This window comes from Peromyscus eremicus, chromosome 3 (genome assembly GCF_949786415.1).
Source record: "Peromyscus eremicus chromosome 3, PerEre_H2_v1, whole genome shotgun sequence".
NCBI classification, from domain to species: domain Eukaryota; kingdom Metazoa; phylum Chordata; class Mammalia; order Rodentia; family Cricetidae; genus Peromyscus; species Peromyscus eremicus.
This window is the reverse complement of record NC_081418.1, coordinates 29725383-29797471: the sequence shown is the minus strand read 5'-3', so window position 1 is coordinate 29797471 and position 72089 is coordinate 29725383.

The following is a 72089-nucleotide window of genomic DNA, read 5'->3' as shown; positions in this document are numbered from 1 at the left end:
GTGCTTTTGATTATCACAAATTTATATGTACTACGAAAGCGAGCAGGCAGGCTGTTTTCTAGTCTGAGATTGATTTCTCTTTCTTCTGCAATCAAAGCATGTGGTGTTTTTCAGCACTATGGTCTTATCAATAGCTAGGAAATGTCATCAACCTAGAAGCCATCAATTGATGACCAGGTAAAAAAGATGTGGTCCATATAAGCAATGAAATTTCGTTCAGCTGCTAAAAAAGCTGAAATGACAAAATCGCAGGTAAATGGGTGAAGCTGGGAAAAATATCCCAAGTGAAGTCACTGAGGCTCAGAAGGACAAATACTGTATATTTGCTCTTTCAGGTGGATACTAGCTCTGAATCTTTTGTTTTTGTGTGCTTAACCTGGAGTACGAGTGTGGTGATATTGTGTTCCCCAAGATATTGTGCACCCTAATAAACGTACCTGGGGTCAGAGAACAGAACAGCCACTAGATACAGAGGCTAGAAAATGGTGGCACTCACACCTTTAATCCTAACATTCCAGAGGCAGAGATCCATCTGGATCTCTGTGAGTTCAACTGTCACACTAGAAACAGCCAGGCATGGTGACACACGCCTTTAATCCTAGAAAGTGATGGCAGGAAGCAGAAAGGTATTTAAGGTGTGAGGGCCAAGAACTAGAGCCTGTTAAGCTTTTAGGCTTTTGAGTAGCAGTTCAGCTGAGATCCATTTGGATGAAGACTCAGAGGCTTCCAGTCTGAGGAAACAGGATCAGCTGAGGAACTGGCAAGGTGAGGTGGCTGTGGCTTGTTCTGCTTCTCTGATCTTCTAGCTTTAACCCCAACACCTGGCTTCAGGTTTATTTTTATTAATAAGAGCTTTTAAGATTTGTGCTACATATGAGTGAAAGCCAGTAAACTAGAAAAGGGTCAATATGGGGTGAGAGCATTAAGAGAAAGGAATAATAGAGTACACATTAAACAAATGTGGAGAGGGGGAATAGTCAGGGTGGAAACACGGAAGCAGGGACAGAGTGGGGGTAGAGGGGAAGAGAAGGTGGGAAATGTTAACAAATATATGAGAAATATATGAGCATAATACATGAAAAGCCATAGAGAAACCTGTCTTGCAGCCAATTAAAAATCAAAACAAGAGAGGACAGTAGAAAAGATGTGCTATGAAAGAAAGGGGGTAAATAGCAGGGGATAAAGGGTTAAGTGGGAAGGGGACAGAAGGATGAGGGAGAGGAGGGGCTTAACCAAAGCTAAGGATCTATAAAAAAGCCTTATGGGAACCTGCTAATGTTTAGACTACTTACAAAATATAACAAATGGATGAATGAATGAATAAATGAATGAATGAATGAATGAATGGCAGTTGAGTGGAGGTAACCTACCTGGATACACAATGATGCTTCCAGAAGACATGAATTATCAAACAAAAATCCCAGTGCCACATATGGATACCTCCGTACAAGTTATTACAGAGATCCTAGAGGTCTCCACGACAACACGAGACTTTCATCGCTTCTGAATGCTTTTTTGGTTAATAGTTTTAAAACCACCTTACATTCTATTAACTGTTAAAAGAGAATCCTAGGCATGCCTCAATTGTGGCAAGGGTAGAGTGTCAGGAAACTGCCCATTTAAGCATTGTGAGTGTTGCAAGTTGGTAAGCATACTGCAATGCTTGTTTTGGCAGCCAAGAAGCAAAGCTTCAGCCGTGGAAAGGACTTTCATCTTTTCAAGCCAAATATGGTCAGCTTTTAACTGTTACAATGTCCATCCATATACAGGCTTCTGTTTATAGATTGACTTGGCTCTATCACGTCCATACGTCGCTCCTCAGGGGACACAGTGGAACTTTCTTTGCTCGTTATGCTTCCTTGTGTCTTAGTACTTGGCTCCCTCATCTGGACCCCAGGTTCATGATTAGTTTGGCAAATAGAAGGCATCCTTGGTAGATGGAGAAGGACTCAGGGACTTTGTGTTCTGGAAGGAAATGTGTAAAAAGTGTAAGGAGGGGGCTGTTTTCCAGGGGAGCCGGCAACAGTGAGGACATTTCCAGCCACTGATTTAGAATCTGGGGAAAGGCAGGTGATGGAACCCACAAGCTGCCTGGAAGTGGTAGAACAAAAGTAGTGTTGGTCCCTGGGTGAACAAAGCCAAGGTCCATCCTTCTTCTACCTTCTGATCTTCTGCAGAGGTCTCCAGTTAGCTAAACCCAGCCAGTGCACAGAGAGCATGGCCATCCTAAATGAATCTCTAAGGTTAGTTTTCTGAGGCACAGTGCCAGGAAGACAGAATAGAGTTGAGGAGCAGGTGAGAACAGCCATCTCAGTGAGAGCAACACTTTAAGGGGTGGTGAGTATAGGAGAAAGTTGTTTTGTGACTGTGTCCTCAGAGTTCCAAAGGGACTGAGACCTGTGGTGGAGACAATGTTTGGGCTTCTCCAAATCAATGCTGTTAGTGGGACCGTTGGAAGGCAATGAGATGGGGTGAGATACTGAGGGTGCAGATCCATGATGAGATTTTAGACTTTAAAGGACAGTTAAGAGACAACAGAGTGGTGTCTTTGCCCTGTGATGATGCAATGAGGAGGTGACAAGAGCTAACAAATGGAATTAGTGTTCTTGGAGTATGTGTTGGAGACTTTACTTGCGAAGTGTCTCATGCAGGAAAATTGATAACATCACAACTCTTCAGCAATAAAAGTTCTGAGTTCACACTGTGCTAAATAACAGGCCTAATATTTGAGCAAGATGGAGAGGCAGGCTAATTCCAGAGCTGGATGGAGGTGTCCCTTACAGAGTCTTCTAAGAAATAGATACCGTTGTGGTATTAGACACCAGAACTGCAAGGGTTTATTAGCAGAACATCGACAAAGGAAGAAGGAAGGGTGCTTGCAGTAGAGAGAATCATGGGGCCACCATGTTACAGAGAGAGAGAGAAAGAGGCTTAGGCAGACAGACATGCAGACAGACAGACAGACAGACAGATGAAGAGAGTTTTAGCAGCATAGATGAAAGGAAGTTGGCCTGAGATCCCTGCTATGCTGAGAACTGACTAGCACAGCCCATGGGGAGGTAGCTCAGCAGGAATAGGTTGAAGGAATCACGGAAGGGTGGCCAGAACCACCCTTCCTTATGCTTCCTGCTTCAGATGTGAGAGGTGCCCAGCCAGCTCTTGGAAGGATGCACTTAGAAGAAGTGCAATTCGTTGTACTATTAATGGGATGAGACAAACAGGCTTCGGTCTACTGAGCTGGTCCTGAGAAGTGGGAGAACCGTGAATAAGGAGGAGTGGTGGTCTGAAGTGGGAGGTAGTGAGTGGGGAGATGTAGATGAAATGGGCAGAGGCTGGAGGAGCCTCGCGCGTGTTCTGCCCGTGAAGCTTACCAAGCAGTGGAATGTGGGGAAAATTTATGCCTTTGAGTATTTTTTTAATGTGACAAGATACATTTTGCACTTAAAAATGATTCAGTGTGTTGTACTCAGGTCTAGAGAATGTAGTATGCTGGAACCTGGAGAGAGAGGGATCGAGGAGAATAATCAGAAGAAAGATCATGGATCCATGCTAGCAATATAAGAGAGTACAGAGTCAAATCTCAGTAAACAGATATCCTGAAGACTTAAAAGGGCTGTTTGTCATTACATTTCCAGGACACTGCTTCATAATTTATATATTTTGTTGATGTGGGAGGTTTTTTTTTTTGTCACACACACACACACACAATTATTTGAAAATGCAAATTTGATCACATGTATATCTCTCTTTGTGGGTGTCAGGGGCTCTCTCTCTCTCTCTCTCTCTCTCTCTCTCTCTCTCTCTCTCTCTCTCTCTCTGTGTGTGTGTGTGTGTGTGTGTGTGTGTGTGTGTCTAGGTTATACTTGGGAATTGCCATTCTGGCTGTCAGACATCTGTAAGGAGCCACCCACCTTTGCCCCCCTAGCCACCTCACTTGGGTGCTGGGGATCTAAATTCAGCTCCTTGTGCTTCCATGACAACAAATTACAGACTGAGCCATGTCTCTACTCCTAATAGAGTACTTTAGCTTATTACAGATTTATATGCTTTAGGATGTGATGGATTGTTACACAGGGCAGTTCACGTAATCAGGCCCGGGAACAGAACATTTCCTGGTTATGTTCTTGCCCTCCCAGTTCTCCATAAACTCAGAGTTCCTTGCTTGCAAACATTTTGATTCTTATCAATTAAATCACTTTTTAGCTTGAGCAAACTAAGAGTTCTCACATTAAAAAGGAAACATATCATGAATTTTCACTTTATTAAAAATGTTTCTTTTTTGAGACAAATTATGTTTGTTTCTTAGATAGCTCAGACTGGTCTGAAACTCACTATGTAACCCAGACTGGAACTCCCGATGCTCATCAGTTTACAGTTGTGCACCCTGCATCAGGCTGATTTCCTTAACTCTTAATCAGGGATTTTAATTAACTTGTTTACTTGGGGTAGGGTTACACTTTTATGCAAAACATGGTTTCTGTTTACTAAACCATGAAGAGTAGCAGAGGTTTTCTACGGAAGATCCTCGTTGTCATTTCAGCAATACATGAATTCAAATGGAAAGCACACAGAAGTCAACGTGTTTCCTGAATGAGGACAGCCGGCAAATTGGTGAATTATTCCATGTTTTTTGCAAGAAATATTCTTTTGAACTGGAAATATCACATGATTTGTATACATGATTTGCATAATAGTTTTCACTGTACCTCTCCTGTTAGGAGGGGGTTTGGTGTTTTGCATCTAATTACTGGCATTGTAGAATGTGTTTGCTCTTCTCCAGAGTTTGTTTCCTCTGGTATAATTTTGACATGTTTTCCACTTTCTGTCTTCTGAATTGCCCATGCTGTAACCTGTTGTAAAACATTTATATAAATACGACACTTTATTAAGCACTGGCATGGTTCACTTTAAGTGCCTAAGTAAAAATTTTCCTAGGATATTTTAAATTCCTTGAAAATTTAAAAATGTTAAAGGGATATAAAAGAAAATAATTCATTACAAATTTGGGGAACTTCAAGCCATTTGTAAATGATTATTTTTAGATGACTATGGCCAAAAAAATGTTAGCCAGATGCCTAACATGTGACATAGTCCCTATTTACCTCCTTCCATAGCATCAAAACTAACCATCTACAAAGGTCTTCAAGTACCCAAATGCTTGTATCCTATGACATAAAAACGTGTGAATAATTCAACGGCCTATTTTTGACCAGTTTGAAACCTTTGAACTTATTCAAGTTGTGGGATTACTTTAGAAAATATTAACATGTGATCAGCTCATGAAAACAATGTTTTAGTGTGGCTTACAGTTCAATATATTGTCTACACATAAGAAAAAGTTAACTTTGTGTGTGGTGGGGACTAGCATGCTTTTCTTTTCTAAAATTCTGTGACATTCTTTTTCATGAAGATAATCTTGTATTTTAACTTTGGATTTCCAAAAGATTTATTATATATTATGAAACTATCCTGAAACAAGGGTCAAGTGACAATTAAAACGTAACTTACAATGCCTTTTTTTTTTAATTTGCAAAGTGTTAGTTTTAATAGCTTGAGGACTATGAAATGGAATCTTTATCTTTGGCTAACTTTGAGGAAGTATTAAGTGCAGTATGTTTAGTTCAAGATTAAGGTGGTGAGGTTTTTCCATGAGGGAGGCTGAGAGAGCAAATTGGTGAACAGAGACCAGCCATTTGAGTGATGGAGTGGCTGGAGATAGATGAGCAGGGCAAGAAGACAGAGGATTGCAGAGAGCAGGGGTAAAGTTGAGAGGACTAGCTGGGGACAAGTGGAGAGCTTGGGAAAACATGTAATATTGGAATGAGTTTCTCCCTTTCCTGAAATAGTCACTAACATTTACATTGGAATCTAAAGTTTTTAGACTCATCAAGTCCCAAAAGGAGAACAGAAAGAAAACCTTCTGTGTTCCATCAATCAGTAGAAACTTCCAGTATTCCAAGTTGTAACGAAGACATGGGGGTGCTTGGGTTATTTATAACATCCACACCAGTGTGAAGTGTTAGCATGAATGCTGTGCTCCCTGATTCCCTGGTTTGTTAGTTATCAAGGACTTAGGAAGACCTTGGAACATTGCTGAAGGTTTAATTTATGTCAATAGAGATCATGTCAAATGGTTTCGAATTGCCAATTTGAAAACAGTTTCTCTGTCATTGGGCAGAATATTTTAAATTATTTATTTATTTATTTATTTATTTATTTATTTATTTATTTATTTATTTTTGTGTGTGTGTGTGTGTAGACAACTTGCAGGAGTTGGTTCTCTTCTTCTATTGTGTGGACTCCAGGGTTTCAACAGGTGGTCAGGCTTAATGGCAGTCTCCTTTATTCACTGAGTCATCTTGACAGCCCCTGGGCTGAATATTTTATTTTTCTCACACTAGCAGGAATAGTGTTTCTTGAATGAAGCTGAATCTGTAGAAGTATATCCACAAAGGATATCATGCCACAGAATTCTTTTTTTTTTTTTTTTTTTTTTTTTGGTTTTTCGAGACAGGGTTTCTCTGTGTAGCTTTGCACCTTTTCCTGGAACTCACTTGGTAGCCCAGGCTGGCCTCAAACTCACAGAGATCCGCCTGGCTCTGCCTCCCGAGTGCTGGGATTAAAGGCGTGTGCCACCAATGCCCGGCAGAATTCTTATTCTATGAACTAACTCAGCATCTATTCACTCATTTATTGGTGGAAACTTGGTTATTCAAAGTTTGGAATTTGTCTGAATACAAATTCTACTTTCCAGTCCTTTTCTGGATTTGTGGATTGATTTTTCAGTATAAAAACATAGGAAAGAATTACCAGGTTGTATGGTAAATAAGTCTCTACTGTCATACAAAAATGAAAAAATATTTTGTAGGTATATATGCCATTTTACTCTCTTGAAGCAATACAAAATTCTCAATGGAGGACATACTTTTAGATAGTTGGCATTATGAATGTGACTTTTGCTAGTCTTTTTAGTGGGTGTGAAGTGACATTGTGTATTGTTTTAATTTGATTATTCCTCAATATTAATGATGATAAGTGTTTGTATGATGTTACTGGAAATCATAAGCTTTCTGTGGAATACCTGCTTACAAGTCCTGCCCATTTAAAAGTCCACTTGGCTCTAATTGCTAAAATCCCAAAGTTCTTCAGAGGGTTGAGGGTTTAGATTTGTTCAACTTACCAAATATCTATCACAGTCTATGCCTTTTGTGTGTGTCGTAGTGTTCTCTTACTGTGAAGAGACACCACAAACACAGCCACTCTTATAAAAGACAGCATTTAACTGGGGGATTGTTTATAGTTTAAGAGGTTTAGTCCATTATCATCATCTCAGGAAGCATGGCTGAATGCCGGCAGACAGACATGATGCTAGAGAAGTAGCTGAGAGTTCTATTGGATCTGCAGGCAGCAGGAAGAGAGTCTGGGCCTGGAATGGGCTTTTTGAAACCTCAAAGCCTATCCCCAGTGACACGCTTCCTCCAACAAGGCCACACCTCTGAATCCTCTCAAATAGTGCCACTCCCTGGTGATCAAGTATTCAAATCTGTGAACTTATAGGGACCATTCTTATTCAAACCACCACAGTGTCATTTCTAACAGTATATTTTTTCTATTCCAATTTTTATGTGTGTATGAATATGTGTGAGTGTACATGTGTATTGTTGTGCATAAATATTTATGTGTATATACGTGCTTGTGTATGTGGAGGCCTGTGGTTGGTGTCTGTAAGCATCCTCCAAAGCTCTTATGTTTGTGTTCATTGAGGCAAGGTCTCTCAACCAAACCAGAGCTCACTGATACTAGTCTTGTTAGCCAGCTTGCTTAGGGTATTACCTGACTCAGCCTCCTGGAGGCTGGAATTACAATCTGGGCTGTGCTCACCAGCATTTGCCAGCTCCTGGAGATGTTAATTCTGGTTCCCATACATTTTAATCATTGAGTCAGCTCCCCAGTTACTTAAAACATCATCTATTAAACCAAAGTGTTAAATATTTTCTCCCATGAGTTTTACAGCTTTAGCTTTTGTACTTAAGCCTAAACTCATTTCAAGTTACTTACTTATCGCATGAGATTAACCAAGATGCTTAGTTTCCCATGACCTTCAGCAACTGTTTTGACATCATTTGATGAAAATAATTTCTTGTCTCATAAAGACTTTATTAAAATATAACTACTTGTATATGTGTGAATCCTTTTCTGGAGATTCTTTTCTATGTATTAATCTATAGAATTATTCATGTTTCAGTGTCTCAGTCTAGATTTGAGTTCTTGACTCTTTTATATAAGCCCTTCAACATTGTCTTTTTTCAAAATTGCTTTCTTATTCCCTGTAATTCATTCATATGTGATTGATTATTAAAAATAAATGTACAGGTACATTTATTTTTAAAATATGTATTATTTTAATTATGTATATCTGTGTGTATCTGTGTGCGGGTATGTGCACTGGTTGTGGTGCCCATGGAGACCATAAGAAGGCATTGGATACCCTAAAGAGGAGTCACAGGCAATTGAAAAGCAGTTGACGTGGGTGCTAGGCACTGAGCTCGCCTCTGCAAGAGCTCTACATGTTCTTATCCTCTGAACTATCTCTTAGCCCTTATATTCAGGTCTTGTATAAAAATATAAAATGTAACAATTTATGCATGTATGTGAATCAACTTTTTTCTTTCTACTTAAGTCCCATTGACTTCAGGGTGGCTATTGCCAAATCTGCAGACTGCTCTACGGCAAACACGCATCTGATAATGTGGAATCTTCACAGTGGTTCCTTCATATATTTAGGTCATTAAATGTTTTCATCAGCATTTGCAGGTCCAAAGGTCCAGCACTTCTGTTATTATGTTTATTCTTGATTTATTTTTCATGTCCTTATGCACATTAATATAAAAATTTAAATTTCCCAACATAAAGAATCTCATTCAGTTTTGTTAACTTAAGTTGGAACATTTTGATAAATGTATTCTCTACTTCTACTTTTACTAGTTACTTTGTGAAACCTTAGGATAGTTTGTGTAAAGAATCTCACATGTGGAAATGATAGCCAGTCTACTCCTTTCTTTATGATTTGTGTGCCTTTTACTTGTTTTCCTTCATTTGCATTACTTCCAGGGCTACATTTTTAGCAGTGCTGAGAGTGGATGGCTTTGTCTTGCTTTTCTCAATGTTGGGGGAAGTGCTGAATACTTCATAATTAACTAGACTATCTGTGGTGATTTGAATGAGAATGGTCCCTGTAGGCTCATATATTTGAATGCTTAGTTCCTAGTTGGTGGAACTGTTTGGGAAGGATTAAGAGGTGTAACCTTGTTGAAGGAGGTGTGTAACTGGAGCTAGGCTTTGAGGTTTCAAAAGCCCATGCCAGGCCCAGTGTTGCTTTCTCTCTGACCCAAAACTAGTCACCTCTTTTAAGCTGTTTATTTTTGTCTTTTTTTTTTAAAAGAAACCAAAGAAGACAAGCAAACAAAGATATAGATCAGCTGTGTCTTTCTTTCCCTTCCTCTCTAGTACTGCCTATACTTTATAGATCACTTCAAACATTTTTCAAACCTAAATCAAGAAGAGTGTTGCTTCTCTCCTAACCCATCAACTCTGTCCCACGCACCCCTGTTCTGCAGCCCTGCTGTTGCTCTCAGGCCCTTGATCAGTTTCTCTCTTGGATGACTGAAGCCTCATTCTGACTCATTTCACCGCCACATTCCAACACGCCTTCTTTCTCTTAGATTCTTTAGGATTTGTTTCTTAGTAAAGAAATGCTAGTGAGCAAGGTCTGCCAGACTTGGGCAAACATATTTGTATCTTTCTACAATGTCAGAATTCATTAAATAATGATAAATTTATACATCAATTATGTTGTCTTTAGATCATCAACTACTACTGATTTTACTCAAAAGACAAGACCGTTGGCAGTCACAGATTGTTTCATTCCAAGTATTAATTATAAGTATTAATTCTCAGGTGATATATTACCCTTTATAAAATAGCACAAACCTATGTTACCAGTGGCCATGGAAGGATTAGAGGCTTCAGAATTCAGAAGACCTGTCCTGAAGGCAAAGGTTCAGGTAGAGAGCTGAATAGAGCCACTGCCAGTGGTTAGAGTAGGTCTTAATGGATCCAGTGCTGATCTGGTACCAAACACAGACAAGTGAAGTGAGCTGTGTCAAGAAGAGGGATTGTACTGAGCTGATAGCCTATGAAAAGAGTGGAAGTTTGTCATTGCCATGATAGACTGTCCAATAGCAGGCATATGGGTCTTACTGTACCCTAGTGTTAGATGGCCTTCCTTTCACATAGTCCAGGTGAGGAGGTCACATCACTTGATGCGCTGGTGCATCTGGTAAGTACAAAGGTTTAGTTCATTGGGAATGGTTTTGATCAACTCATATGTCCATTAATTCTGAATTTAATTTGATGTTTGTAGGTAACAATATTTTACTTGCTTAAGACATTATTTACTAGTGTGTTATCGATAGTTTGCATCGGACAGATGGTGGCTGTTTACTCTTATAAACAAGATGTTGAGTTATTCAGTCAACATTAGTGTTCACCTTGGAGAAAAGTGCTGTTTGGAAAGTACAATCACTCAGAGCAAGGCACATCCCGAGTGCTATTGTTCTGTGCAATATGGAGTAAATCAGAGCAGGGGCCAAGCCCAATCTCCACATGCCCCAGATGGGTCTGCATTGAAAACAAATTCAGCAAAAGTTAGAAATGATCACAGCTTCTGTGTGGGACCACTGATCACCATCTTCTGACTGTATAGTGCAACCATTAGTCCACAAAGGCACACAGAACACAGCACCATCTGCTTTCCACCGTGCTGTGCTCTAGTCATCACAGACACAATTAGAAAGAGTACATGAGAAGTGATCACATTCCTTTGGCTCTGGAGCTGTTTTGATTTCTGTGAGGCAAATGCCACAACCCTAGTTGAAGACATGTCTTGGTCACCTTCGTGCAAAAATTAGGCTGCATTTGGTGAGACAGCAAAGATGGAATTTCAACAATTGCTTATGCTCAAATGTCTCTTCATTACTAATTCCTCACCCTGGCTCTGAAGACAGAAGCAATCCATCTTCCATTGTGCTCTGAAAGCTCCCTTAACCTTGCACTTCTTTGCTTAGCAGTTGATATTTTCCCCATGTATCTGTTTCCAGAAAAGGTTGACGTTTTAAAGACAAGAGCATTTTTGTGTTTACTCATAATGTCTCATGCAGAGTCTGGCTCAAAGAAAGAACTTAATAAATGACAACCAACTTTATGCCAAGACTAAAGTCTGGTGATGAACTGCAGTTTCTACAAACCAGGACACAATGGAATGCCTGTGAGGGAACTCTGAAGGACTCCCAGTGCCTCCCTGCACTGAAACCCAGAAACTCATGATGTGAATGTGTGAATTACTTAGATTTTGAATGTGTATTACTTAGATTTTGATATTTCTTTATAGGAAAGCAATTTTTATTAAGCTTTTACTGGGTGATGCTTGTGTCTTACCAACACAGCCAATGTATCTTTCGCTTTGTCTGTCACCTTAGATACCAGATATCCAGGTTGTTATTTCCTTTTTATTGTTTGCTATCATTGGCTTAGTTTTAATGAGAGAAAACATGTTGTTTTTCCTTATTTTTATCAATACAACAATGATTATATGAAGTAAATCAACTTGAGCTTTTTCATATGAATGGAGAAAACTTTTCCTGAGTAACTTAAAATATAGTTTGCATGTGGCCAACATATTTGAAATCCTCATTTGCTTTCTTCTTTAATCCAGGATATAAGAAAGGCAGCATGAAAATGGAATCTTAACAGATGTGCGGTCATCACATGTGGTTTATGGGCATAGATCACTAATGACTAATAGAAGTTGTTTATTACTTCCATGCTTTCTGGAAAGTTTGATGAACAAAGCTAGAGCATGCAACAATGGAAGCTTCCCTAAAATAAGCAATTTATATTATGGGTATTTGGAACACGTCACCAATAGTTGATTTGTTATAAACTCTTTCTGCCCACATTGAAACCCCCTTTGATAAGCTCAGTTGTTAAGGCTGGTGAAAGAGACATTTTAGAGACAGGTCTTCAGGTATATGAATCCGGGGGAAATGCATGCAGATTTGGCAGGCTTTTAACGAGTGTCGAGACGAAACTGCAAGGCTGAAGGCAGGAAAGTGAAAGGACTGTAGTACTTGGAAATGTTGACTTTATGTCTTCCTTCTCTTTTCAGATACAGTTATGAACTGAACCATTTTGGACAAGTTTCACATTGTTTCTATGGGAAATGTCAAAACATGTCTGCCTAACCCACCTTAATCAACTCAGTAAATATTTATTCAGCATTTTTAAGGGACATATAATGTAGCAGGCAATTATGTTACATAATAGAAGAGACACAAGTGTGCAATGAGAGTCACATTAAAGACTTTAAGCAAACCATACAACAGGTTCAAAGATGAGATGGGACATGGGAAAAGCACAGAGTCAAATAAAGAACTTGGCACAGGCAGGCAGGCTACAGCTATTGTCAAAGCCTTTGGGAATCTGAGGCTGCACTGAGGAGAAGTATGTTGTTCAAACAATATCTGTCCTACTTAGCTATCCATCATGGTGACCAGAACACCTGACAGAAACAACCAAAGAGACAACGGATTTTTGCTGTTGTTGTTCATAGTTTCTGTCCAACATGGCTGGGAGGGCCTGGTGGAGCCCTCGGCTCACAGGACAGTGGCCATGAAGCAGAGAGAGACAATGCCTGCTCACTGGGCTTTTTCCTTTTCTGCTGTTCATCCTACCTGAAGCCCAGATTGTGGCATGGTGCTGCCACATTCAGGAATGGTCTTTACCCCTTGCTTTATCTTCTCTGGAAACCTCTCTAAGATATAGGCAGAGATATGCTCTGCTAACTTCTTTGATACTTCTCAATCCAGTCCACTTGGCAATCAAGATTAGCTATCACTATGCCATTGACATTTTTATTTGATAGTATTTATATTCTGTTCTGTATTAATAATTAATATCTTCTTAATATGCTGTAAAAATTTATTCTGTCAGACCTAGAACCGGATTTTGACAGACACATTGCATCATTATTACCTTTGAAACATCATTTCCTTTGGGCACAAAGACCAAAAAATGAAGATTTGTGTTGTCATGTGTATATTTCCAAATTAATTTAGATTTCCAATACTCTGAGTTATGTATGTATAAATTTTTGAATCTATAAAAATCATTTTTCTTAAATTAGTAGATGTTATGTGAGGTTGTCACGTTCTAGAAAATCAAGTTATTCCTTTACTCTTGGGGTTCCTAAACATGTACAAAAATGGTAACCACAGAATCACAGATAATGGAGAGCATGTGGAAATTGTAGTGGTCTACACCTGGAATGTGAAGGATATGATTTTATAGTCCACATGGTAGCCCATTGCTACTGTATGCACCAAAGAGGGGAAGACTGTGAACGAAAATTGTCCACAGAGTCTCTCTCTGGTCTTATCTGCCAGTCATATGAAAAACAATCTATGCTTCCATTCCAGACCCTTTCTAAGGGTACCAGTTGACAGCCTGCCAGGCTGTATTGGCCAGAATAGAAACAGGCATCACTGTGTGACAACAGACCTCACAGAGTTGTGAGAATGCTCTTCTCAGGCAGGACAAGGGCTCCACATTTTGAGTGCTTTTGTCCTGCTTCTTTACCTGGCATGTCATGATCAAAGTGATAGGCTCAATACAGTAACGATATCTGACACTGTTTTCAAGCACACATGAAAAATTCTTTTAAATAAAATGCATGTACATATTTTTTAAAAATGGGCTAGAGTTAAAACTCAGTAGTATATCTGACATGGTGGCGTACTGGGGAGGCAGAAGGAGGTGGATCTCTGTGAGTTCAAGGACAATGTGGTCTACATAGCAAGTCCAGGGCAGCTGAACTACGCAGTGAGACCCCCTTCTCAAAACAAACAAACAAACAAACAAACAAACAAGCAAACAAACAAACAAACCGTCAACAACTCAATAGAATGCTTGACCGTCATGTGGAAAGCTCTTGGTATAACTCAGTATCTAAGAAACTAATTAAAATTCCATGAAAATGGAAGAGTTGACAGTTAAAAGGATAAACTTCTTTTTATTCATCGTTTCCTACATTTAATTCTGTTTCTCAGAGGCAGCAGGATGTTTCTTTAGCATTTTCCATGTCCATCTTCATTGCTTGTTAACATTGTAAATCTATGTACTGTGCATGTTGTGTTGTTATTTCGTTACTTCCCACTTATATGCTAATTATTGACTTTCTAGTAAAATTGATGAGGTTTCAGCTGGATGGCTGATCAGTATTGTCACCCACTACCCTCTGAGTTTTTGACAGCACCGGGGCAGCATTACTGTATGACTCACCAATGATCTGTGTTGCCTACTGATTTTGGAGACCGTCTCTAGACTCGGTGTAGATGAACTTTCTCGTTGGACGGCCAGCTCACAAATGATGACACGGAGACTTGTTTTTAATTATAAATGCTTGGCCTATAGCTTATGCTTGTCCCCTTAGTGCTTACAACCTAAATGAACCCATTTCAACTCATCTACGTGTTGCCATGTGACTCCTGGCTTTTACCCCTCCTCCTGCATGTCTTGTTCCTTCTGCGTCCAGCTGGCCACTCTGCTTTTCTTCTTCCCAGAGCTCTCTGTTCCCAAAAGTCCCTCCTAACCTTTCCCTGCTTAGCTAATGGCCATTCAGCTCTTCATTAAACCAATCACAGTGACACATCTTCACACAGTGCAAAAGAATATTCCACAACAATTTAGTGTTTCAATAAAGTACATTAGTACTCTTGTTCTTCTGTCCTAATTTCATGTCTGGTGTTGTAATAAAATAATCCTGACAAAATGCAACCTAGGGAAAAACATATTTGCTTGGCTTACAATTTCAGATTCTGTCCACTGTCTCAGGGAGTCAAGGTAGAGACTTGAAGCTTGATGACCTTGGTCAGGAGCACAGAGAGAATAAATGCAACAATCTTTGCTTGCTTCTTTGCTTGTGCTCAGCTTGCTTTCTCCCCTTTTAAGGTGTTCAGGAGTTCCTACCTAGGGAATGGTGCCACTCACAGTGGGCTGGGTCTCCCTACATCAATTATTAATCAAGACAACCCCCCACAGACAGGCTGGTAGGCTAACTTGATCTAAATAATTACTCATTAAGATTTCTACTGGGTAATGTTAGGTAGTGTCAAGCTGACAGTTAAAACTAACCAGCACAACTTGCTTTCAACTTTCTGATTTTCTTCTTCTAAATGATACCATTTCACTTGCAGTTATGCATGCCAGGCTTAAAACCTTTGCACCCTGTTCTGATCCTGCGGTGAATAACTACCTGATGTGTTTGCGCAGGGTGACTTAAGGGTTGAAATAAGCATGCTCTGGCTTCTGACTTTTTTCTGACAAATTTTATAAAACTTACTCTTTTTATCATTATTATTTTTTTTGCATTCCAAAGTTTTCTCGAAGCTCTTATTTGTTGATAGTTGTTTCAGTGATTTTATGCATTCACTCTTTGTTCGTTTACTTTTAGAAAGGTTTAGATCAAACAAGAGGGAAAAAATGCCTTCAGTTTATGATTTTGCACCAGAAACTCCTTTCTATTTTTGATTTCTTTTTGATGTACAAAAAACCCTGTTATATCAGCAGTAATTTAGCCAGGCTTTGTATTTCCAGGAACATATTGTTGGACTACATTTTATGTATAATATTCTCTTTCTATTTCTGTAGTTTAACATTTTATTACTGCTTTAACTTTTGGGCGCAGAGTGCTGCAGTCCAACATTTTCTGAGAAATCAAATTGAAAAGGAAAAACAGGCTGAAATTTAAAGACATTCATAAAATCAACCATTGACTTTAAGTCAAATTTTTTGCTCTGTTGCTCTTAAAAATATTGGGGTTGGGGATTTAGCTCAGTAGTAGAGCGCTTGCCTAGCAAGTACAAGGCCCTTGATTCTCAGCTCAAAAAAAAAAAAAAATTTGCAACCAGAGACATTTTCTTTTAAAGTATTGGCACAGAGTCTTGATTTCTTATTTAGACTCTTTCAGTTACAATTTCTAGTATTCCTGGCAGGCAGTGGCTGGTTTTGATCTCTTCATCTGTACTGTGTAGGCATGAGATAGTAACATGCCTTCCTCTTGCTTCTGCCTTCCGTGAAGATGGTTTGCAGTTTAAATAACTCTTTGGACCAAGTCACTGCGCAACATAAAACATAAATTCCTGTTTATTTGGTGTGGCAGATTTGTTATTGCTACATTGTAAAAACAACTGTGATTCTAATAAAATATGCCAATCATGTGAAAGGAAGAGATCAGTTTGGTTCACATAATTTCAGGTTTTAAAAGCTGGGCATCACCAAATTCCTACAGTCTGAATTTGTAGTTGCCTACATAAAGCCAATATTTGCTTAACTTTTTTGTAAGTTTATCAACTTTTTGTCTGCCTGTTTCCTGACTAACCTGGTGCTGTCTTACAATTTCTGATGCCAGACTCTTTTTAACTCCCCACCCCCATCTCTCTCTTTTCCTCAGCTCTCACCGCTTAGCTGGCAGATGCTCATCTTGAAGGATGGACAGTGACGATTAGCTCTGTCTAGAAGATACTTGATCTCCATTCTTAAACTCTGGTAAATAGGATCAGTGCATGGAAGAATTCAAAATGCCCATATTTCTTAGGTAAAAAGAGTGTTTTTTTTTTACTAATTTGACTTATTAATGATTCAAAGTACTGTTTATGTTTGAACATATAGAAATATTTGCACAAGGATTCTTTCAGTTTTATCCCTGCTATTTGTTTGTTGAGACAGGGTCTCAAATTGCAGCCCCGGCTGGTCTCAAATTTGTGACAATCCTCCTGCCTTAGCCTTTGCTCCTCAAGTAGTGAGTTCATAAGTGTGAGCCTCCGTACCTAACTCTCCTACCTTTTTGAGGACCTGAGCTCTATTCTGGCTTCAGTATGAGAAACTTAGCATGTTGTACTTTTAAGGCATCTCATATTTTAGTAATTGTTTACAGATTGAGATATTAAACCCGACTCTTACTTTCTCTGAATTGCACTGTCAGGTTTATGTATGCCTTATTTATATCTCAAGCCCTGGTTTTCTTAAGCTGCCTTCAGTGACTTAACGCAGAGATTTGTTTCACAGAGCCCAAGATGGCAAGTTAAGCTTATTTAACCTTTGCTTGACACAGAAAGTGTATTCCTAAGTTTCTAAAAGGAGTTGTATGTACCTTTAATTAGGCAAATGAGAGATGATGAGTTAGGGACAGGAAATCTGGAAGGCTCAATTTCATCCTGACTCTACCTATAACTTTCTTAATGACTTAGAGCCAGATATTTTATTTATTCACCAGTGTGTGTTTATCCACACCATGTTCCAGGAAACTGGAAGGACAAATAAAACCTCGTCCCTTTGGAAACATGCAACAAGGTTTGGAAGAATTATGGAGCAGAAGACAGCCTGTGGCGACACATAAAATACAACAGACACAGCATCTGACAACATGCACTGCCCCTCCCCCACACAGGGGATCAGCATGCTCACAGGAGGCTCATGGTGGGAGGAACATCTTCGCTACCTACGGAATACCTAGCTAGGGTACATCCAAGTTTAGTGCAGTTGAGAGTTCATGCAAGTTTCTTCTAGGGAGTTGGGGATCTTAAAAAAATAACTTAAAAATTAAGCCGTGGCTTTGGAATTGGAATATGCCTGCTGTTAACGGTTTTGTTGACTTCTTGGTAAGCCTACTACTCTAGCAATGTGGAAGAAGAGAATGTGCTGGAGTGCAGACATGTGAAGGAGAGGTTGCTGTGAGGGAGTTTCTTGGTTCAGCTCTGGGAACAGGATGTAATTGTTGAAAGGAGAAACCCTCAGAGAGGCAGGGTGCAGGGATGACATCCTGGAGGGTCTACATACCTAGACTTCTCACATACACTCTTCCTCAGGATTTTACATGAGGATTATTGTGGCAGCTGGGGTATTTTTCTCCCTTTTAGTTGTGGTAAAACACACACAACTAAGTTGTCATTGTAACTGGTTTTAACTCCGCAGTTCAGCAATGCTAGATTTACTTTGTTGTATAACCAATCTCCTGGGCCTTTCTCATCCTGTAAAGATGAAACTTTGTATAGTAAATAACTCTCCATAGCCAGGTCTTCATGGCCTCTGGCAACTGTCCTTCTGTTTGTGGTCTCTATGAATCTGAGGCCTCTAGGCACACCGTGAAAGCTCAGTCCTGGGCAAGAAGAGTGGTAAGGATTTCCATCTGCTTGGTGGAGGGGAGTGCATGAAGGAGAAAGGTAAGGTGGGGGAAGAAAAGTGGGAAAGAGGGAGGCTGCAAGAGGAAGGTGAATCCTTACTAGGTGCCACATGGAGCAGAGAAGTAGGAACTTCAGAAAGAGCCAGGAAGAAGGGATAGAGAGTCAAGAGCCAAGAGGGTTGACCAGAGAAGATGATAAGTCAGCTGAGCTGGAGCAGTTAGGAGAACAAGTTGTACCATGAGAGTGGACTTTAGTCTCCTGTGAAGGTCCTGATGCAAAGGCTTTTGGATTAAAGTAGCTGGCACTACTTCATCCCAGCTGACAGAACTCAGTGTGCTCCATCTGGACATCACAAACTTGTTCATCTCATTGGCAGGGAAAAAATGATTGGCCGTTTATGTCTATTCTATTCCTATTTTTAACTAGAAAATGTTTGGGAGTGTTCAAACAGGACTGTTCTCTGTTTGCTTGTTTGTTTCATAGTTTCATACACAAGAATTGGTTTACCTTTGTCCTTGTATAGTAGCTGTTTGGTTCATGTTAGTTATTTTGATGTATAGAAAGGCAGCCCTAATCCTTTTTACTGTGTTTCCAACATTTGGATTACTCTGTATCTTTGGGAAAAGTTCCTCAGGAGTTCACCCGACACAATGCTGAAGTTAAGTCTTCTTGTTTCCAGTGTGGTTCTTCAAAGACACAGCATCTTTTCATGGAGATGCATTGTCTTCACCATGATTTTTGCTGTGATATAGTGGAGCACATCATTTTCACATGAAACTACATTTCCTAAGATAGGAATCATCTCAATGCAAGAACACTTCCCTGTAATATTTCTAGTTGTCTACAGTATGAAATCCATATGCTGTTATTATTACATAAAACTTTATGTTCAGGACAAAATTATTGACTTGTGTGTTCTCCATGTTTTAGTCACTTGAAGTCTGAATGGGACTGACTATGGGAAATTCTGTCAGATGGAGTTTGGGGCAATTAGTCTACTCTTTCTGTGACTTGCTCCTGGCACTGTTGGTGGCCTTATGCTCTTGTTTTTATACCAAGCACATGCTTCCCATCTGTGCCCCTGGATATTGTCTAGTACCAGCTACCTGACAAGAGAAAACAGATTCATGAATGCAAAAGATGGATAATGGCTTGACGTTCTGTCCCCCTAGGTGTTACGTATCTTTTCTAATAATGTCGGAATGAAAAGGGAGTGTTCACTGCATTGTATTGGGGAAATTCACACTGCATTGCAAGAAGCCATTCCGTTTCCATTAGATAGGCAGGATGTAAGGCAGGTTCAGGACCAGTTGTAGGTGGTGTTTTAAGCAAGTAAGGCAGATGATATTAGGACAGAAACACAAAGACTAGGTATTAAATTAGTCTAGGGCTTAAAAACATTGAGAAAGAAGAAATTCAGTTGTGGGTTTAATGTAAATTCCACTTACTATGAAATAATGTATTCTAGGCTCATGCATAAGCCCTTTATGCATATAACCTCATTTAATATTTATAACAGTTTATTGATGCTAATGGGATCTTCATTTTATAGCCGAGAAAGCAAGACAGAAAAGCTGGGTGACTTGTTCACAGTCTTACAGTAAGTAAAGAGAGCAACCAGGCACTAATTGCAGAAGAATTCGTGTAGTGGAGCAATGTTTTGTGTTCTGGGTGGGAAGCTTTCCAAATGCTATAACCCTCCCCAAGGGGCTTATTACTCTTTCATGAACAGAAATATAGGAGAAAAAAAAAAAAAAGGACAGAGAAATTACTCACATCTCTTTAGACTCATCGCAAACTTCAGTTATGTATCATGGCTTAGTCACATAAATTCCTGATTTAGGAGTGTTTGTGGGAAAATATTTCTATTCCATTCTTCTTTCACCTCTGTCTGATTCCAAACTTCCTTTTGAATTTCCAGCTTCTGAATAAACAGAGCACCTTCCTCACTCTGGCCCACACCTCTTTCCTGGCCTGCCCAGGGCCCCGGGCTTTGTGCTCCATTCCCACTCACATTGGAGACTCCTTAAAACCATGGTTTTTGAAACATATGTTTTTGCTTTCTATTTTAAGGTGATTTCAGTTTTAATCTCACAGTAAGCATGCACGTGGACTTATTAAGGTCCTTTATTCTACATAGACAAATTTCTTAGGCACGTACATTTTCTTTCCTTTAGAGTTCATGTTTTTGTTGGCATGCATTCATTTCAGTTGTTGTGTTGGGTTACACAGTACCATCACACATTCTTACATTGCTTCATACTGTTTCTTTCTCTTTTTTATAGACTATCTTTAAAAAAAATGAAATAGTGAGAGTGTCATTTTGTGAAAAAAATAAAGTGAATTACTTCATTCATAAGCCTACAAAGTAGATATAGATATCTTTTAAAAAGTGTGTTGGCTTTAAATTTGTTTTCATGTAATATATTTGATTGTATTCTTTCCCCCTTCCTAACTCCTCCCAGGTCTTCCTTACCTCCCTATCCACCCAATTGCATGTTTATTCTCTCTTTAAAAATAAAACAAAACAATACACAAACTCAAAACAGACATAAAACAAAAAAATACTAAACCAACCAAACAACAACAAAAGCACGCAAAAGCACGAATCTCTTTTGTGTTGACCAACTACTGAGGATGGGCCTGCCCTGGACTGTGGTTGATATACCCAATGACACTCCATTGGAGAAAACTGATTGTCCCTCCCCAGCAGCTGTCAATTGCAAATATCTCCTTGATTAGGAATGGGACTTTGCCCCCAGTTCCCCTTCTCAGAGCTGGGCTTTGTCTGGCTTGAACTTGTGTGGCGGCTGTGAATGTTGTCCCGGTCTCCATGAGTTCGTACGTGAATCAGCACTGTTATGTCTGGAAGATGCTGTTTCCTTGGAGTCAACCACAATCTTGGGCTCTTACAGTGCTTTTACCTCCTCTTCTGAAAAGATCCCTATGCCACAAGGGGGAGGAGTGTGACAGAGATCGAGATCTCTCTCTGTGCATCGTCCAATGGCAGCGGGTCTCTGTGTTAATTACCATATACTGCCAGAAGCTCCTCTGATGAGAGCTGAACACTGCACTGATCTATGGGCACAGTAGTGTCAGTAGTCATTTTATTGAGTGTAGTTAGTGTAATATTAGTAGTAAGTTTTCTTCTGAGGCCTTTGAACCTATACTGTCTAAGGTTCTCGGTCACTTTAGAAGAATCAGGTAAGGAGTCCATCTCTTGGAACCGGCTTTAAATCCAGTCAAATGCACTTGTTACTCCCGTATCTTTTGTGCCGTGATTGCACTGCCTTGTGGGTAGGTCACTATTGTAGGTCACAGGGTTCATAGCTGAGTGATAGTGATGCTTACTTTCCCCCTCTGGTAGCATGCATAGTGCCTTTTAGTACTGTGAATGCTAATCAGTAGGGGTGAAACTTCTAGTTGGGCATCAGCTCGGTATCTCCGTGTTTGATGCCACAAGTAAATGATGTATTTAGCAACGAGGCCTTACCTTTAGGTATGGTGAGCAGTCGATAGCATAGCAATAGTCTGTAGTGTTTGGGGGAGTCTATCCATTCTTGGTGACAGGATGCTTACTTGGTAGCATAAGATGCCTAGTTGGGGCATTATCTCCTCCATTGTATGGCAACTCTACTTAAATTCATATATCTATATATCTATATATATCTATATCTATCTATAGATATATATCTTAAATTCATATGTATACATATATATTTAAATTCATTTATGTATTAGAAAGTTTCTACAGTAGTAGATTTCCATATAGCTTTACAAAAATCCTTTAGTGTTAATTATCCCTCCTCACATTGCCTCTTTTACCCTGCCTCCCATTCGTATCCCCATTTAATGTTCCTATCCTAGTCTCCCCTTCTCTCTTACATCACACGGCTAACCTTTCAAATAACTGGTCTTCTCTTGCCACTCTAAAATGTACTTTGGTCGTATCACCAGCTTAGGCTTTATAGCCCTTCATGGAAATAGGTGAGGCTGGATTGGCCACTTAAAGCTCCTCCAGATCTGCACCATAAGAGGGGAGCATCTATAAGAGCTGTTTTTCTCAACAAAGGCAAGTGTGACATTATGGATGTGCGTACCTTTTCTTAAACATGAAGAGAAACCTTCCAAGAGATCCAGAAACACGCCAATAAAGATAATTCAATACAAATTTGTTTGATTCTTTTTTTAAAGTGGTTAATAGTGAGAAACACAAGTAAGACAAAGATTGTACCGTGTCCTTGGCCTCAAGTAAACGCTGTAAACTCGTCCACATTAAAATGCCCTTTACCTGTGATATATTAATCACATAGGAAGAGGAAAGCCTGAAGGGTGGCCCTGGTGTTTGGATCCTGGAACTCTGCTTGTCTTCAGGAAGCACAGGGGAACATTTATAAACCTGTCAGGAGGCAGAAGTGTGACAGTTTCAGTGGAAGAACCTTCCTGCCTGCTCACTTTGGAGAGTACCTGGATGGTTACCCACCCATGGCAGACACAGGACTGGGCTCAGCTCTGCAACCTTTGCAAAGGACTGGGAGAATATTTTGTAAGAGGCTGGGGTTCCCTGCGTTTCCTAAATCTTCAGTTTTGCTCTCCACTGAGGTGGTGTCTTCACCCTAGGTGGAACACCTCTGTTTTTGTGAGTTCTTTTTCTGTTACTTAGAGGATTGTTTTTGTAATTATGCACTGAATGAGCATACTGATATGTGAAATTGTAAAAGATGTCGTGAATCTCACATTTGCTATCTATTGGAAGATTCTGAGGAAGGGGATTGCAAACAGAAAGCAGGATGACCAGTCATTATCTCTATTTAGAACAGAACTTCTCAGCCACTTGAGACGCTGAGGTACAAGGCTTTGCAAGTGTGAGTCCTGTGAAGGCTGTGGGGGATTCAAGGCTAGCCTAAGCAACTTAGTGAAACTGTCTCTCAAAAGTGAACATAGACACACACACACACACACACACACACTATTACACCCATACCACACACATACACACACACATATCACATACCACATACATATACACACTAACACCACACACATACACACCACAGAGACTCACACACACCACACATACACCACACCACACACACACACCACACATACACATGCACACACATCACATATGCACCACACATACACCACACCACACACATCACACGTACACCACACTACACATACATACACACCACACATACAGCATACCACACACATACAAACCACACACATACACCACACACACACACACACACACACACACACACACACACACACACAGTGCTGGTCTTTACCTGAGTAGTAGAGTGCTTACCCACCATACACAACACCCCGGTTCCAATTGTTGGTGTAGTAAAATTGGATTGCCGCATGAAAGCAGCTTCAGGCCAGTTTTCTCAGCATTTTCTGACACTGAACCCCAGGGAGTGGCAAGTTTTGAACAATGACGATGACTTAAAAGCACTGTGGATTTAGGCCAAAAAGGGATGGAGTGGGGTGGAGGGAAGGTATGCCAGTAAGGAAAATTAGCATTCCTGTCTGTTGTGAAAGCCCAAGCTTGCTTCCCATTTCTATAAAATAGCATGACCTTGTCTTAGCCTTTGAACTTTTCCATGCCTCAGTTTATTAATTTGTAAAATGGGACTAAAATGAGTGCCTACTCAATAATTTTTTAAATGAGACTTGAATTAACATATATGTATTTTTTTTAAATGCCTAATGATTAAGAGCACAGACTCCAGTTTAGTTCCCAGCACCCATATCAAGTGGCTCATACCCAACTGTAACTCCAGCTCCAGGAAGTCTGGTGCCCTCTTCTGGTCTCTGCAGGCAACTTCACTCACACATGCACATACCCACATAATTAAAAACAAAGACTATTAGAAGTGCTTATTATACATTAAGTACTATGCAAGTGCAAGCTAGTACTAGTAGTAAAATGAGGTCTGTAAAATGACAATCAGGATTCTTCTTTAAAATTATTACGTTTATTTATTGTTTATTTTGTATGTGGAGGCACCTTGTGTACCATGGATCAAATTTGGGTAGTCAAAGTTGGCAACAAACTCCTTTACCCTCTGGGCCATCTCACCAGTCCAAGGAGGAGGTTTTAGATCATGATTATTGTTTTTTGGTAGGTACAAAGGATTTTAAAAATATAAGCAATAAGGCAGATAGAGTGAAATAAGGGCTGAATATCAAAGAATAGCCAGCGCTTTGGGGAATAGGCCTGTTTATAAATAGAGCTCATGTTACTCCCAGAGGGCTGGTGGACAACATTCCAGAACTTATTTTGACATATTTGGCCAGAAGGATGGTGTGCAGTTTTGGTGTTGCAGGGAGGGGATGTGTGGTTACAATGTAGAAGAAACAGCAGACTAAATTGCTCACTGCTCGGCAATTGATGTTTTGAAAAGTAAGTTTCATGGAAGAAAGAGACTATATGCTTGGCTAACTTCCACACCTCTCCAGCTCTCACTATATCACCCTGCACATTGTTTGTGCTCTCACAGGAATCTGCTGGATGACTAAGTAAAGAGACTCGTTAAATGGGGTTAGATATTGTAGAGAGGGTTACCTAATGATCTGGTCTAGGCACTGTGCTAAATGACCCTTGACATCCATCAACTCTCAGAGTTCACGATTTCATGCACAAATAATAGGTGATATTTTTAACTCCTGCCAAAATGTCTGGATATGAAATTAGCTCAATTTTGTGAGACCCCAAATGTTACTTGCTATGGTCATATTAGCCATACTGTTCAATCTTTTTATAACTTAAACATAGTAGTTGTTTTTAATGGAGCACTGCCTTTTCAGGATCAAAGTGAATCAAGAGGCTCTGATGTTCTGCAGTGCTGTGTTTTGCTCTTTATTTTCTTTCAAAACTCCTTAGGCTCAAGGTTCCAGGAACATCACCAATGAGAGAGTGGAAAGAGTACACAAGGCGGAGCATGGGGAAGGATGCTGTAAAATGGTCCTGCTGAACATGACAGGTCTATTGCGCTCATGAACTCACAGTAGCTGTTCTTGCACAAGTAGCTTTCTTGCCTGCACAAGACCTACATAAGATCATGCCAGTCAATATTCCAGAGTGGATGGAGGAGGGCTCAAGAGACCCTTGTCCTCACTGAGGAATCATTGGCAGTAGTTGTCTACTGAGCAAGGAAGAGTTAATTTTCTTCAAGTGTATGGTCACTGGTTGCTTGGCGCTGCTCCATTGGATAGCTCTATACCAATATTCATACAGGCAGCACTAATTGGATCTAGTGAGTTATAAAAATTAAAACAAAAAGGAAGATATGAAATTGGGAGGAGAATGTTGGGAAGAGCACTTAAGAGGAGGTAGGGAAAGTGAGAGTTGAATATGATCAAAATATGTTATATTCATGTATGAAATTCTCAGCAAATAAAAATATGTGTAATTAAATAATTAAAATAAACCTAATTTAATAAAAATCCTTTAGGAAGTAAATTGCGTATTTTCTTGTGTTGTGGATTCATTCAAAGAATTCCAGTTCTAGAAAGTGACTTTAGTATCCATTTCATCCTCTTCAATATCCCTTCATTGCTATGTCCCACATTGTGCCTTCTCCAAATGCCCCAGGCTCTCATGCTTCCACACTGGTCCTTTTGGGGCAAGCAGATTTCTGTTACTTACAGATCAGCCAGAGAGCAATTTAGTGTTATCTGTCCAAAAAAATAAAAGTAGAAAAAAATTGAGATTTACAATGAGTGGAAAAGATAAAACAGTTTGTGGTGATATTTTGTTTGTGCTCTAACAAATAAAGCTTGCCTGAAGATCAGAGGGCAAAGCCAGCCACTAGATAGCCATAAAGGCCAGGCAGTGGTGGCATACACCTTTAATCCCAGCTCTAGGGATCTCGTGCCTTTGCTCCTAGTACTTTGGAGGCACACACATCTTTAATCCCAGCACTAGGGAGGTTGAGACAGGAAGTGATATGGCTGGGCAGAGAAAGGAATATAAGGCAGGAGGAGACAGGAGCTCAGTCCTTTCAACTGAGGAGTTGGTGAGGTGAGGGGTGGCTGTGGCTTGTTCCTTTGTCTCTCTGATCTTTCAGTATTTACCCCGATATCTGGCTCTGGGTGTTTATTAAGACCAATTAGGATTCGTGCTACAACAGTTTGTAAGAGCATAATTATTTAACATTTCTGTATTTTACCATTGTTTACCATTACAAAGACATTGCAATATCCTACTCTTCTAAGTGACATAGCATGTCTTACTACTTTAGATCCAATGTTTAATTTCACCTGTGCCTACATGCAGCCATGTTTCTCTGAACCTTGGTTTGCTGTGTCACAGAATGTTTGCTGGTTGCCAGTCCTGTTTTGTCATCAGGGCCCATGCCTTGTTAATCACTCATCTCAGAACTGATCCCGATGTATGAACCCATCTTCCCACTCGAAGTGAGTTGGGTGTTACTGAACGCCACACCTTGGGGGATACCTGAAGTTCTTGTTGGAAGTGAATTCTCCCTGAATCCTTAGGATTTCTTACCTGAGGTTTCCTGTTCCTCCTTCCCTGGCTGAACCTTCTCATTGCCCTATCAACAAAAGAAACTTTCATAAGCCTCCCATTATACAGTGGTAGACACTTCCAGAGACTTACAGGAAAACATCTAAAATCCTTTAAATGGCTTAAAATACTTCTACAAGATGATTCTATGGCCACATAAGAGCCCCTCTTCTCATACATCCATCCTTCAACCTGCTGTCCTGAGCATTTTGTTGGGCTTAGGAGGAGGGATGCTCCCAGGCCTTTTCTTATCTATGTTAGCTCTTCTTTCAATGGGTCCTGCCCCATGCTTCTGCACTTTTCTTAATCCTGTTCATGCTTCAGAAACCAGCTCAAATGCTGCCCATCCCTCAGCCACTTACACAAGCCCTCTGGAAACAGCTTCTAATCCTTGATTACATTTTTGCCACACTTGATGGGACTCTAATAGTCCACATAATACCTCCCCTTGCCATTATTTACATGCCTCTCTCATTATAAAAGAGATGACAGTTATCATTGTAAATCCAGACTTTGGTATCTGCTATCTAAGAATCTTTCTAGAATATATTTTTTTTTACGTTGTTTCCAAAGAAAATGACTGAGTATTTTCTCTGGGACAGCCCCAGAACGTGACAAAAGAGGCTCCACTTTCTTTGTAGTAACTGAGGTGCTTTGGGGACAGTCTGCTGTTTATTTTGGCTCTGCTGACCTTCTAGGCATATCAAAGCATGAACTGCGATTGCCAGAAGTTGTTGCTTGTGTGCTATTAATTTTTCCTGTTTATAGAAATTTTCTTGATAGAGCAGGTATGATTTGATCTACATCCAATATTGCTAGTTAAGATTGTGGCAAAACAGTACTAAAATATTTGACATTTCCTTCTTTTCCTCTGAGATAACACATTATGCCTTTCATGTAGTTGCATATGACAACTTTCCAATTTTCCTATTTTTCTATGTTAGTATTAACTGTAGAAGTTTCAGGCTTTTAAAAATAGAAATCATCATCATTTGAATTATAGTTCTTACTTGGCTTTTAGATTAGACATTTTTATTAGAAACCTTGGTGAATTATTCCAAAGCTTGCTAATTGACACACGAATCTGAAAAATGCATTTCATGAAAGAAAAGTAGTGGTCCACTCAAGTGAATTTTTAAAAGTTTTATTGAAGTACAAGCCGTGGGGTCCTAAGTCCCAATTCTGAGTCTGTCACGGCACAGCAGCGTTGTCGTGAGTATTCTTATTTTAAATATGTACCAGAGGTGAAAGCTTGTATCATTTTTCCATCATAAAAAGAATTCATTATGAGCAGTGCAGTGAAAAATCATTAGGTGTGTCTTCCGATTGACTTAATCATTTCCTAGTTACTGTAGGATGCATTCTTCTTCCTAACTGTCATTTTAGAAGCACAATTGGACGTTTTTTCTTTTCACATTTCCAAGCTGGACTTTGTTGCATGAGTTTTCTAGTCAAGAGACTTGGAGCACTTCGATTCACAGCCCCAAATTCACTGCTGCAAGGGTGAATGCACTCCGTGGATGCATAAAGAAATGTCCTTCTCACCAAAGCATCATTGCGTGAAGTGGACAACACATGCCCGTATTTCTGAAGAAACTGAGACGTCTAACAACCTAAAGGTGGCTGATGTTTAACTGTCACCTCATCTAATCATCAGCAAGCAGTCTAAATGAGCTGATCAGAAATCTATCTTCCACAGAGCCTGGAGTTGAATGTTTGTTAGTTCTAAGTGTTAGACATCTAGGGTGTGACCCTTTGGAGCGCCTCTCTGCCAAGCCTAAGGAAGGAATGCAGTCTTGCAGTATGAAGCAGAGAAGGCAATGAAAAACTGAGTGTAACAGATATAATTGCCTTTTATTGTCACTGGCCATGGTGACAGGCCTTACATTGCTCCTGTGTCTCTAAGAGCTGGACCAAGAATGGTAACATTTCTTCCATTAATTTTCCCACTAATCATCTCAACTTCCATTGAATCTTCCTGCCAGCCTCCTCAAAGGACCATCTTATCTCTGCCGATGTGGTAACAAGCTACAGTTGAGCATACAGAGCCAAGTTCATGATCCTAGTTGCTTCAGACTCAGTAAAATCCTGTTCTCACTGTCACTTCAGAGACAAGGAACACTTGGTAAGATGGCATATGGAGCATTGGGTGGAGTAACGGTTCAAAACACTAATTTACGTGACCTTCTTGTTGTCCTTTCTGAACTTCCTTACACTTCATTGGGAGATAGTAGGGAAGGGAGTGTCCGCTGTCAAGGGACAAGTCCATAGATGAGAACAAAGAGCTATGTCCTCCACTTATACAGTAAGAGACATATTTAATAAAACCAGGAAGACCTGATGGGGTCACTTCTGGGGGGACGGGTGATTCTTTCTGCGCATTAGACATGGAGATTCATAGAAACTGGAGGGTTTAGAAAATAGATAACCTAGAATATTGTAGGGAACAAGTGCTGTACTCCCCCATTTTGAGAGTCTGCAGTGTGTGTGTGTGTGTGTGTGTGTGTGTGTGTGTGTGTGTGTGTTGGGAAAGATGCAATATAATCAACTTTTGGGTGTACCTATTCATGACACCAAGAGAATGGAAAAATGAGTCTATGTTTGAGACAAGTAGCGAGTTGGCTAAGATATCTTGAGACTAAGAAGGGAGCAAGCAGAAATGTGAATGGGCATGGCAGTAAAGACAGGAAGGACAAGCAGCACTCATATCCAGGTGTTGAGAAGACCCAAGAGCCCTGACTGGGTACTTCACACTTACTGCCTGATTCCACAGTGATCAGAGTCACTCCCCTTATGAAGGGAGTCACTATATGACAGACAGAGACTGACAGACTCCAGGCTCTACATCCTTTTTTTGTTATTAAGAAATTTTTTTATTCATTTTCCACGCCAGTCATATAATCCTAGCTCTCTGGAGGCAGAAGCAGTTGAATCTCCTTGAGTTCAAGGCTATCCTGGTCTACAGTTCCAGGATAGCCACTGCAGGTACAAAGAAAAATTCTGTCTTGAGAAACTAAAAAAAGAAGACTAAAAGGTATATCTATCTATCTATCTATCTATCTATCTATCTATCTATCTATCTACAATATTTATCTATAAAACAACAACAACAACAACAAGCCAAGCTCTACTTTCACTGAAGCATCACAGCTCTGTTCTCCTGTTTCCAGCAATGTTGATTAAGGATAAAGCAGGAGTATTTACACTGTAAATACATACATACATTCCTACACACACACACACACACACACACACACACACACACACTCTAAAAGGCTAAAAGGAGTAACTGAGGTGGACTGACATAAACAGAAATGAAGTAATTTTTATTTTTTAATATTGGATAGAAATTAAAGAAATTTTTGGAAATAACAAAGCTATTCTTTCACACTGTAAAACAGGTCTGCACATGCAGAAGGAGAAACAGAAAGATGTAATGGTAAGAAATCATTTCACATGGATGAGCTAGCTCTATTTTTCTTTTCCATGCATGTGTTGAAATATGGACATTTGAGGGACAGTGAGGGGTAGAGGAGAGAGAGAGAGAGAGAGAGAGAGAGAGAGAGAGAGAGAGAGAGAGAGAGAGAGAGAGAACATGAGCAGCAGAGACCCTGAAACCCAGATCAGCTACCAGCACTCCCCTGTATCCTGCCTGATAACACAGATGACCTTCCTTGTGTAAGAACTGATTGCACAATTCTGTAATAAATGCCTACAAGTGCAGAGAAGCAAATTTCAGATTTCTAAGTATACAACAAATCACCAAAGAGTTGAGAAAATTACACAGAGAAAACGGAACTAACAGAAAAACAAAAACCTCTTAAAAATTAATCATTGATTGTTTCAAAAATGTTCACAAGATGGCATGCCAATAAAATAATATCAAAAGATGATAAGAAAGAGACAATAAGACAAAGAGACAAGATAAAAATACTTGCCAGATAAGAGACAATAAAATGAAGTCTAACAATATTCATATCCAGTGAAATGTGAACCACAGAATAAAGTAACTGTTTAGGAGAACTAACATGGATGAGACAGTTCAACCTACCAAATAGTAATGGCTATTACACAGATTTTTAAATATGTTATATAAAGTTGTCAAAATATAAAGAACAAGGAAAAGTGACAAAAATGTTGAGAAGTATCACAATGCTTTTCAAAACTCAGTAATAAAGCATCAGTGAAAATGGCTTGATCTGCTTTTAAGAACAAAACACTTTGATTATGTGTACATGAGAAAGAGAATGAGTATCTTTCCCAACTTTTTGTACTACAATAACCAGACAGGCAAGTTTGAATTTGTACATCTCCTTAACATCTCATAAACAATATATTTATAATACAATGCACTAAAATTTAAACTTAACAGTTAAAATGTGACCACACTATTTTTTGTGGTGATATTTTATTTGTGCAACCCAATAAAGTTTATCTGAGGATCAGAGGAAAAAGCCAGCCACTATATTAGACATAGAAGTCGGGCAATGGTAGCACACGCCTTTAATCCTATCATTTGGGAGGCAGGGATCTGTCTGGATCTCTGTGAGTTCAAGGCCACACTAGGAACAGAGCCAGGCATGGTGGCACATGCCTTAAATTCCAACACTAGTTAACCATAAAGGTTTGGAGATCTGTACAGACAGACAGGAAGTGACAGAGGTAGCTGGGCAGGAAGACAAAGTGATCTAGCTGGACACAGAGAGTAAACAAGATAGCAGAACAGAAAGGCATATAGGTGTGGGTATACTGGAAGAAGATCATTTTTGGAAACCGAGGGTTGGTAAGGTGAGGTTAGCTGTGGCTTTCCTATTCCTTTGATCTCTCAGGTTTTAACCCTGATATCTGGCTCTGGGTTTTTTATTAATAAGATGGTTCAGCAATTCATCCACATTTTTTGGATTTTAAAATCATTTCACATAAGTTAGAAGCGGGTCATTCACTTGTTGGTGACACTGGGGATCAAACCCAAGGCCTCAGGCTCACTAGGTGAGTGCTGTCTACTAGGGAACCACACCCTAGCCGTAAAACACTTGTTTTGAAACTTAGTGATACTTCTTGGAGAAAACTTTAACTAATGAAGGAATGAAGATATAAATGATAAGTGAATAAATGAACGAGGATGTAATATATTGCAGTCTGCATCATGTGCTCAAAGATTTTAGCAAACAGAGAATTCCAGCCTTGATTAGATTTTTTTGTTTTGGCAAACAATACATATCAAATATGTACAAAAAGGAAAAAATGAAATTATTAGGAGAAGGAGAAAGAGGGGATAATTAGTAAATATGTGAATTATTTCTGGTAAAACACACAGTTTTTGCAGGCCAGTCATGGTTCAAAAGATGACACAAAGAAATAGCAAATAACAAGCACATCTGACAGTAGGGGGAAGGGTTTGGAAAGGAAACTAGGCAAACGCAACTTTATACCATCTACCTATTTATATACCCTGCTTTTCTGTGTTTGTAGATGTTCCTGGTTTCTATACCTATAACTGCATGAATTTAGTAGATAAATATAAATAATCAAATGGAGTGCACCCAAAACTATGTTGTCGAAATAATGTATCCCTGCTAGCACTGGTGACCATTTTTGTGGCCACCAGGAGGAACCTCGTTTGTAGAAGAGAACAGACCTAGCCAGAAAGAAGCAAAGGAAAGAGACCTCGGGAGAGGGACACATAGAGATGGGTAAGAGAGGTAAGAGATGAAAAGAGCTGGAGAGAGAGGTGGAGGTGGAGCTAGAGACGGAGATGGAGACCAGGATAAGATGAAGATGGAGACATAAACGGATGAAATGTAGATAGAAATGCATTTGGAAGGATAATGAGTTGTGGCCCGAGTCCCTATGTTTTGTAAATTAGTGTGGCTCCCTTCTTGGAGTTATATTAGAGAACAAACACAGAATCATCTTAACCAGAAAATAACAATAAATGGCTCCAGAAAATTCTTTCCCATTTGCCAATTAGAGTATCTTTTTAGAACCAAATGATAGAATTAAAGGCGTTGGGTTTCCAAAATGACAATTAGCTATTATGTTCTTCCAAGAAAATAAATCCATCAAGTCTATATTCTATTCTGTACTACTAGTTTATTCCTGAAACCTATAAGAGGAGATAAGTGTCCTGCAAATTTTACTGTACTGTTTCTCACTCATTAGACTCTTTGAAGTGAGGTTTTTGATGCTGAGCTACTGAAAAGAAAAGTGAATAACTTTAGTGGAAACACATGGGCTGAGAGTGGAAATAGATTTAATTGGTTTGGGGCTTTAACCAAGGAATTTTATAGACTCTCTCCTCAGCATTCTGTTTTAAAACAATGACTCATGGAAGATGTTCTCTAGGATCATCACAGAAAACTAGGAAATAGTTAATGCCAGGGTCTGAAAGCAAGTTTCAAATCTATTTATAGATTAAACATGAATATGTATGGGGCTTTATGTAGGAAGAACAAGGATTTAAAATTATATTTATAGGTTGTTTCATTTAAATTTAACTACTAAAAGGTTAGGCAACAGTTTCTTACCATTACTGAACTTAAAAATCTGTTGAGAAATATTCTTTCCATTTTCAACATAAGATCAGAAAATTGCATTTGAATTTTGATCTTTAAGTTTAAAGTACTGGCTAATAGAAAAACAACTTAATGTGAAAGCCACACCACTCCTGTGTGAGACTTAAGAATAAGTACAAAAGACAGCACATCAAAAACAAAACAAAACAAAAAACCACCACCGCCACCACCACCACCACCACCACCACCAACAACAACAACGAAACAACACCCAGCTTATATGAATGGAATGCTGGGGTTTCTAGTAAGACTTCCTGTATACAGAATCTGTATAGGAAGAATAAGTCACTCAAACCTACCTGATGTTTTCAGCTAAGGCTTTTATTCTCCTTGCAGATGTGAGTTTGAATGAGACCAAATATGGAGATTATCTAAGGGGAAAAGTATCTAAAACTCACTCAAAATTCAAGATTAAAAGTGTTGGGTCAAGTTCAGGCAATCTAGCCCACGTCAGGAAGACATGGCAGTGCATCAGGAATTAGTCATAAGTGGCACCAGAGAAACCTCGGAAGGGTCTTCAGAACCAGCCTTGTAAATTCTACCACTTTTGTAGTAGAAAATTCTTTATCTCTTTCGTTCCATTAACTGTTTCTCCGTGTGTGTGTGTGTGTGTGTGTGTGTGTGTGTGTGTGTGTGTGCACATGCACTTACCTGTGCTGCAAGTGTCTATGCTAGAGGTGGACTTCGTGTGTCTATCATTGTCCTCCTTGATTTTTGAGACAGGGTCTCTCACTGAATTTTGGACTTGCAACCATTTCAGCTGGACCGCTTGGCCAGAAAGTCTCCAGAATCCTGCGTTCTCTGTCCTCTACTGCTGGATTATAGAGATGGATGCCATCAAGCCAGGCTTCTACATGGGTTTTGGAGATTCAAACTCGGGTCCTCTTGTTCACACAACAAGCACACCACCTACTAAACTATCTCCGCAGCCAGTTTCTTGTTTGGATGACTCCACCATTTTGTTTTGTTTTGTGATTTCAACTAGGGTTTTACCATGTACCCCGGCTGGTCTGGAACTAGCCATCTACCTGCCTTGGATTCATGAGTGCCCATGACTGGCAGGATGGCTCCACTTGTAATTATTTCTCCACCACATGCTTAGATCTTTTCCCCTTCCTTACTCCATAGTTTCTCTTATAGAGACCGAATCTACACACTTCTCACATATGTCAACCTCTTACCAATTTTCCAGTGCAATGTCCATGTGTATTTATCCACTTCATATTAGAGTGTCAGTTATCTCCTGGAATGCTATTTTCACTTCATCTTTATGATTATACTCCTGAGGTCATACAACTTACAGTTCCACTAAGCCTATTATGGTTGTGGCGACATTGGCCATGAGCCCGGCTTAGGGGTGAAAATGTCATGACTTCCAGGGAGTGGAATTTCTGAGTCATACATCCTTGCCCTGCTTCTCTTATGCAGATGTATCCTCAGAGGATGAGGGCCATTCTGAAGAGGCATTTCCCTATTTAGACCAAGATTCTTCCAAACAATTAACTATTTAATTTTTCTAAAAGTCATTTTTCCCTTCCTCATTAGTGCAATTAGAGATTTGCTCGAAGAGACTTTTACACATGTATCATGTCATTTTCTAATTGTCATTGGAAGAACTTCCGGAACTTTAAGGAACTGCTTTTCATGGATTAATATTTGAGGGATCACCTTTGAGACTGAGGGAAACACCTGCAAATATTCTCTATAGAATGACTAGCTTTATAAGAACTATGTACTGTCATGTCTTGAAAGGCAAATCACTTCAGTGGTATTCCACTATTCATAAAGCAATGATGACTAAAAGACACTTCTCAGTAGAGGAGATGATCTTCATACTCTAGGCAGACTTTGAATTTAGAATACTTACATATGACAACAACATGGGTCTAAATGTCAGATTTGTGGGTCTCTGTTCTACTGGGTATTTTTCTATGTGCTAATATGTGCTAGTATTCCACAACTTCATGGTTTTCGCCCAAAAACTCTTTATACCCAAACCCCTTAGACTTTTGACTGTTTTCATTCAGCTTAGATTTCCTGATGTCCTCTCTAAACATGCCACTAAGACCTGTAACTGCAGTGATATGTCAGAGACCCCCTTCAACCTCTCCCCTCCAATCCCTCACATTTCAACCCCTCACCCCCACAGCTAAAAACACATGCCTAGAGAAAGAGAAAGATTCCCAGACAGATTATTAGAAAACAATTCTAGGTGCTATTAGAGAAACATATTAGCTACATGTGTCTTACTGTGACAAAATGCCCAGACAAAGTATGAAAGAAGTGGACCTTTTCCTAAACCTTCTTCAAGGCTGATTAGTTGATTAGAACTTTAAAGATTCTGGAGAGATTGGGTTGTTGCAGGTTCAGAGTCAAATTGCAATTCATCAGCTTATCTTGGAGTATGTGTTAGCTCACCTTATTGGCTTCTCCTTTCCACCTCTGTGTCTGATGTAACCCTTGTGACTAGCAGGCATAACACTTGAGATGGACTAACTTAACTGACCTCTGACATTCCTCTAGCCAGTGTCTCTGATGTTTTGACAAATGTACTTGAAATGTATCCCAGTTCTTTGTTCTGTTACCATTAAAATGTCATGAAACTTCTTTCACTTTGGAACCTGGGATCTGGGGTAATCTAAGTATGTATTCCTAGGCCATGGTCACTCATTTGGTTCCAGAGTAAGCTATCCCTTTATTCCCTTTGTGGTGAGAATTGTGTTTTCTTGTAAACAAAAGCAACTTAAAGAAGAGGGTATTTATTGTTTCAGCATTCAAGGACAGGTACAGTCCATCAGCTGGTCCCTGCAGGTGTGGTGGCAGGGACATGAGGGTGCTGGTCACATTGTACCCATAGCCAGGAAGTAGAGAGTGACAAGTGCTCCCGCTGCTAAGCTTGTTTCCCCTGTTTTATTCAGTCCAGGACCTCAGTGAAGGTGAGTCTTCCAATCTCAATTAACCCAATCTAGAGAATCCCTTGCAGACCTGTGGAGGCTAAGGCAATCTAGACACTTCTTCCCAGGCATGTTCCCTAGACTTGTCTTCCAGATAATTCTGTCAAGATGACAACATTGGCATTCATAGATGCCATAGAAATATGAAAGGTGATATTCAACTGTCTTAGATGCTCAAGGAAGATTACTCTTCCCCATTTATGAAAAATAGATTCTTATCTCATACAATATATCCTAATTACAGTCCCGCCCCCTATTCCTCCCAGTTCCTCCCACATCCCCTTCTCTCTGCATCCACTCCCTGTCTCTCATTAGAAAAGAACAGGCTTCTAGGAGATAACAACCGAACATGACAAACAAAATAATATGTAAGAAAACAAAAACTGTAAGATTGAAGTTGGACAAGACAAAGCAACAAAGCAAAGCAACAGAAGGGAAGGAAACCCAGGAGCATGCACAATGATCAGAGACCTACTTGTTCATGCACTCAGGTGTCCTAAAGCAACACTAAACTGAAAGCTATAACACACACACACACACACACACACACACACACACACACACACACACAGCAGACCTGTGTAGACCTTCTGCTTGCTCTTTCAGTCTCTGTGAGTTCATGTCATCTTTGCTCAGTTGATTTAGAGACCCTTGTTTTCCTGACATCTTCCACCCCTTCTGGTTCCCACACCCCTTCCACTTCCTCTTCCATGGAGTTTCCGAACTCTGAGGGGAGGGATTTGATGGAGACATTCCATTTAGAGCTGTGTGTTTCAAGATCTCTCTCTCTCTCTCTCTCTCTCTCTCTCTCTCTCTCTCTCTCTCTCTCTCATGTCTAGCTGTGGGTCTCTGTATTTGCTCCCATCTGCTGTAGGAGGAAGCCTTTTTGGTGATGGCTGAGTAAGACATTGATTCATACGTATAGCAGCATATCATTAGGAATCATTTTATTGTTCCTTTTTTTTTTTAGATCAGTAGAATTTGGTTTTACTGTAAGTTCCTAGGCTATCTAGTCTTAGGTTCTTGGTCACTCAAGCAGTGTCAGGTATGGGTTCCATCTCAAGGAGTGGGCCTTAAGTCACATCAGACATTGGTTGGTTATTCCCACAAGCTTTGTGCCACCATTGCCCTAGCATATTTTTCAAGCAGGGCACAATTGTAATAGATCAAAGATTTTGTAACTGCGTTGGTGTCTATGTTTTTCTTTTGGTAGCCTATAGAGAACTTTTCTGTACCGAAGACACTAGAACATGGGAGTGAAGGTTTTATGTAGATACCAGCTTGACCTCTCATTGGTACAACTCATGTTCAATGAATTACGGGGGTGGGTGTTATCTTCAGCAATGGGGGCTTTCTATCAGTTTGTGGAAAGCAAGCTATTGCCTTGGCAACAGTCTGGGTTCTGTGGGATTTCCATGAGATCCCTTTGACCAACAACTCAACTGAATGCAACCCAGTCCTGGTACTGAAAGCTTCATTTTGTGATAAGATGGCCAGTTGAGACCCATCTCCCTTATTATTTGGAGACTTCATTAGGATCACCTTCGTGTATTTTAGGAAGCTTCTACTGCAACACTTTTATAACTCCTGTGGTGGTTTGAAAGAAAATGGCCCTCACAGGGAGTGGCACTATTAGGAGGTGTGGCTTTGTTGGAATAGGTGCGGCCTTGGAGGAAGTGCGTCACTAGGGGGTGGGTGTTGAGGTGTCCTTTGCTCACGCTACTTTCAGTGTGACACAGAGTTGCTTCTGCTGCCTTCACATCAAGATGTAGCACTCTCAGTTTCTTCTCCAGCATCGATGTCTGCCTGCATGTTACCACTGCCGGCTGCCATGATGCTGATGGACTAAACCTCTGAACTATAAGATAGCCCCCATTAAATTTTTTCCTTTATAAGAATTTGTTGTGGTCATGGTGTCTCTTCACAGCAATAGAAACCTTAAGACAGCATCCCTTAAGTGCTCCTCAATTCTAGTTGCATCTCCCTGAATTCCTTCCCTCAACCTCATCTCCCCTCCCTCTCCCCACCTGATAGTCCTGTTACCTTTCCTGTCCCCAGTTCACCCATAAAATCCATTTCTTTAATCCTAGCACTCAGGAGGCAGAGGCAGGCTAATCTCTGGGTTTGAGGCCGGCCTGGTCTATAGAGTGAGTTTTGGTATAGCTAGAGCTACTCAGAGAAATCCTATTTGGAAAACAAAAATAAACAAATCTATTCTATTTCCCCTTCCCAGGGAGATCCATGTGTCTCTTCTAGTCCCTAAGGAAGATTTTTTACTGGACATGATAATGGAGGTGAGTTAATTAGGTGAGCAGGCCATTCTGGAAAAGTGAACTATGTGTGTTAACCCACAGAGAAAATGAAGCATGGTGTGTGAGGGCTTTATGAACTGGATTAAGGGAAAGTAGGGGGTAGTTAGTGGTGAACCTGAAAGACTGAGGGCCATGTTCCCAAAATTAGCTTTAACTTTTTCCAGGGAGTTAGGTGAACTAATATAATTGAATGTGTTACTATTCTCATAGGTGTAACAAAATGCCCAAAATAAGCAATTTAAGGGAGGAAGGGTTTATTTGGCTTATGGCTTGAGGTGTACAATCCATCACAGCCAGAAGTGAACAGTCTGAAAAGGAAGGGGACAAGAGAGAGGTTAGTGGAGACCACTGTGAAATTAGACTTTGGTACAGTTACTTTGTTTGGAGAAACAATCTGACACCATTGTGTAGAACCAGAGAAATAAACACAATGGGATGAGAGAAACAATGAGATTAGATAACATTTATAAAAATAAATAGAATCTAAAATTTTTCCCAGGACCCTGGAGATAATCATTATCCGCACCCTGAAAGATCTACATTACCTTGAAGAGAGCTTGCATTTGGATTGTATTTTGAAAATAGACTGTAGGAGGTGGAGGAGGAAGAGGCTCCTTAGTTCTCCCTTCCCTGTTGGTTCTGCCCTCACACACACACCCAACAGGAGCCCGAGCAGACTCTAAAGGGGAAATGAGCATCAGCTTCCCAGGCCAGGAAACAACCAGTGTCCAGAATCCTTTCCATTTACAGTGTTTCTCTCCATTTCCGGTGCTTGGCCCCTTGGATCGCTTGATTTACCACCTACACACTCGAGCTAAAATAAATTTCCAACTTTAATACAAATATTTTCTGCAGGAAGTTGTTTCTCATAGACACTAAAAGGTGAGGCTGAATTCCTTGCATTTCTTTTGTCTACACCCTGATGTCCTTGGCATAATATCAATTCTGGGTTTGGGACATTAAAACATATGTTAATAATCAGTGATTGGCCTAATCTGGTGAAGGTCCTGAAACTGACAAACTGCTCCACATGCATGGAAAATGTTTATCACCTTCTCTGCTATTATAAAATAAAAACTATTTTGACATTTTAATTTTTTCAATGATACGACACTATCTTTTTTTTTTTTTACATAATTCTTTATTGATTCTTTGGGAACTTCACAACATGCACTCCAATCCTGCTCACCTTCCAGTCCCTCCATATCCACCCCTCACCCCTGCAGCATATCTCCCCTCCCCAACAATTAATTAGAAACAAAAACCATCTCACTTCTCCACTTTCCAATATCTCTTTGTTCATCCTAGCGACATCAGGAGCTTTGGTGTGTAACACAATATACCCTTTCGTCCAATCAGCCCCACCTGTGAAATGCTCATTATCTACCTTAGCATCCACCCCATCTATGACCTGCTGGTCTGGTCCTGCAGAATGATAACCAGGAGATCTTCACAACTCTGGGCAACAGAGGGATAGTCAAGAGGAGTTTCGGTGAGGGTCCAGTGATGATGGTGTGCCAGAGGCCTTGACCCAGACTGATACAACACCGTCTTTGATTTTTATTTTCTCCTCTTCATTTCACGTTTGCACTTAAAAACGACGAATTGATTTACTTTCAGTTTCACTTTGGAGATTGCAGAGCACCCCTTTAAATTCATCCTTCGTTGGCCAGCATTTTGGAGGCCATTATCAAATCCCCATCTTCCTGGGTGATGTTAGATGTGAGTGGTTCTAGTGACACACTTGTTGCTTGAGTACTGACTGTGCCCAACACGGTGACTTACCTTTGGATTCTTTTTTTTTTTCCTTTGTCAATGGCCTCTTAGGTAACCTGTTTTGTGAGGATAATTTTTAAAGTGTATTCTTTGATAATTTCATATATGTGTATAATTGTTTGGATCATGTTCTTTAGCACAGCTATGTGCTACCAGGGAAATGATTCCTCCTGCCACTTGGTTCGTGTCCCTGGGCTTGACTGCAGTCCTGGTAGTTCAGTCAGTCTCACAATGGGTAAGAACTACTTTTCTTTGGCCTGGTGTGCCTGAAGGCATACCAGTCATTACTGAGTGTACCCTCGAGGACAATACAATGTGCAAATTTGAATTAAATACATTTATAAATGCCTCTACATTTTCACAAATTTACTTAATTTCAATGCAAGCTAACAGTGCCCTTATTGGCTAGCAAAATATGACTCTCTTCCTTCCCCTATCTAGACTTCACTTGGTAAGATGGAATAGAAATTTATTTGAAAAATGTAATAACAACCTTAAATTAAGCTACACGGGAGCCATGGTCACAGGAGAAATATCTGTTTCTCGTATATTTCTTGCCATATTGAGGATGGTAAGGTGCCTTCTAGAGATAAGAATGAGAAGCAGGATAAAATTCTCTGGGAAGGTGGCACTCAAGAAGAAGCTTTGTCTCTCCTGACTAGTGTTCATAGAGCTGGAAGGTGCTGCGTACACTAGCCATTTTTAAATTGTGTTTAAAGCTCCATGAGATGCTACATGAGATGTAACCCATATCTGACACTGTTAATGAGGTCAAGAATCCAAGACTAGATAGGTCATGGGCCTAGGGGAATACTATTACTCTGCTGAGTAAACAGCAATTTTAAAAGATGACTCCTAATAGCATAGAGCAATACTAAGAGATCAGTACACCCTTCAGCCCTCAACAGAGAAGTTTCTTCCTGCAGCAGATAGTATAACATAGAGACATACTTATGCAGTGAGTGAGAGACTTAGGAGCACTCAGCCCTATGTGGGATATTTTCATTAAACGCCTCCCCTCAAGGCTCAGGGATCTATGCAGAAAAGGAGAAAGGATTTTCGGAGCCAGAGTTGGTGGACGACAGCAAGATGAGAGTGTTTCCTAGATGTGCCAGAGCTGATTCACATATGAACTCACAGAGACTGCACAAGGCACACCTAAGCTCAAGCAAGACAAAATCCCAGTGCAGGGAAGGGGAAGTGGGCACAAAGTCCCAGCCCTGGTCCAGGAGCTACTGCAGCTGATGCATGCTGGGAGAGGCAGCATCAGTTTTCTTCAATGGGGTGACACTAGGTTTGTGACCCACATTTCCAGCAGGTCCCATGCTCAGGAGGCGCTAACTGTCCAACACACATCTGACCCCACGGGTTTTGTCTGCTTGTTTGCTTTCTTTCTTCTAAGAGAGAGCAAGAACATGAAGTTGGTGAGGGGAACCCCGGAGGAGTTGGAGGAGGGAAGAAGAACATAATCAAAACACAACATATGAAATTCTCAAAAACTGAATAAAAACATTTTTTTTTTAAACAAAAACCCTCAAATTCTTTAGGAGCCTAGGAACAGAGTAAAGACCGCATGGGCTCAGGGGCATCTATTACCTGTAGATACACCCATCACATCACCCACACCACCATCTGTAGGGTTTCATGCTAACTGAGTCTTTTGCTCCTGAATCTGTTTCGCTGAAGTCTAAGCATCTTGGGGGCAGTCAGGTGAGCGAGGAAACCAAGTCTTGCACATAATAAATGCACATCACATATCCAAACGGCCATCCCAAGCTTGAGATGGACTCATGTCACAACTGCAACTGCGCGACTCCTTGAAACACTATCCACGTTTGTAAATAGATTTTACATAAATTGCTGCATGGTTCAAGTTAGTACTGTGCCTCTGAAGTGTTTTCACCCTGGTTCACCCCATTCTTTCATGGCCAGTTCTCCTTGAAGTGTTTTGTTTGTTGACTTAAAATCTGAGAAGATAAGATTAATTGCTTTTCTAGTAGGAGGCACAGAAATTGCTCTCTGAGTACAAACATTATAATGACTTTCAAAAGACAAATGGTAGAACAGACACTTGGAAGTACTTTGAAAGGATGGCATGTTTTCCAAGTCTCTGGTACAGAAAAGAAAGGCCATTTTGTGGTGAATATTAACAATAATGAAGATATTTTGCATATGGTAGAAAGTTCCTGAATATGATGCCTGTATGGCCTGGTCCCTAAGAAAACAGAAGCCCAAGGTCAGGGTATTAGCACAGGTTCTTCTTTGCAAAGACTTCTGAAAGGGACCTGAGCTGTGTTGCTGGGATAAATCTTTGGAAAGTTTGTTTCAGCCCAAGTCACAGTGGGGATAATGATTTCCTTCTCACCACACCACCCTAGTCCACTCTCTAACTGGAATTACCCTTAGGTCAATTGATCGGCCTATTTGCAACTAATTAATGCATGAAACACAATGTTCTCTCCAACTAATCTTTCCCAGGCAGAACTTTACTGAGATGCTCTGAGAGAGCTGTGCTTGGAGGCAGTTACTTCTGTCTTCCTTGGAACTCTAAGCTTTGCCCTATATCCAGTGTGGTCCGATAAGTGTGGAGAATAAACCTGTGTGCCAAGGTAGCAGATTGGTAGTTGCTCCATTTTGATCTGCCATCTCAGCTGTACGGTTTCGTTTTGGAGAGTGTGGAAATTTTGTTCCCTTTTGGTTTCTGAGACAGGATCTTTTTATGTAGTACAGGCTGGTCTTGAACTCACTATGTGACCAACCTGGCCTTAAGGTCACAATACTCCATCTGCATCAGCCTCCTGAGTGCTGGGATTATAGGATGTACCACCACTCCTGGCTCAATCTGTGGTTTTTGGATCTGGCCTTGCAAAGCATCTATTTCTGCCTTTATGATCAATTGTGATGTGAGCTCTCATCCTCACCTGTGGTGGGAGGCATCCTTGAAGTAAAGATGACTGGAAAAAGAGCCCTGGAATAGAAGTTACGATCCTGGTCCCCAATCCTTTCTCTGCTACTCATAAACTGTGAACCAACCCTTGTTATTCTGCTTCCGTGGTTTGATGTATCTCCTCATCTGTAAAATGAGACAGGATGCATCTTAAATGCTCTCCTGGGTTCAGTATACTCTGTTGCATAGAGTGGCCATTTAAGGAAGAGAAGTAATCGGAAAATGATGATGCATACATAGTTTGTGGAAAATGTTGATGCATACATAGTTTGTGGAGTACTCGTGTTAAGTTTGCACGACTACCATGAGAACTGTGGCAAGAGGGTAAATTGCTGCTAAATGCTATTGCTTCCTTGTTCTCAGGTTTCCTCTTATTTTTTTAAATAAAAGTATTTATTGATTTATTTTATATCCCTGCCACAGTTTCCCCTCCTTCCTCTCCTCCCACAACCCCCCTCTGTTCTCACCCCCCAATCTACTCCTCCTCCATTTCCATTTAGGAAAGGGCAGGTCTCCCATGAGTATCAATAGTACATGGCATATCAAGTTGCAGTAAGACTCTTAAGCAACCAACTCGTGCCTTTTAAACCTTGTCTCATACATTCTATGGTGTCCAGTTAAGGGGTTAAAGAGCCTGATTTAATTAAAGAATCACTCCGAATTGATGAAAAATTCTTCTCAACGTAAATGAGAAGATGAATGCTCCATTTTATTTTGTTCCCGACTAAAGACTCAAGTTGGAGGAATACATAAGTAAGCAAGCAAAATAGGACCCATTGCAAAAAGCCACATCTGCCCGCCATCATCACACAGAAAGGCTCATTGTGTGGTCTTGGAGGGAGTCAGCAGCAGCTGAAGGGGATGTTCCCTCTTCAAGAGAAAGGGATGAATGGCTAGGGAAGCAAGGATGCTGTGAGGAAAATCAAAGTCTGGGTGGGTAAAGTCAGAACCAGAGGAAAAATCCAGGCTAGAGGACAAATAGAGATTTTAGCTGGACATTCAGAACCACAGGAGCCGTTTGGAGTTGCAGAAGGAAAAACAGCAAACACACCGACCACTGAGCTGAGATTGGTTCGATGGTGATACTGTCTGTGTGTGCTGAACAGATATAATGAGAGTGAACACGATGATTAAAAGGGAAGTTTATTCTTCACTCATTTTTCTCATCTATATCTTAGCATTTGAATTCTGAATACATGGGTACAGTTTCTCCAGTAGCTGGATTAGAGCAAGTAAGGTGAATGAGCCACCTGGGCACTCAACACCATCTGCCCAGAAAATCTCATGTGCTAAAGCCCAGAGCACACTCAAATGACATGAAGCAGAACACAGAATTTGGAATGAGAGTTTGATGTAATTCCTTGGGTCTCTCTCAAAAAACTCTAATGGGCTCATTGGGTGGTAGCATCTTATTTTGTCACTTGTCCGGCACTTAATATGAAATTTTCCTTCCTATTCAACTCTACACAATCTTCTGAAGAGATGCTTATTTCCTGGCTTCCTTTAGACCCGAGGAGGACCACAAGGGTAAGGAGAATTAAATGGACATCCACTTGCTTCTCCTTTCTTCCCTGGTTCTTGCTTCTCTGATGAGGATATGTGCTCCAGAGTTAGGACAGTTATTCTGTGGCCAGGAGGGAAGGATTCATGAATCAGATAATAGACACAAATGTCACTGAACCACAGATACCAATGTTATTAGCTGCTAACTTTGAATTGTTACAATGAAAACAATTCTCACTTGCTTAAATCGCTGCGAATCATCAGATCATCTTTACTCTTTTTCAGAGATGTTTGTCAGAATCGTATTCCAGAGAAAACCATATGTGTTCTGTGCTCTCTTAGCCTGCATGGGGTCACTCCCAGTCCACAATGAGAAGAGGTTTGTTTCTGCTTCAGGCTTTTTATTCTGCTTTCCATGAACAAGAAGAGCCAGAGTCAGATCATCTTGGCAGATGGTGATGCAGACTTGCTGAGGTCACTTTGCCACACTATGCACTGGAAGGAGCAGGGCAAGGCTGCTGTCACATGTAGTTACTTCCTCTTACCAGAAGCAGCCTGAGATCATGAATTCAATGTTTTCTATGAATCTGCTTTCACCCTCTCCTTCACTGGTAAACATCACTGTCTCTCTTTAAGGATTCTTGCTCTGGTGTGTGTGTGTGTGTGTGTGTGTGTGTGTGTGTGTGTGTGTGTGTGTGCGTGTGTACGTATGTGCATGTATAAGTGTGCACATTCATGTGCTCATCCCAGTACCTTACTTACTTCCAAAAGACAGATAGGCAGAGGAAGTAGAAGTGGAGTTCAGTGTCACCTCCAGAGGAAGAAAATTCACCCTGAGGTCAGTAGCTGGAAAAAATGACTTCAAGCTTGCTGCAAACAGTAATGTTAATATGAAGGCTTGGTACAGAAAGAAATTCAGAGTAGCAATGTCCTGAGATATCCATTAAACTGTTGAAAACATAATTTCACTGACTGCCACTCTGGGTGGGAAAATAATGAATGTTAAATTAAAGATGTGTTCATTTCACTCATACTTACCCTGAATTTTATTCATCATGAAAGTAACTGGTCATTTCAATAAAAATGTGTGGACCTGGGGATTTTAATCCACTCACTATAGTAACTTTAGTTCTCTAAGCAACCCATAATATCCTATTATATGCTTTGTGTATGCATAACATTGTTTAATTTAAAAATAAAGTACAATGTAAGAAATTTGAATTATAAGAAAGAGAGAGAGAAAGATCCATACATGATGTATGTGTTAGCCTCCTTACTACCATAACCTTTTATTCTCTGTGGCCCTTGATATTGGGTAGTATACCTTAAATGTACACAATATCATTCATTCATGTTAGCTTTTCTTGTGGCACTCAGGATTGAATACAAGGCCATGTGTGTGCTCAGCAGGCTCTCTACCACTGAGCTACATCTTAAGCAACAATTTATTTTTCTAAAGCAGCACACTATACAAAAATCTCCAATTATAAAACAGAGAAAGAAAAGAAGGAGAAAAGAGAAAGGGCGTGTGTACATGAAAGCTGATGAGTGGCTATACATAGAGAGAATGCATGGAAATCTTATTTAGTAGTCCCCAGATCCATAAGACACCAGAAAATGCTTATGGCAGGGAGAACTAATTAGAATGAAAATGACATGCCCTGGGGACATCCATCTTCTGTAATGTAATAAAGTCATAACAGAGGTTAGCCAGCTTTTGTCACAGCCTTCTAAGTTTTGCTCAATAAAATTTTGAAATCTGTGACAGAGGTTTCTTTGGGCATAGGACAGAAATTTAGCTACCAAGTCATCATGATGAGTGGCCTTATTATTGTCATGACTTATATCGTAGCCTGGCTCTGAGACAAAATACTCTAGAATTCTATTAATACAAAACAGGTGGCTTATTTCACTTAGCTCTCAAAAAACATTTAACGGGAAGCTTCCTTAGTCATGAGGGTAATACCACTTCACTTACTAAGAGCTAAGATCTGAAGTGCAGAGCATAATTCCTTTAAAAATTATAAAGAACTTGAAATTACCTAACACATGCATTCTAGAGAGTTGGGGTAATCACTTATTTGAACGTTGGTTTTGTCGTGACAATTGGAGCATCTATGGCAGTTTTTGGAACTTGTTAATCATCTATCTCCTCTAATGGGAAAATTAAACGGCGTCCTGTGTTGGTCAGGATTAAGGCTGGGTGCTCCTCATTTATTTACTATGACATGTCTTCATTATCAGCTCCTCTTGGCTACCACTGACTGTAGGTGGGAAGGTAGTTTCTAAAGAAAGCCAGCACAGTCCAAAGTGGTTTGTAGTGACCAGAGTTGAGATGGGGAACACAAGGCTTGGTTAATGTTGTGAACCTTGCTGCTGAGTCTGACCTAACAGATGAGCTTTCCACGAACTCCCTGGTAACTGACAAAGGTCTGAGTTTCGGGAACCTCCTTGTGTTTGTTCTTCAGTTTTTCCTTTTCATCCTTTCCAGCCATCATTCTGCATTAGTAGCTCCCTATGGGCCCCCTTAACTGATTCCTCATTTTATTGTATGGTCTATTAAATTGTAATGATTAAATCTCTTCTTTCGGAACAGTTTTAAAGGTACCGAAAACTTGCAAAGATGATGCATTTTAGTGGAATTTGCATTCTTTATTTGTTCCCATTAGTTTTGATCCTGCCAATCATACATTTTCTTAATAATTTTTTAATCATTTCCTACATTTTACTGCTCATGAGACATTGTTATAATATCTATCATTAAAATAGCAGGTATGAATGTATTAGCGTCCTAGAACTACCTACTGTTCAAATGTACAGAAACATTTGAACCCCATCGATAAAAAACTAGCATTCCATATGATATTTCAGCACTCTTTCCAACCAGGACTTAGATTTAAGCTCAACAATATTTGTTCTTAAGAATGTGCTTCAGTGGAATTCCTCTTGAACCAAGTACTTTGTTCTTATGATCTTTAAAACAAATAGCTTTCCCTGGTGAAACACAGACTTGCTCATTGAACCTAGTTACCCGAATCCAGAGCATCAGCATGGGCACACCCTGTCCTCTTAACATTTCTGACATGTCTCATACCTCTGCAGGCACATAGTTTCTGGGGGTTCCCTCTGATTAGTGTAAGGATAATCCTGGGGCCATTCTTTGAGGAGCAATTGTTGTTTTTGTTATAGATGACTGCAAGTATCTTGAACCCCAGAAAAAAAAATGCCAGAGGAAGATTTGAACTATTTGTTCTAATGTAATTTATCTGAGAAAACATGAGGCTTCTCAAGTATCCAGAAGGGTTTGCCCTGAGTCGTTGGCTGTCTTAGCAGAACTGTGACTTACTGTAGCATGTAGGAGTGACCATGGTCTGGAAGTATTTGAACAATTTGCAAAACTATATATATTCTTTGACCTTAGTGTGGTTGGACTTGCTATGGGTGTATATTTTAGTGTTTTAGGTTGATAGGTATAAGATTCTGGAAGGAAACCAACTAGGAGAAAATAGCTTTATTTGTTTTAAGGAATTATTTGGTTTGTTGGTTGGAAGATGTTGACTTTTTTCTTTAACTACCCATATGAGAAAGGAGCCTTCCAACTGTGGAGACTACTGTGTCTCTATCCGAGAGGGGCCCTCTAAGTCTTTAATAGTAGCTACCAACTGTCAAGGGCCTTGGGAGACCCTATGAAGATGAGTCACACATGTCCTCTTGACCTTAGTCATCTTTCACAGTCTCTTATGAGACACTAATTCAATAGGTTTATAATTGCGAAAAACAGGCATGCATTTCTAAATCCTATAATGATTAGATTAAGTAATTCCACAATTCATGAGAGAAATAAAGTAATATAAATCTTAAAAGGCTGTTTTGGTATTAGTATACTATGTTCCTTCACTTAGAACGGCTTGTTTCCCACAGTCCCAGGTATTAAAGGCGTGGTCTCTGGTATGACATTATTGGCACATGGAAGAACCTGTAAGAAGTGGAACTAGTTGAGAGTGTATAATTCATTGGGGGTATACATTTAAATAGAAGAGTGGGATGCTGCCTCTGTCTTCTATTGTTTCACTTCTTGGCTGTGAACTGAGGGAGGTTTGCTCTACTTCATGAAAACACACTGGACTTCATCACTACAGACCTAAAAGCAATGGAGTCGACAGATCATGGACCAACACCTCCAAAACAGTGAGCCAGAGTAAAACTCTTCTTGTAAGTTCATTATCTCAAGTGTTTGTTGAAACAATAGAAAGTTGGCTAGTCCATGGAGTTCTACGAGAATTAACGCTTAGTATCACTAGTGTATTTGTTAGACACACAGAGAGAGAGAGAGAGGAGAGAGAGAGGAGAGAGAGAGAGAGAGAGACAGAGAGAGAGAGAGAGAGAGAGAGAGAGAGAGAGAGAGAGAGAGAGAGAGAGAGAGAGAAAATACTAGCTACTTTTGGGGTTTCAGCGTTTAATGACCTAGAGAGTCTGTTTGAAGTATTTCTTGGCTGTTTATTGCATGTTTCTCCAAACGACTACTGTTGTCCCCCCATGGCCATTAATACACTTTCCCCAAGGCTCCATCTGTCAGAAATGGTGAAATGTGATCCAGCATAAATAGGATGAGGTATTTCCATTGGTTCCTGTGGTCTACCACAGCTCGCTTAAGCTCCCAAGGGGAGACAGAGGTCCCGTTCATCACAGATGGAAAGTTTTGAGACTACAAGTGTCAAACCGGGAGCAGAGATGCCCACAGGTTTCAAAGGAAAACTAAACAAACAACCAATTCTTTTATATTCTTTTCTTTTCTAGTACACATTCTACCATATCCTCATTTAAATTTCACTCTCTCACCTTTGTTTGAACTAAAGCTTGTGCTCACTTCGAGCCAATAAAAACCACAAGAAGGAAACATCTGCACTGCTGTGTAACTAATACAATATCAGCAAAGTGACAATCTAATTAAAGATCAGACAGGGCAACGTTTGCAGAACGTGTTCTCAAGCTCAAGACACAATGAACAAGGCACTACAACTGTTTATATATGAAAATAAATTTGTACCTAATTTATATTTATGTTGTCTTATATTTTACATTTTAAATATGTCATTCGATAACATCTGATCTTTGAAACAAATAGAAAGATAGATGTATCATGTAGGTTTAATTATAACAATGAATAACTAATAGAACTGGCCTATTGTAGTCCCAGCAAATTACTTACAAGAATTACCTACTGTGTTAAAAAAAAAAAATTGTTAAATCCTGAAGTGTAACCCATTCATTGAATTCCTACAGTCTTGTCAATAGGAATTTTAAATGATATTCAAGCTTTCTGGAAAGTAATTTTGAAAACAAAGTTTTCATATTTTAAAGAGCAATTCTATTTCTAGGAATACAGTTTATGTAAAGAACTAGATCATTGCACAAAGATTCAGCTACAGAGAGTTCCTAAGAAGTGTGCTCAAATAAATTGCTTAAATGGATGTCTCCCGTGAGCATATAGGGATTCAAACACCTTTCACCTATGACTCCTAGGAGTTCTCTCAAGGTCTCCTTGGGGCTGGAGAGATGTCTTAGCAGTTAAGAGCACTAGCTGCTCTTTCAGAGGACTGAGATTCAATCGACAGTGCTGAGAGGATGGGTAACAACTGTCCATAATACTCCAGGGGTGGGTTCCTAGACCCTCTGCTGGCCTCCTTGGACACTGGACACACATGTGGTGCACAGATATATAAAACACCCATACACAAAAAATAAAGACAAGTCCTGTAGCACGAGTCTTAGAGAGTCTTATTGATAAAATCAAACCCAGGGCCAGTTATTGGTCAGAGAGACAGAACAAGCCACAGCTAACCTCACCTGGCCAACTTCTCAGCTGGTCCTGTTTCCTCAGACTGGAAGCCTCTGTGTCCTCACATCCGAATGGCTCTCAGCTGAACTGTGCTGCTAGAAGCCTAAAAGCTTAACCAGCCAAATGCCTAGCCAGGCCAAACGCTTACCAGGCCAAATGCTTAACCAGGCCAAATGCTTCTTGTTTCTGGTCTTCACACCTTATATCTTTCCTTTCTACCATCACTCCCTGGGATTAAAGGCTCGCTTTCTGGGATTAAAGGTGTGTGTCACCATGCCTGGCTGTTTCCAATGTGACCTTGAACTCAGAGATCCAGAGGGATTTCTACCTCCGGAGTGCTAGGATTAAAGGTATGAGTGCCACCATTTTCTAGCTTTTGTATCTAGTGGCTGTTCTGTCTGTGACCCCGATAAGTTTATTAGGGCACACAATATTTTGGGGAACACAATACCACCACAAAGTCCCTTAAAAAAGAAGTTATTTTGGCTTTGGCTCACCTATGTGAAAGAAGGCTGGTGGGGGGATGATTTTATGTTGAGCTTGTAAGTGTAGAGACTACCTCTGCTTGTGTTCATTGCGGAGATAACAATGTGGGAAATGCACTTCATCTTTGTTCTTAGGCAACAGAAGAGATGGAGTTTGGTGAATACGTTGCAGTCTGTCTATGAAGCTATAATCATGCATACATTTTAAAGGGACTCACAATAGATCTGTCCAGCATAATACTGAGTAGCTATAAAACCAAACCAACAAAACAGACAAATAAAAATGATGATTGAATAAATAAAAAGATGTTCTTGACACACTGGAGGAGAGTTGCCATTATAAGCAATGTTTTGGGCCAACATTTCATTGTTGACACGGACATGACTTATGAAGATACTTCCATTATTAAAGGCTAACAGGACAAAATAGGAAATGCTATCATCTCTGGGGTGTCCCACTTCCTGGTTTCCCCAACTTTCCCGCTTTTAATTTCCCTTCATTTGCTTAATAAATGAAGAATGACATGCACAAAAACTTAAGCTATGGAATCTGATACACGCCAATTATTAACTAGGTTAACCTGATCCAATTAACCTATTTATGTTGGGTTTCCCTTTTTTATTTTATTAAAGAGAAGTTCATCATATACATTATAAGCTCATCATAAGCTCGGGTAAAATAATGTATGAAACAGAATCTGAAGCATGTGATATAGAGAATGTACTCTAAAAAGTACAAACAACCCAGTGATATGAATTGGTTTTTATAGCATCATGGAGCAAGACAGAATATTCTAAAGTGCTGGAAACAAGTTGAGCTGGATTACAGTGTGGACCAGTCTTTCTCAGCCTACAGTTCACTGTTTTCCTGGGTGTTTCTTGTAAAAATCTGGCATCTTTTCAAAAACCTCCCAAAGTATATATTATGAGCTAGGAATATTTATTGCAAATTTCTAAATAAATATTTAACACTAACTTTAATTGTGTTTGACACTGGGCAATGCTTCCTTTCCTTGCTGAACTCTGGGGGCTGCCTTCTAAAATCGGAGGAGTGGGGACACGTTTTGTCAGACACAGTGGTTGCCTCCCCTGCAGCCATCCTGTCCCCACTTGTTAACACTGGCAAAGTCTGCCTCTTACCATAGATCCCGAAAACGTCAGTTGCTGCGTATTGGAGTGGTCCTTGCTGCTGCAGTGCAGGCACGGGCAGAGGGAGGAGACCAGAGGGAGGAGACCAGAGGGAAGTCGCAGAAAGGGCTTTCTGCTGGTAGTGAGTTGTCTGTGGTCTCAGGGACCTAAGCTTCCTTGTAGGCAAATCCTTTGTTTTGTGGTTCCTTTTGTCTAGAGGTGGCATCTGTTTTCCTGCCTCCTGAGTATAAGCTGATTTCCTGATCTGACCTGAGCAATAGAATATAGCAGACGTGATAGGGCTCCATTTTGAAGCCTTGACCCAAGAAACCTCAAGCTGTGAGAATTCCAGAATAATAGAGAAGGGATCATGGCAGACTTTCCCCACCAAAGTATCAATTTAACAGGTGGAAAAATTTTTTAAAAGGTAAATAAAATTCAAAACTGGTTAAAGTTACTCCTAATTTACCTAAAAGCATATATCAAGTGGAGAATCATTTATTTCTCAAAAATTCATTAAATCAGTACAAACGCCAAGAAGCTTGTGACCCCCTGTGATGTTTTGGAACTTTTCAGGGGAACACTGAGACCTTTTGAAGGCAGAAATACCTTCAAGGGACCAACTTCATTGTATTGTGATGGAGATGACTCTTGAACTATGTAGGTCCTGATTTCTTGTTATATCAGAAAATACATTTCCATTGGTTCAGTGATTTTTTAATTGGTGTATTTCACTTTTGCAAACACTAACGTTTTTATGATTCTCTGAATAAAATTGACCCATGGCAAAAATCACATGGTATTAAGATTTCTGCTGGAAGGTTTTTTTGTTTGTTTGTTTGTTTGTTTTTTCTAAAGTGACATCTTTTATACATTTGCTCTTCTCCACTGGCTTGCAAAATTCTTTTTCACTCTATGACCATTTCCCTATCGGTCACCCCTGTCCACAAGTTCCTGCCATTATTATTCATGATACACTAAAATTCATGATGAGGAATACATAGTGTTTAATAATACCATGAGGATTATTTGTATTTATAGTGTTCTTGTTAGTTCTTGTTTCCCAAATGTGTAGGTAGGTATCATGAGGTAAGCATGAATCTCACTGAGTCCTTAGATAAGGCCTCGGGACATCAGTATCTTTAGCTTGACATCAAATGCTGGCTTGTTTTTTTGCTAACCCAAGGTACATGCATGGTAGATCTCTCTGTACAATAGTCTTAGGGAGACAGATAACATGGCATCCAAGTGGACAATCAAATCTAAGAATCCAATTAGTCTGACTCCCAAATTAGTGCTATCCAGGGCTCACTCAGACCTATTCTCCTATGGAAACTACTTTTTGGAAGCATTTTAAGATTATTTCTTTCAAATTGTATTTTTTCAAAAGTTTATAACATTTGTCACTGTGCCCTCTTGTTTTTGTAGGAACAATAACTATCAAAGAAATACAGAGGGCAATGGGTTAATGAGTGTTCAATCATTGTGTTTTATGTATTAGTCATTATTAGAAACTTCATCAGTCTATTTTTAGTGTGTACAATATAGAAAAGAAACTGTATACTTAAAATAAAACTGTTTCATTGAAAAATAAACAATAGCCAAGTGGCTTTTAATTTTTAGTAGATTGAATTAGCTCTCTAAGATAAGGTTTTACTTTGTTTCTGAGGTAATAACAGAAATTAACAAATAAAATCAGTGATTCTGAGTGCTGGGGATGTCTTTCTGTATGTGTTGCTCTGATTGATAAATAGAATGCTGATTGGCCGGTAGCCAGGTAGGAAGTATAGTATAGGCAGGATAAGGAGAGAGGAGAATGCTGGGAAGTAGAAGCCTGAGTCAGGAGACACTGCCAGTCACCACCATGAGAAGTAAGATGTAAAGTACCAGTAAGCCACAAGCCACGTGGCAACTTATAGATTAATAGAAATGGGTTAATTTAAGATATAAGATCTAGCTAACAAGAAGCCTGAGCCATTAGGCCAAACAGTTTAAATAATATAAGCATCTGTGTGTTTATCGGGGTCTGAGTGGCTGCGGGCCTGGGGCGGGACTGGGATAACTCCAGCTACAATTATGTACAGCCATGACCTAGAGATAGAAGAGGAAATGGAGTTTTCTACTATTGTAGCCAAAGATGTTCTTTGATGTGTTGCTCCCCCATGGCACACCCCTGCAGTACCTCTATTCAGAGCCTACCTCCAGGAAGCTGTGTTCTTGGCTCTTGGCCTCTCATTTTATACTATGTGTAGCTGGCCTGGGATTCAGGCAATCTTAAATTTGATCTTCTATTGTTTCCTGGAGGATTTGCTCTTCATGGGTTGTATCTTACCAATAAAACTATGCTGACAATATAATCCTTGCAGGGCTATGGGAAAACCAGAAGCCTGTGATTTCACAAGCAGTTCCTGACATGGAGTTGAGGGTGTGACTTCACATGCATCTATTTATTGGGAAGGAGATGCAGAGTGACTAACATCTGGGTGCTGTTACTGCTCTGCTGCATTTAGGGTTGCTCTAGCCACACACTATCCTAAAAACTGATACTGAGTTTTTGAGAGAAAACTCGTATTTAAGTCTTATTTGTATTTGATATGAGATAGACTGGGAAATTATAAAAATGCTGTTTTCCAAGCTGGGCATGGTGGTACATATCAGCAATGTCAGCATTTGGGACGTGAGACAGGAGGATCGGGAGATCTTCATCAGCTACATAGTGGGCTCCAGAAGCTTCAGACAGTCTGAAGGAGCTGCAGGTGAAACTGAATACAGTTCTGGATGAGCTCAGCATGGTGTTTGGAAACAGGTTAGTGGCCCCCAAAATACACAGTGGGCTCCAGAAGTAGCCTGGGCTCCTGTTTTAAACAAATAAAGTTGTTTTGCACATTTTTTGGTGTAGCCTTTTGTAAATAATCCTTATTAGTGAGACTCTATGTCTGTCAGGAACCAGCAAACCAGTGTAACGAGATCACTTCATAGTACTAAATTTGTCTTTGGAATGATATTGTTTCTAACTCTGAGTCATACACTCATGAGGGACAGTAGTGGGAACCTACACAACCTCTTGCCTAGAACTGAAATACTTCACAGCAGTAGTGTCAGTTTCCAAGTGGCAACAACCAAGAGGACTTAATAAATACTTATATTCTGCTCCTGCTGTAGGATACCAAAACAAGCTGGAAGAAATGAGCAATTTCCTCTTGCTGTAATGAAACTGAAGCATGTACAGCATTGCTTTGAACAATTTAATCTCTAAACCTCTTTCCTATACTTTTATAAGGATTTTAAATTACAGCCTTATTAATTATGTAGCTAATTATAAAGCAATGCCAGATGGAAGGTATTATTGGACTAAATGAAGCATGCAAATATGACCTGATGGTTGTTAATATGAAAACTTTTCAGCCAATAACAGCAAACAGACGTTTGTAACTGCATGCTCTATGTCTAGATACATAGGCCATCAAAGGAAAAGACAAAGACTAGAAATTTTGTCACAACCAAGCAAAGTACACAGGGCTCAAGCCACAAGCGTTCTGCCCCCCCCCCCCCAGTGTCAACTCCTACTCTCAATCTTCTGATGGGCAAAAGTTGATTGACAGAGTAATTGTGCTGAGCAGCCGTTGCTTCATTCTTCAGTATGAAACAGGAGTGGTTGGGCTGGCACATGCCCTAATCCGGTGGTCCTGTTGTTTTCTTCTCATCCATGAGAAGCCATCAGCACCTTATAAAGAAACTGCACGGTTAATCGTGTCCTTTGGTCTGGTGCTGGGAGGGTTTGCTGCTGAAGGGTCTATGAGAAATTGTATGAGGAGAATGCAACATTTGTGCAACACAGAGAGCTTCCTCCTGCTCTTTAGTGTTGATTTCACAACAAACTCCTGACACTTAAATGGATTAGAGCCATTGAAAGGCAATATAATACGAATTTTGAGAATCTAGACTATTTAGCAACACTGGAAACCGTATAGTTCCAGAGGAGAAAGAAAAGGAAAATACAACTAAATAGTTTCATTCCATATACCATAAGGAGGAGAGTTTTTCTGTTTCTAATTAACTATTCATTTTCTTCATAGCATGTGGCTTCAGATAATTAGGGAGATTATTTATAACAATGACTATGGTTTTCTCATTTGTTTCATTGAAGCATTATGCTAATGAGTCCAAGATTCAGATTCATCCCCAAGTGAGCCAATAAACTCATGCAGGCTTGGAAAGAACAACTCCACCCAGTCTCAGCCAGCCATCTTGCAAAACTGCTCCTTGAGGCTAGCTGAAATGCGGTGGAGCGTTCACTGTGAATTTGTTCTCAGAACCCAGAAACATCGATTCCTAATCAACAGCATGGCGAGAGCAGTGCCTTCCTTAGGGAAAGGGCTTTGTAGAAATGCTGCGAAGCACAGTTGCCAAGCACCCCACCTCTTCAGACACATTCTCTGCGTTTATATACTGGTGCTAGGCACGCCTCTAGACAAGTTACTTAAACCTTCTGCCTCCAACCCTACAAGGAAGAAGCAGATCAGATGATGGGATGCAGCTATTAAGGCAGCAGAGCAATGGTGTGCATTAAGTTCTTAGTGTGGCCGCCAGCATTTAGAGACTGCTCAGTAGATGGCTATTGTCATAAGGAATGAAATCTACCTCTAGGTTGAGATAGTTGGGCAATCTCCTGGCCAGTGGACCATCCCTCAGGAAGGTAGGTCCATCTTAAGTAATGTTGACGTGGATAAGAGGACCGATTGTCTCTTAAATGAGATAACTGTGCCTTTCCTTCTCAGAATTTCCACTCTTGCACATCAGCTCCAAGCCCACTGAGAGGCTCTGTCAGACCGCCCAAGGGCTCTTAGTCCTGACTGAAGAAGAGGTAACTTTTTCTTTTCATCTTTCTTCTTTTCTGTCTTTTAGATGCTGGCCAGAATCTAAGTATGTTTTTTTCTTTTTTCTTTTGTTATTACTTTGGGCTTTATTCTCTTTCTCTGAAGCTCCCTTGCCCACCATGTGGCTGTTTGTCTACCACATGACTGACCTCCATGCTGACTTAACTCAAATGGCATGCATTTTCCTCTTTCTCTTCCCCATCTCCCTTCTCTTCTCCATCCTCTTTCTCTGGGCAGTTGCTGAGATGTACAGCACCTGCCTTGGAGGTAGTTTTTTTTTTAACTCTAATAAAATTGTCTCCAGCTTTAATTCTGTTCTTAAATTTCTCCATTAATGAGACTAAGAGTCTTCAGATGGGATTCTGACTCCCCTGCTAACACATGAGGACCCTGCCAGGACACCCAGAATCTCTGGTACACAGTCTTCAATTTTAGAAAGAAGGTTTTCAACCATCATGAGGATTATAGAACTGAAAGAATAATATATTTTTACTGTGATTCTGTTGCTTTGGGCTCCACACAAAACCTGATGACTGTGGGTTCAATGGAGGGGGCTCTCTGGCAGGCTGGCTCTCCATTCTCTATGGAATGTCCTAGCTTGGATGTGCCTTGCCAACAGCTAATTCCAACTTAAATGAATGCAAATGGAAGCAGACTTCTATCCCACAGCTGAGTGAGTCAAGGATTCCAGTGTAGCAACTGGCTGTTTATGGAATAAATCATTGAAATCCCTCTCTGTGTGGCATTTTCTAATTTACCTGAAATCTTTGGCTGTAACCAGTGGTGTTCTGAGAGAGGGAGTATGTGTATGTGGAAGGAATTTAACCATGAAAATCTTATCTTAATCTTTTCTCCAAGTATCCCTTGTCTTAATAATCTCAGGAATTTTATTGGCCAGTTGGCATAAGCCTTGTGTTGCAAACTGGAAGACTCTTCTGGATGAGGCAAACAGATGGTGTGGATCAGAGATTTTCCACTTCACCTGGAGAAAGAGGAAAAGATAGGGGAAATCAGAATCAGGATTGGAGAAGTAAACATACGGATTCCTTATGGGCTCAAACAATCATTCAAGTAAGAGCTTCACTCCAAGCACACAGTCGTGTTTTATATAAGGGCTCCAGCAGCTTTTTAAAGACAACACTGCAAAATGATACATGGAACAGCTGCAGTCTTGTGATGTCAACAGTAGTATCTCAGAATACTCAATTTTCCCTCACTGGTTCTATTTCTAAAGTTTGTCTAAGCAAAATCATCTCCACCTGTAAACAACAGAGAAGCTGGGGTGTGCTATATTTAATTATTTTTACAAACGTAACTAAAAAGCACAATCAAAACAAAAATTTTATAGTGGTCCACCTTCCTTACGGAGGATAATTTGCCATTCTCAAAAACTTACTCACTTAAAATATTACTAGCTTTTGGGGCTAAGGAGTTGCCCCAGTCCCTAAAGTGATTGCCATGGACTATGGAGACATGACTTGAGTACCCCAGCACCCACATACAAAACTGGGTGTGGTAGCAAGGATCTGTAATCCCAGCACGGGGTAGGTAGGGACAGAAGGATCTTAGGGCTTTGGAGCCATTCAATCTAACAAATTAACAAACTCTAGATTTGTTATCAAATCTGGATTCTATCAAATAAATCAAAAATATGATGAAGAGCAATACAGAAGGACACTTGATGTTAAATTGTGTCCTCCAAATGTGCACATAGCTATGCTCATACATTGTACATACAGAAACAGTAATCTTAGTCAATAAATAGTTCCATAGAAACATCAAGAAAAGTTGACACATGAAATTAAAACCATTACATCCTGGATAATTTGGATGGATGGGATGTCATCATATGGTAGCTTATAAATAAAAGGGAGGGGTCAGAGAAAGAGATATGATCCACATAAACAGCAGCAGAAGATGGGACTGGGTTGGGGGTGGGGTACTAGCTAGAGAATTAGGTGGGCTCTTAGAGTCTAGAAAAGGTAAGCAGAGATTCTCTAGAGCAGCAGTTCTCAACCTGTGAGTCTCAACCCCTTTGGCAAACCTCTAACTCCAAAAATATTTACATTGTGATTGAAAGCAGTAGCAAAATCACAGTTATGTAGTAGCAACAAAAATAATTTTACGGTTGGGTGGTCACCACAACACAAGGAAGTGTATTAAAGGATCTCAGCATTAGGAAGGTTGAGAACCACACACTTCTTTAGAGCCTCCAGAAAGTGAATATCCCCAATGGCCTGTTAATTTCTGTCCTATAAAATGTATTGTGGTCTTCACTCAGGCACTGCAGAATCCTAAGTTTGTGTTGTTTCAGCCTCAGTTTGTGATGATTTGCTAACAGGACAGAGGCATGCCAGAAGCAACAGGACTTACAGATAACCAGAGTTTAGTGCTGGTAAATATGGTGGAGATTCAGAGGTCTCATGCCTACAGTCACTCAAGGCTGTCAATGCCCAAGACAAATGGGTCTGTGCCCTGATCTGCACATGCTTCCTCCAACCTTCCTGCCTCTACACGGACCCTCCTGTTGCCCTCTCTTCCTGAAACACCTTTTTAATCTGTTGAAATGCTTTTCCAGCCAGGAGACTCACTTGTTTTGATAAACACATTTTCATCTTTCTGCTCTCACAGTAGTCACTTCATTGAGAGGAAAACAACTCACCTTGCCTCAGCTGAGAAAAGCATATTCCTTCTATAAGCAAATATTTTAGGTGTAAATGAGCCCTAAAGGGGCCTAGAGCCAAGATAAGGAAGTTCAATTTCAAATCAATAAAACATTTGATGGGCAGCTACTACTTCAAGGTATGTGGGTTGCAGGAAAGAGGAACAATGTTTGCTGCCAGGGAGCTCACAGCTTGACAAGCAGGACAACTAAGGATGTGAGAACACAAGGCAGTGTGAACCAGGACTTTGAATAATTAAATGGAAAGAAGGGGGCTTTGGTATTATTTACATCGTGCATTTAATAACACGTAGTGATCTTGCACACTCATTTATCTTGTCATATGAGTGAGATAAAAATGTACAAATGTATAAAAAAAAGTATATTTTTAAAAACATATACTTTCCAACATACGATAAGAATTCAAGACATGGCATAGTCGGTGAATTTATTGATCAACTCAGGAAATATATGGTAATTGCTATGGGTAAGACATGTATTTGTGGATGAAACAAAATTGCAGAATTCATGTGTCTTATATGGTAGCAGTGTCTAGAGGGGCTCTAGATCCCTCTTTTGGGATTCTTAGTCTAACAGATACAGGAATTTTAAAACAACCACAGAAGGGAATGTGAAGGCAATGTAACAGAGTCAGGGAGATCAAGGGTATCCTGAACCACGGGTGGGAACGTGGAAATTGAAGCAGCTTCTGGGCAGAGGGAGATGGAGAAATGAAGGACAGGAAAGTGAGGCTTCCTCAAATAGAGGCAGAATGCAGGCATGTCCAGCAGCGACATCCTGACATCACCTGCATGGGGATTGTGTGTAACTACTTTATCAGGGCACATGGACTCCTTCCGTTCCTTTTTCTTGTTCTCAGGTTCGCCATAATTTCTTTTCCCCTATTGGCTTCAGGGTCATCTTCAGGTTGTCAAACAGGATTTCCTGTTTAATGCAGGAAGAATCTTATGATGAAGGGGGTCCACCTCACCAGGGAAGAGACATGGGAGGCACCTATTGTCAATGTAAAGGACATTCCCAGTCACCAGCCATGCCATTGCTGACAGAGGACTCTGGCACAAATATAGTCATGTATCACACATGCTGCCTGAGAAGCAGGTGGCCACAGAGACCTTTCATTATTTTTATCTTTCTTAACATATAACATACAAATATGGAAGTCTAATGTCAGTTAATTAAAATTGATCTTTTTAAAAGTACGTTACTGGATGAAGGCTCTCTGATGACAACTGAGGTAGTCACCAATCTGGTCACAGGAGATGGACAGTTCAGGCTGCGTATCCACTATTGCTGGGAGTCTTAACTGGGGTCATCCTTGTAGATTTGTGGTCAGAGAGCCTTCATCCAGTAACTGATGAAAGCAGATGCAGAGACCCCCAGCCAAACATTACGACCAAACTCTGGGAATCCTGTTGAAGAGAGGGAGGAAGGATTGTAGGAGCCAGAGGGGTCAAGGACATCACAAGAAAACTCACAGAAACAACTAATCTGGCTTATAGGAACTCAGAGTCTGAACCAACAACCAGGGAGTCTGCATGGGACTGACCTAGGCCCTCTCTATATGTGTGACAGTTGTGAAGCTTGGTCTACTTGTGGGACTCCTACCAATGGCAGCAGGGGCTGTTTCTAATGCTTTAGCGGGCTTTTAGGAATCTATTCCTCATATCCTCATACTGGGTCGCCTACCCAGCCTAAATCCAAGGAGAGGTGCTTAGTCTTCCTGCAACTTGAAATGCTGTGCTTTGTTGCTACCCATGGAAGACCTGTCCCTTTCTGAACAGAAACAGAGGAGGGCCAGGGGTTGGTGACCACACCTTTAATTCCAGCACAGAAGTGCAGGGATGCCTGGGGCTCACCACAGGAAGCTCAGCTCTCCACCAAAGGGAGGTGGGGGTAACCTAACAAGTCAACTCCTGAGTTGTGGGTTCAATGCCAAGTCTGTTCAAGGCAGAGTTCCTCAGGGCTGACTGCTGTGGCTCACCTATGTGAGTATGTATAGGAACAGCCTGAAACTGGATATGATTTGTAACCTTTTTTTTCTTTTTCTTTTCTAATGGAGACATTTCACTTCTCTGGGACAAAGGGCAAATTCACCTTATCCGAACCCTTTTTAAAAAATCTCTGTGTAGATGGAAAGTCCTCACCATCAAAGCTTTCGCCTCTCATCAGCCAGCCAGGTCCCTCAAGCTTTTCTCTCCCACAGGTCCCTGCTCCCACTTTCCATGTCCATGGTTTTGGAAAGGTTTTCTGCTCAGATTTCCTCGGCTGCCTCACCAATTACTCATCTGCAAGCCAGTTTTTCTGGCAGTCTGAGTTCAGCTTTCGTTGGTCTATGAAATTATTTCTCGAGTATTAAAGCATTGCCAATTCGCCAATTGTAACTGCCTACCAATAGTTCTGCCCACCCGTTCTGCCCCATCTGAGTCCCTGTTCATCCCTAGGCCTCTAGATTTATTAAATTCCTTTGATTTTTTTTCTTTTATCTAGATGTGCATCCAGTGAAATTATTTTTCTTCTCTTTTAGTCATCCAAACATAGACATTTTATTTTCGACCTTGCTTTGACCTTTTATCTTTTCTCTTCTTTGGTATTCTCCTCCCAGGCCCTGACCTTAGCGACTCCAGACTTGCTGAGAACACTAGGTCCAAGTCCTTAACTACGACAGCGACCTGTCCTTCTCTGCTCTCTCACCAGCATCTCAGCTCCAGTAGGTCAAAGACTGCACTCTTCTCCTTCTCTAGTCCTTCCGAAGGAATCCCGACAAACCTCGTCATTAATGCCCCTCTTTCCAACAATATAGATGGAATGCGATACACAGAAATAAAATATATAGGGTACATGAATTGCTAGTACTTTTATTTTAATTTTCCTGCTGGTGGTGTCTCAACAACATTTCATACATGCTTTTGATAGTGAATTGGGATCCAGTTCAGTTTTCTGTATCTGCACATAAGAATTCAAGAGTTTGAAACCCACCTGCAGTAGGTCCTTCAGAGAGGTGAATTCCTCTTAATGCATTTATCACGCTATGATGGAGTCCTATTATGCTCTTCGCTTCCTCAGTTTCTCACCTCCTAATTGTCTTAGCTTGAGAGGAGTTTTTTTTCTTCTTCTTCTCTCATACAACATATCCTGACTGCAACCTCCCTCCTACCCCACTTCCCCCCTCCTCCCCTCCCCTCTCTCCCAGATCCACTCCTCCTCCATTTCCCTTCAGAAAAGAGCAGACCTCCCAGTGATACCAACTGAACTTGGCATAACAAGTTAAAATAAGACCAGGCACACACCCTCAAATCAGGGCTGGACTAGGCAACCTTTTGTTGTTTGTGAGTTCTCCTCTGGATCTCACAATTCTCTCTACATCCCAGGCAGGATTATCATAACAGTGAACACTTTCTAAAACTCCTCTTTAGCTTTCCCATCTCATCACCACCTGGCATTTTAATGCACAAACACCATGTCTAGAAATTGTTTTTCTCCCAGTCTCCAGCTGCTGCCTGGCCAGGCACTTAGGGAGGGAGGCATTCACTGCTGTCCCAGGCAGGACTTCCTGTCAACAGCAGAGAGGAAGCTGTGCTTTTGGATGAACCCTCATTGTCCGGGGCTGGAACAGCGATCATCAGGCAGTGATAAGGCCCTTTCCATCCCAGCAATCTGCACGAATCTCACTAGCCTTGTTAGGGAGAAGAGGAAAGAAGGGGCTGTTACTAAACTGCTGGGAACGCCATTGGGCAGCCCCTTACATCCCAGCAACCAGAAGAAATGAAAACATGCCAGTGGTCACAATACTTATCTTGCCAGGATTTAAATCTCCTTGCTTTGCAAAGGGAGTATAAAATTACACTCTGACATCAACTACAAACAAAAGAAAGAGTGAATAGACTTAATTTTTAATTGACTATCAAGCATGACAATGTGTTCTGGGTTGTGTTTGTTTTATTCTATTTCATGGTAACTCATTGCTTAGCATTCTCCACTAAGGACCAAGCCATAGTCTCCTTTTATGTCTCTTTTGGGTCACGTTTTTAATGTCATTTTTTTCCTCTTTCATCCTCATTTTCTTCAAGTGGCCTAGTAGACAAAAGATGTTCTTTGAATATTTGTTAAATAGATGAAAGACACTTGATCAACCTGTCTTCCTTCATCCCAAACTTGATGTAAATACTTCCTCAATTATTTTAAAATTTATTCTCATGTGTTAAATAATAAAAAAAGTTCCTACTTTTCAGATGATAAAAGCTAAATCAATCCCCCCACCTCCACCGTGTGTGTGTGTGTGTGTGTGTGTGTGTGTGTGTGTGTGTGATGATGATGATGATAAGTCAGGGACTTGGGGAAAGAATTGGCCTTTAGATATTTTTGACTTTCATTTCCAGCGGCCAAAGGTTCTAAAACAGAATGCCTTCTTCATGTTTTCTGTAAACTGAATAGATAAACATCCTCTCCAGTGATGGTAATGGCAGTGCTTGTCCCCCCAAAAAAAGACGTATATAAGGTTGTAAATCCCAGATATACACATACATGACCTAACATAACATGTGATACTGATGCCAGCATGGCATATTTCTTTAAGATCCCCAATGTCTTAAATTTAGCTGCGGGTAATGGTTTGAATGAGCAATGCTCCCGTGGGCTCATCTATGAACACTTGGTACCCAGTTGGTGGCGCTGTTTGGAAGGTTACAGAACGTTTATAAGGAAGAGCCTTGCTAGAGCATGTCACTGAGGGTGGGCTTTGAGGTTTACAGCCTCACTGTACCACTTCTAGTTGGCTGTCTCTGCCAACTGAAGTGGAAGATGTGATCTCTCAGTGTCCGTCTTTGACTGCCTACTACCATGCCACTGCCCATCGTGTGGACCTCTCCCTCTGGAACCATAAGCCGAAATCAACTCTTTGCTCCTTAAGTTGCTTCTTGTCACTGTGTTTTGTCAGAGCACCTGAAAGTAACTACGATACAAGGGATAATGAGAAAAGTATTTTGAGGGGAGTTTGCTGGATGCATTTGAGGATACCTTGACTATGTTTCATAAGTTTTCTCCTCTTCATTGGCGTTCAGTTTCAAATGAGTATAAACAATTATGATCAGGGACTGGAGAGATGGCTGAGTGGTTAAAAGTGCATACTGCTCTTGCAGAAGATCTGAGATGGTTCCTAGCACCCACACCGGGCAGCTCACAACTGCCTGTGATTCCAGCTTCAGGAGATCCGATGCCCTCTTCTGGCTTCAGTATGCAGCTGTACTCATGTACATATGATTGAAAATAAAATCTATATTGAAAACTGTAACAGAGAATTCTTTTGTTTTAGTGGTTTTATAATGATGGTGACACAGTGCTATATATGGCGACACAAAATATCGAACAGTGTCTGGAGCTGTATGTTCAAAACTATGCTAGTTATGTACACACATCCCCCAACCCTTACTGAGGCAGTGTGGATACCTGACATGGAGATTATGGGATCAGGTCGGGGGGGGGGGGCATGGTGTGTGTCTTCCCTCACAAGCCATCGCATCATGTTCTTGCTAATAATTTTTGTCCATTTCATCCCTCCCCCTCACGCTGACAAGTAGGGTTATAACTGAGCAACTCAGGAAAATGACAGTTGTGTTATAGTCTCTGTATGTCAGCAGAACCTCCACGGATACTGATATTGATTTCTTTCAAAATATGCAACCAACAAAGAAATATATCCCTTAGTCTTGGATTAATTTCACGAGGTTGCCTAAGGAGAAAACCATCTCGTAGGGTAGAAGCCACAGGGCAGAGTTTCTGATTCTCTTAATGCTGTTTAATGAAGCGTAGCAGGAGGGCATTAACTCTCTCAGATAGAAGCTGCCTATTTTTGGCCATAAACTACTTGAGATCAGGAGCGGGGGGGGGGGGGGGCTATTTTGCCTATCTCAGGCCCTAAGTGCCAGCATAGTGTTTAGCATGTAGTAAGTGTCTGAAGCACATTTGCTGAAGTCTAGTGTCTTGTTCTGGGTCTATCCTATCTTTGAAGTAGAGCAAAGAGATTCACAAATTCCTCTGAATTCAGATGCTTATTGTTTTATTTCTAGAAGAATGTAATTTTTTGTAGGTGTTAGAACATTAAGATAAGCTCATGTTTCAATTGTTTTGAGACATGAAAGTAAATTTGGTTAAAGTTATAGTGCAAGTAGATATAAGATTAAAACGTCATTAGAGTCATACTGTATTTTAAATATATATCATTTGAAATAATGCCATCCTATACAGCCTATGAATTCTCATGAGATACTTCTGTAGAATTTGCAGTGCTTACATTTGTATGGTGGTTTACACGCTCAAATCTACTACCTTACTTTATTCACTTTAGCCAGGTGACAAACCTGACATGCGCTTTTATTTCCCCTTAGCATAAGAAGAAACTGAGTCACAGATACAGTGTTTCATTGATTATGATTGCACAGCTAACAAGGTGATCACTCAGATCACCTGGTTCCTAGTGTGGGGTATGGGGTCTGTTTTACTGAGCCTTTCTTTAGACACCTATAAAATGTAATCACAATATCCACCTTTCAAGAGTTATTATAAAAATTAATATTATCGATGTTAAGTGCTTGACATTAAGTAAATGATGGCTGGGTTTTTATTTAAACTAACTGTACAGAGCCTACCTAGAGCAGCTGACAATGGAATCAGCCCGCCAGTTATATTCTTCACAATAACAGAAATAAGACTGTCAAGAAAGCTTATGGAAATAGAGAGAGGAGACAGGACACACACTCATTTGAATGAACACTGAACAGAACTACATGCAGGCATCACTGAGTTCCCTGAAAGGGACACACAGCATAGAATGCAGGTAATGGGGACCACACTACAGTCACTTGAAGAGCTGGAAGACTAGGTCTAACTTGAACATCTTAGAGACCCTTAGAGAGAGAGAGATGAGCAAATGATGTAGTGATACCCAACAGACCACAGTGGATGGAATGAAGTGAATGTGCCTCATGGCCCTTTTTGTAATGCTGTCAGGTTGGGTGATGAATCACTTTTGTTTTTATAAAACATGATTTGTTCTCATGCCTGTCTCCACATGCCCCTTGTGTGCACCCACCTACAGGAGGTGGAAATGCATCCCCTTGAGGGTTAGAGATACTTAATATTATCTGCGGTGCCGACAGTCTTCTAACAAGTTCAGTGGTCTGGTGTATGGAAAGTGGCCTTTGGTGAGCCAGGCAGATTTCATTCAATGCCAGGGGCATCATCAATGAATTTAGAAAATGCATTGAGTTTCCATACTTGAATACCTCTTGTATGATACTTGGAAAATACTTAATTGATTCATTGTTTTGCTTTTAGCTCACTATGTTATGAGATCATCTTTGCCACAGTTTGGAGAATGGCCAACAGGAGGTCTGAGAATGATGGGAATATAGAGACAGGAACTGAATTCTGTAATGTTGAATGTGAGCTTCTGTTTGTTCTGTGAAAATAGATAAGGAAATGTGTTTCTGTGATTTTCTTTCTTCTGGCCCTCATTATGGTTAATTAATAAATATGGAATCCTTTTTAATTGTAAAGACTACGGCTGTATGTGTGTGTTGACAAATGTGTGTATGTGTGTGGCTGTGCACACGTGTATGTGTGCGCATGTGCTTGTAGAGGCCTGAGGTTGCTATCCAGTGCCCTCTGCTATTACCCTCTGCCTTACTCTTTAAGACATTTTCTCACTAAATCTGAAACTCATTGATTCATCTACGCTAGCTGGCCAGCAAGCTGCAAGGGTCCACCTGTCTCCTCCTTCCCATTGTTCTGAGATTATAGGCACACCCCCTCAAATGCAGCTGTTTTTGCTCCTGGATTTTGGTGCCTCAAACTAGGTTCTTGTACTTAAACAGCAAACAATTTAGTGACTAAGCCATCTCTATCTCTGAAGACTTGGACTTTCAAAAGAATAATTTTGAATCGTTGATTCATACATAGATGCTGTCTAAACTGAGACAGTGCCCAGCATGGAAGCAGTGGTCCCTGTCAACAAAAATATGTAAAGAGATCTCTCAGAAGTTGAATCCACAGAAGAGACGTGTGCTATTTCTGGAGCCATCAGCCATGGTTCTTTCCCCAGGAGTCTACGCATGATCCTTCCATGTGTCTATGAAAGAACTGACCTAAAAAATCTGTATTTAGGATGTTATGAGAAGTTGACCCCAAGAGAAAATCTCAAGAGAATTAGAGTACTGCTACTCAAATTTTAAATAAAGCCTTGTCATGATTGGAATGCAGGAAAATAATGAAGCCTGTAGCCAGGCCTGAGCCAAGGTTGGCTCATCTTATTGGTGGAGTGGGCGGTGCTAATTCTCAGGACTTAGTTTTAGTCCAGTGGGGCTGGCAGAGGAGGAAAGTGTTCTCAAAGGAAGGCTTTCAGAATATCTTGCTTTTTTTTTACTATTTGGTAAAATAATAGAATTAACATTCAATTTTTTTTTTTTTTTTTGTCTACAGCATGGCCAGTTATTTATCCAAAGCCAATATGAGAGCATTTGCAGCTGTTTGGAACCCTTGGCTCTGACCTCCAAGACCTTTAAAACACTCACCTGTTCGGGTCAGAGCCACACAAAATTACCACCCTTACAAATAGTTGCAATGCAATAGATTAGAAATTCTAACAGTATGCTCAACATTCTTCATCTTTGCTGTGTAATCTTGCCTAATCATGGGAAAGATACATTGCAAGCTTTACCTACATCAAGGGGGTGGGATTGCACATGATGTGGTACCAAGTATTAGGGATCTTAGGTACCTTTTTAGGATTTAGCCTACCATAATCTTTCTTTACTGAAGGTGACTGACTGGGGTACTTGGATTAGTTACTTTCTGTTGTTGTGATAAAACACCAGTACCAAGAAAGTCTTATAGGAGAGTTTATTTTGGCTTATGTTTCCAGAGAGAGAGAGATATACACAGAGAGAGGGAGAAAGAGAGAGAGAGAGATCATGATTGTGGGGGAGGCTTGGCAGCAGGCAGCTAGAGCAGGAAGCTGAGAGATAACATTTTCAACCGCAAACATGAGGCAGAGAGAAAACCATAAGCGGGTTGAAGCCATAAACTCTCAGGGACCACCCCCAGTGACGCACTTCCTCTGGCCAGGCTATAACTCTGAAAGGGCCCATAACCTCCCAAACAGCACCACCAACTGTGAGACAAGTGTTCAAACATGTGAGCCTCGGAGACATTTCTAATTCAAACCACCGCAGTAGCCACAGTAGGTTGTTGTAGACTTTAGGTTGAGTGAAGTAGAAGCCACCATCTCATGTAGAAAGAAAGAAAGAAAGTCAACCACTTTCACACACCTCTTGAGTGGTTCTAGATAAATAACTTGCAACAATTTTTAAAATTGTTTGATTGGCTTGGTTCTCAATTGCTTCCCTCACACCAAAAAGGCAGCAGACTTCTAGCATGATTTAGTTTCATCTTTTTTGATGAAGGCTTGGAAGGAAACAAGGTTGTGCTGGACAAACTGAGAAATTTCTGAAATGATGGCTATGATGATGCCATGTAAATATGCACCATCCCTTTCGCACATGGTGAAACATTTTCTCCTTGAAATGTTTACTTTAGGGCTATAATGGCAATAAAATAATTACCTTTTTAATGTTTTGAAAACATGGTTTCAGGAATTTATTTCAGGTGAGTTAAAAATTAAGCAGATCATAAAAGGCAAGTATCTAGGTGAGTGATTGTTATCTGTGTTTTGCTGGCATTTTATAAAGTATTTATTGTGTGTCTGCTTTGAGACAGACACTGCTCTAAGCACTTTAGGAATAGAAACAGATGATCCTGGGTAAACAATTCCATGAAGTAGACACTGTTTTTCTCATTTTGCATTAAGAAAACTGAGGTGGTGAGAGTGAGGTAATTTACCTAATTTGAATCCTCTGGTGAGAGAGTGTACTTCTTTTCATAGACATTACTGATACTACTAGCTCTGTAATTACTTCTGCATTTTAGACAATTTGATTTAATCAATGAATCTTAATGACTAACATGCCCTAAATGCTACATTTGTTTATGTATCAGGGAAGCCTTGAGAAATAAGGGAAATGAAGATAAATTAGGCATGGACTTTCTTATAAATAAATACACAATCTAGGTGGATGAAAAAAGTAACAATTGGTAAATCACATAAGGCCATATGGAAATTACAGACCGTGCACTAAGGAAATTCAGACACATACTGGGAATTGGAAATCGACTCACTTGTCTTTGAAGAATTTGAAGCTATTGCAAAGGCTGACATGCCTTTTGTTGACCTCAGGTGAACGTGACTAGGGATAGAGATGGGCCAGAGGTCATCCAGGGTAGCTCTTAAATAAGCAGGCGAGAGAAGGACAAAACATTGTTTGAAGAGCTCTCAAGAGAGTACAGGTAGTCGGCAGAACTTCATGGAAACTCTATGAAATGGGAAGCAACTGTGCACAATGCCAATCATTGAGTGTGAGGTGGGAAATATAAGCCCAAGGTGTCAAGGACTGAGGAAGGAAAGGCAGCAGAAATTCCTTTCTGTCGTTTTCCAAAGCACAAATCAGCTGTAGCTCCTATCCCCACTACGTCACATGGCCTCTCTGATCAGAAGCCCCATGTGCCAGGTATGATATTTTCACAGTTGGCATTTGATTTTACAGCATATATTTGTCTTTATTTGGGGCATAAATTCTTTTTCCAGCTGATGGCTACAAATTCAGATTTTTTTTTTTGAAGTCAAGCCCTTCCTTGTGATGACTTCTTTCACGTCATCTCTTTAATGTGATCAAGGAAGGGCTGTGTGGCCTTCTCTGGAGGTTTGGGTGCATGACCACCCAGCTTCCCTAGGTCCTTGCTGATCACTGATAGGAGCTTGGAGATGGGGCCATCAGGGTAGTGAATGTCCACTGCTTTCACTGTGGTATCACAGTTCCCTGAGCCCCACTGCAAGGTCTGCTTTTGATGCCCCCCTTTCCTCTGACATTTTTTTTTTTTTTCAATCTGACTGGTCCATTGGATAGCAACAGTTCAGTCTCCAAGCTCTATGTCACTTTTAGGGAGCTCAGGAAACTCTCTTAGGGCTCTGGGCTATTAACATGCTTAGGCCCAGGTAGGGATAACACCTCCTTTCCATACTTCCTCTTCATGCTCTCGGGGCCCCTGTTACTTCTACCTTGTGGTTGCTGTCCATGCCAGAGCAGATGGCATCTCTATTGGCTGTTACCTTCTTCACCTTTTCCTCTCCCCTCCCCTTCAAATGGTTCTGGCTAGATAATCTAAATTCATTCAGCATCCCATCTCCTTTTGCTTAATTTAGGGATGCAGGGCATTGAGTTCATTCTTGGGCATCTGGAGTACCTGTTTCTACCTGCTACAACCCCCCCCCCTTCCCTAATCCCAGGCAAGCTTTCTTTTGTTTGCAAGGTCAGATTATGTAGGTTATATATACTTGTTTCTTTTCAGGTTACTTGTTAACTCACAAAGAATTGATGATAGATTTAGTCTTCTAGAGATTTGTCTTTGAACTTTTAAGGCACTTAGATCTTACGTGTTAGATCAGCCAGTTTTAGAACTTTGATCCACACTAATGAGGTTCATGAAGATAGTGGGTACATTGTGGGAGCCATGCACTGAGGTTGTGAGTGTCACAAGGAATGGAGCTGTTGAGTGCCGAGTCTGTAAGGGACAAAGGACATCGCTGTTGGTGAAAGGTGAAGGAGTTGGCTCTATGGGACTTGGTCTCTTCCCCTTGCAGCTTTTAACATCCTTTCTTTGTTCTGTACATTTAGTGTTTTGATTATTATGTGTTATGGGGAGTTTCTTTTCTGCTCCTGTCTATTCGTGTTTTATGTGCTTCTTTTACCTTGATAGGCATGTCTTTCTTCAGATTTGAGTAATTCTCTTCTATGATTTTGTTTAAAAAATATTTTTCTGTGCTTTTGACCTGGGTTTTTTTGTCCTTTCTCTATACATATTATTTGTAAGTTTGGTCTTTTTTTTTTTATTGTCTCAGATTTCCTGGATGTTTGGCGCTGGGTTTATTTTTTATTTAAAGATTTAACATTCCCTTTGACTGAGCTATCCATTTCTTCTACCTTGTCTTCAAGACCTGATACTCTCCATTCCATTTCATTGAGTCTGCTGATGAGGCTGTCCTCTGAGCTTGAAGGTTGACTTCCTGAGT